This window comes from Cupressus sempervirens, chromosome 6, assembly GCF_028749045.1.
Source record: "Cupressus sempervirens isolate cs-2001-9-10 chromosome 6, ASM2874904v1, whole genome shotgun sequence".
Lineage (NCBI taxonomy): Eukaryota > Viridiplantae > Streptophyta > Pinopsida > Cupressales > Cupressaceae > Cupressus > Cupressus sempervirens.
In genome coordinates, this window is record NC_143123.1 from 14,020,152 (window position 1) to 14,092,240 (window position 72,089).

The 72,089-nt window shown below is 35.8% G+C and overlaps 1 long non-coding RNA gene across 7 annotated transcripts; it reads left to right on the forward strand.

The window, feature by feature from the left end:
- The first annotated feature begins 12,340 nt into the window (after positions 1 to 12,340).
- On the forward strand, positions 12,341 to 55,345 carry LOC149550806 (uncharacterized). Of its 7 annotated transcripts, XR_016352607.1 has the most exons (6): positions 12,341 to 14,020; positions 30,335 to 30,433; positions 43,300 to 43,392; positions 43,725 to 54,347; positions 54,629 to 54,656; positions 54,748 to 55,345. It is a non-coding gene; the product is annotated as an uncharacterized LOC149550806 (long non-coding RNA). The 7 variants fall into 7 exon arrangements; XR_016352602.1 differs by having other exon boundaries at positions 43,300 to 43,415; positions 54,629 to 55,345; XR_016352604.1 differs by having other exon boundaries at positions 43,300 to 43,415; positions 43,725 to 43,838; positions 54,629 to 55,345.
- The last annotated feature ends 16,744 nt before the right edge of the window (positions 55,346 to 72,089 follow it).

Genomic DNA, 72,089 nt, shown 5'->3' on the forward strand with positions numbered 1-72,089 from the left:
CGTGTAGATCCCGACTAGCAGGTGACTACGACTCCCTTCCTTAACCATATCAGAAACACCATACATAAATAAAACAGCACGCACACCATACACATGCAGTATGGGGTAAGTATCCATAAGAGGCACATGAAATAATAAGCCATCTAACTAATCATCATCGATAACTAAAACCATTGAATAATCATCTTACATGCACGAAATATAGAGTACCAAGTAATCTCATCATATAATAAACTGAGTGTAAACATCCTCTGATAATCTCTAAAATAATAATACTACTCATCAAACATAAATTGGCCTAAAAGAGTTTGGCAATCATATCATAAATGTAGCTCGAAAAAAAATATAAACTAGGGGCAGGCACTACATCCACCCCCCCTAGACTTAGGCTTACTCCTGGAAGCCTATAAACAAATAGGGATATAAATCCCGTAATCTAGATGCATCCTCCCATGTCGTTGAAGAGTCATCAGTAGGGTCCCATTGGACCCTTACCTGCTCTATGGTTCGACCCCTGAGGGTCAACTCCCGCTGCTCCAGAATACGAATTGGCTCCAAAGCCAGCTGCCCGTCCTCTACCTGTAATGCATTCCAATCAAGAATATGTACAACATCAGGAATATACTGTCTAAGTACTGAAACATGGAAAACATCGTGAATGCGAGCAAGGCTGGCCGGTAAAGCAAGACAATAGGCAACTGGACCAATCCTCTCAAGAATATCGAATGGTCCCACAAAGCGAGGTGCTAGCTTCGAGCCCTTTCCATAACGGATCGGACTCTTCCGCGGACGCACTCTCAAGAAAACCTTCTCTCCCACAGCAAACTGCTTATCTGACCTATGAGCATCAGCATACTTCTTCTGCCTATCCTGTGCCGTTGTCAAGTGCTCTCGGATACGCACCACCTGTTGCTCCATGTCACGAAGCATCTCTGGGCCCAACAGGATGCGATCCTCAAGGCTATCCCAACTCAAAGGTGTATGACAAGGGCGTCCATATAAGGCTTGGAAAGGTGCCATGCCAATAGAACTGTGATACCCGTTGTTGTAAGCAAACTCCACTAGGTAGAGATAGTCCTCCCAATGAGTCTGCCTATCCATCACGTACATCCTCAACATATCTTTGAGAACCTGATTCACTCTCTCTGTCTGCCCATCTGTCTCTGGGTGATATGCTAAACTGAAGTTCAATTGCGCTCCAAGATCATGCTGTAGTGATGTCCAAAATGCGGAAGTGAAAACATGATCCCTATCCGAAATGATCTTTCGGGGAATACCATGTAGTCTCACAATGTCACGCATGAAGACATTAGCTACTGAAGCTGCAGTGTAGGAAGACCTGATTGGTGCAAAATGTGCCACCTTGGTCAACCGATCAACGGTGACCATGATAGCATCATGACGACGAAGAGTCATAGGTAATCCTACTATGAAATCCATAGAGATGATGTCCCACTTCCATGAAGGAACGAGATTCGGTTGCAAGAGTCCTGCTGGATGCTGGTGTTCTGCCTTGACTCTCTGACACTCAAGACATCTAGCCACAAAATCAGCAATGTCGCGCTTCATCCCGGACCAATAGAATAAACGTCGCAAATCCGCATGTATCTTCTTGACACCTGGATGTGCCGAGTAAGGTGCACGATGGGCCTCTGATAGGATCAATATGCGAAGCTCATCCAGTAGCGGCACATAGATCCTTCCTGAAAGTCTCAAAAGGCCATCTGACTCTAAGACATAGCCTGAAAACTTACCCTCCAAGGGTCTCCCTGAATTGATCTCACTGCACACCTCCAGATACCATGAATCAGTGGGGAGTGCCTGAAGTATCTGACATCTCAAATCGACACTAAGAGTCATAGATGATATCACATGTTTCCTGCGACTCAAAGCATCAGCTACAACATTCTCCTTCCCCTGGATATACTTCACCTCAAAGTCATACTCGCACAAAAACTCCATCCAACGCCTTTGCCTAGCATTCAGATTAGGCTGCGTGAATATGTACTGAAGACTACGATGATCGCTATGTAGTTCAAATCTGTGTCCCAACAAGAAATGTCTCCATCTCACTAAGGCATGAACTACTGCTGCTAACTCAAGGTCATGTGTAGGATAATTCAACTCATGATCCTTGAGTTTGCGTGACTCATATGCAATCACTCGACCATTCTGCGTTAGAACTGCTCCAATACCCTCGAGGGAAGCATCTGTACACACCATGAACTCACCTTCTGGATCAGGTACTGCTAAGATCGGTGCACTGGTCAGAAGCTCTTTGAGTTTCTGAAATGCTTCTACACACTTTTCTGTCCAAAGAAACTTCTTTCCTTTCCTCTGAAGGGAGGTAATAGGGTGTGCTATTCTGGAGAAGTTTTGAACAAATCTGCGATAATACCCAGCTAGACCCATGAAACTACGAATCTTCGACACAGTAGTGGGTGGAGGCCAATCTACTATTGCCTGGATCTTCGCAGGGTCTACAGAGATACCTTCGCCTGAAATAACGTGTCTCAAATACTGTATCTCTGATTGAAAGAAATCACACTTTGCCGCATTGGCATAAAGTTGATTATCTCTCAAGCACTGCAAAACTAAACTCAAATGTTCCTCGTGTTCCTTTTGGGACTTAGAATATATCAGAATATCATCGAGGAACACAAGAACAAATCTATCAAGATAGGAACGGAACACCCCATTCATTAAGCACATGAAAACTGATGGAGCGTTCGTCAGCCCAAAGGGTACCACTGTGAACTCATAATGCCCGTAGCGAGTTCGGAAGGCGGTCTTATGAATATCAGCCTCCTTGATGCGAAGTTGATGGTATCCTGACTTAAGATCAATCTTAGAGAACACTGTAGCTCCCTTGATCTGATCAAATAAATCATCAATCCTTGGTAAAGGATACCTGTTCTTTATTGTCACCTTATTCAGCTGTCTGTAATCAATGCAAAGGCGCAAAGAATCATCCTTCTTCTTCACAAAGAGCACTGGAGCTCCCCATGGTGATACACTAGGTCGAATACTACCCTTGGCCAAAAGTTCCTCTAACTGCAAACGCAACTCACTTAGCTCTTGAGTGGTCATACGGTAAGGAGCTCTAGAGATAGGTTCCGCTCCTGGAGTGAGCTCAATGCTAAAATCAATGTCTCTCTTCGGAGGCATGCCTGGAATCTCACTCGGAAAGACATCAACATACTCCTGTAAAATAGGGTGATCTAGGGTCTTCCTCGTAGATTCTTCCTCATCAAGCTCATTTATCGAAACGGCAAATACCTGACACCCCTTACGAAAGCTTCGCTTAAGTTGCATAGCAGAGATCATTCGTAGGGATATAGGTCTCGGTATCCCCACAATCTCAACATCCTTCCCTTGGTCATCCTGACACATAATGGTCTTCTTTCTGCAGTCAATACTAGCCCTATGAGAGCCAAGCCAATCCATACCTAAGACCACATCGTAGGAGCCAAGAGGAATAACTCGAAAATCGACTGAAGTCTCAAACCCTCCTATGCTAAGTCCACACTTATGAACCACCGAATCTGTGGAAACTTTAGCACCTGAGGCTAGTTCCACTTGCCAACCATGGTCTTGCTTAACCGACTCCAGCTTACACTTATCAACTAGAGATGGAGAAATGAAAGAATCTGTAGCACCTGAATCAAATAATACAGAGAGAGGTGTACCTCGGATAGCTCCTGTAGTCTCAACTACTGTCCCCTGATGGTCTGCCTGACGGTGATCCACCGCTGCAAATACTCTATGAGATCCACCTGTATTTCCAACTGTAGGCTCAGATGCTGCTGGTCTGGGTCCTGAATACTGAGATGCTTGCTGTGGGAAGTATGCCGCAATATGACCAATCTGTCCACACGAATAACATCCCGTGCCTCTGCCCGATCCTTTCCCTATAGGTGGTGCATTCGACCGCTGGTGGCTACCCCTGCTAGCAAAAGACTGGTTGCTCTGTGCAGGTCGAGATTGTTGATTCTATCTATTACGTTGAGCATTGCGATTGATCCTAGAGTTGGATCCACCGCCACCACTCTGAGCCTGAGGGTAAAATCCCTTATGCTGCTGAGGCTGCTGCTGAGAATGCTGCTGAGAATACTGATTCCTCCTAGGGAAGGGAGGCTTCCTGATTCCACCGGAATTGTGGTTGCCCTTAGATCCTGCTATAGTAGGCGCTCCCACAAATCCTCCTTGCCCAAAGTTGACACTCTGCTCTACCAGGATAGCTCGATGTACCGCATCCTTGAGGGTCTTAGGCTCAAATACCTTAACACCCCCAATAAAACGGTTGTTCAAGCCTCGAATGAAATGTTGTGCCAACTGTGCTGGGTTGTCACTGAATCTCGAAAAAGGCATGAGCTCATAGAACTTGCGCTCATATTCTACAACGGTCATAGTGAACTGTCTCAGGTTATGGAACTCATCTGCTCTATGCTGCTTCCATTCCTCTGGTAGGAATCGCTCATGAAAACTCTCCAAGAAAATCTCCCAAGTGACACTACCCATGTCAATGCCCAACTTCTTCTCCTCAATAGTCCACCAGGTGGCTCCAAATAACTCTAGATTGGTAATGGCAAACCTCGCTTTGACATTACTGTCAAAGTCCTGCATAGCAAAAATCCTGTCAAGAGCAATAAGCCACTGCTCAGCTACATACCCAGAACCTTGCCCATTAAAGGGCTTGATCTTGGACCTCTGAAGATCCTTCATCTGAGAAGATACTATGAATCTATGTCGATCCCTCTGAGGACTCCTAGATCTGCGTCTATGCTCATGTCCAACCTGGTGTGCTCTATCTTGCTCAAGAACAGGAGGTAAGCGATCAATAAGGGTTCGCATCATTTGCCTCAGATCAACCTCCTCAGAGTCGACATGTCCCTCATCGTGGTTCTCTTCCTGATGCTCACTGACATGCTCTTCCCTATTCTCTTCCTGAATGGGGCTCTCATGGATAGACTCATGAACACTAACATCTCTGCCTCGTCCACAACCTCTGCCACGGCCAAGGCTACGGCCCCTAACGGAAGATCTCGTCCTAGATACCATCCTACAATAATATCCAAGACACAAGATGCTAAAATAACCATGAAACATACTACTGAAATACATAGATAAAAGACACATGTTTTGAAAACAAGATATTTTCAGTTTTCAGTTTACCTATAATTTTAGTTTAAGTATAATTTCAGTTTTGAAGTTTTGAGTGTTGAAGTATGAATAAAATAGGTAACTAATAATTTATATACTGTTTCAGTTCAACTAGCTTCAAGTTTTAGTTTAAGGTTTGCATTTTTATTCAACTAGTTAACACTAGTGGCGTTCCAATATACCCAGAGCTCCCAATGTAGAAACTTGGGCTCTGATACCAGATGTAACGCCCCACCAAGGGATCCAAAAGAATTAACCTAAAGTTTCACTAAGTTTGCTAAACATTTTTTTTTTAAAGTAAGAAAGTATGACATACACATCAAACAAATAGTAGCGGAAGCAATAACATGTAATCATCGACAAACATACATTGCAAGTTACATTTCTTAAAGATCCCAAGACGTTGAGTCATGTTTAAATTTAATTAATTCTAAGTCTAACAACTAACACATACATATAAAAGAATAATCAGAAACTCCAATGTCCATAATATACATTTGTTCCGAATGCTCTTTGGCAAATTAATTCGGAATGCTCATTCATCCACTGTACATGTCACAGGGTATGAAAGGCTTAAAAGAATATACATATGTAAAGATCAAGATACAACATCCTCAAATCCATGATACAAAGTACAGTAAAAATATATGAAACTATTCACCATACATGATACACCCATACATCCATAATGATAAAACATCTATCATAAAATCTAACCATCCATCATACTAATCCAAGAACATAGTGTAGGTAAATGTCAATCACGAAATCTCCAGCCACGGTGACCACGGAACGGATCTCAATGGTAAGAGTAAAAGCACTACCACCCGACCGCGTGGAACCTAAATGGTCCACTCCCACCGCGCTGAGGAGATAGTCTCAAGTCCCAAATAGGATAACAAAACCTATAATCATAAATACTCTCTAAGTTCAGGAAATCCTATAAGTATGCTAACTCAAGGGTTCCTAAAAAGATCGACATCAAAATCCCAGAGGTACCACAAGACACGTAGGAAACCTAATATGCAAGCGGGAAAGTGTCATCGCAAAAGTCATGTAGAAGTTACCCGAGCAATCCCTTAGGAATCCCGGGTCCCTACTGATCCTGCGGCCACTAGTATCCTCTCGTACTGACGAGGCATACTATGGAATGCAAGGTCGTAACCAAGCGTCCTCTCTACCCCATCCTAGTCTGTACTAGCACTCATGGCATGGGAGAGAACATACAATTATCTTGTTAGGTTCATTTTCTCTCATTTAGTGTAAATGTTTTCACTTATTAAAAAACGACTTACAATGGGTTTCTCAAGGCAGCCTCTTAGGGCTCCGACCCCCATTGCAAGCCACTTCCCGACTCTACACATAGATAACTTACCCTAGCTCATGAACTCGTAAATCAAAGAATCATAATAAAACCATCTCAGTCCTATACGAGCAACTGAAAATATCATAAAAAGATAATCCACAAAATATATCAGTTCTTCATGAGCAACAGATAACATCAAATAGTAATCATGTAATCACGACAGTTCTCTATCAGCAACTGAAGGCATCAACGATAAGTCACAAAATCCAATGGTTCTCTAATGAGCAACCAGAAAGTAATACAAGTATAACTGATCGAGACTCAGAAATGGTTATCAAATATAACTGATCGAGACTCAAAAATGGTTAAGTTAGGTATTCTCAAATACATACACCTCAGCTTCACACAAGGAAACTGGAAAGCAATAACAAACAGTAAACACAATCATGTCATAGAGCACTTCATCACATTACCATGGTCAGGTTAAGAAAGATCGAGACCAAATCATCAAGACATCACATTCACAACCCCGAGCCTCTGGTAACAACCTGAACTGGTCAACGCTAAACCAACCCCAAAACATTCAAAGTACAAAGACAACATCAAAGTCTCAGAGATTGGTTCTGAAAGTATATTATTTAAGTTAAGGTAAGGTCTGTGATTTAGTTTAATGTCGAATTCAAGTAACAAAGTTTTCACAACTACCCTTTTTCGAATAACCCATTCCTATAATAACTTTCATTAAATCAATATCCAAATTTATAATTTAGTCAAATAACATTCATTATTAATTAACTTAATTAAACAAATTTTAATTAAATTAATCAATATTCATTAGATCTAATTACTTATTTTAATCCCACTAATAATTGTTAATTTATTAATATTTAAGCAAAATTATTAATAAATTAAAATTTACAACTATATCTATGCAATTAATATTTATTTATTAAATATTTAAAAAGTTTAATCTTTATAAAAATTGAATATATTATAATTTTATTATTTAAAATTTTTAAATAAATAAAAATTTGTTTTTAATCATTTAAAAAAAATTATATATAAAAAAAAAAATTTAAAAAACGAAATTAAAGTTTACCCACGTTTATAGCCCTTCGGCTTTGGCCGCAGGCCTGCGGCGGCAGGTACTTTGTACCTGCCGTCGCAGTACCTGCGACGCAGGTACTGTCGCCTGCCGACAGTGGGGGGCGGGTACGGGGTGATTCCCTCCCCCCCCCACTAAATTTTATAATATATATATTATTTTTTTTTTTAATATTTTTTTTTTATATATGATTTTATTTTATTTTAATAACAATAAAATAAGTTTTATTTTAACAAAATTAATTTTGTTTAATCTCTTTTTTTTTTTATAAAAAATAATTTCTTCCAAAGGGTAAATATGTAAAATATAAATATATATATTTATATATATATATTATATATTTATTTATTTATTTATTTATTTATCTAGAACTTTTCAATTTCATTAAAACAAACTCCTTATCAAATTAGATCTTAATTTCTAAATCAAGAAAACAATGGTTCTAATTAATTCATCCAGTCTCCATGGATACAGAAATTATTGACGAATAATTAATAACTTCACAATATTGAAAGCTTAAAACTTTCATCACAGAGAATTCAGATCTACAAACCCCAGACACGAAGAAGGCAGGAAGGGATAATTTGCATATTTAATGGATAAAAAACACAAGACCCTACCTGATCCTGATGCTATTATGCAATCTCCAGGAATTGTATGCGAATTCGCTCCTCTCAATAACCTTCCCCTTCGAGACTTTCTTCGTATCAACCTTCTGAAATTTGCTTCCAAAAATTGTCTTCCTCCAAAAATTCTCGTCCAAATTCGTATATCCCAAAAATGAACCCCCTAAGTTGTGATAAGCAAATTCTCCTCAATTCGGGGCACTAATTGTGCGTTTACCTGAGAAGACTCTTTGCACAACTCAGTTAACTCAAATTAACTTTTATTATCTTTCTAATCCTTTTGCATTCAACTTTCATGCACATTAAGTTGAATGATTAAATAACTTTATTTAAAATTTCACTTGACTTCAATTCTTAATTAATTTATTATTTTAAATCTTATGTGCACTTTTAAGAAATTAAAATAACATTATTAATTTTTATAATTTAATCTTTTAATTTAATTCTTATATTTAACTCATGTTTAGATCATGCGATCTAGAATTCTTAATAAATTAATATCTTTCAACTTTTTAATTTATTTTAGAACTTAATTGATAACATATTTTATTAATTTAAATAACAATAATATTTAGCATTTATTTAAAAATGAACTCCAAATATATTATTATTAAATTAAATAAATATTATCCTGTTCTAAATATATCTTGAACTTTAATTTCCAACTTTAATTCTTGTATTTAATTAATCAATTAATTAATTAAATATAAAGATATCATAATAATTCCTTATTAAATTAGATCATTAATTAGTCTTTTTAATTAGACTTAATTAATAGAAAATACACCAAGGACTCATAAAGCAACATACGAAAACCCATCATAGAAAAATACATACCAAAACAAACAAAAGGGTTATAATCACAAAATTACATCATTTGATGCATTCGGAGGGTACTTAACTCAGATACTTGTCCTAATTATCAATTAGGACAATTGGCTAAAGGGTTTAGGATTTGGACTTAAGAGTTTATCTCCCCTCTCTTACCATTGAGACAGTGCGATAGGGTACGCTCATCCTGACAATTCAGGGAAGTCGATACCCGGTACCTGCAACCTGCATAAAATCCACAAATGTACAAACACAATATTCTAAGCTAAACAGGCAATGGCAGGAAGTGGTGCATCGTGTAGATCCCGACTAGCAGGTGACTACGACTCCCTTCCTTAACCATATCAGAAACACCATACATAAATAAAACAGCACACACACCATACACATGCAGTATGGGGTAAGTATCCATAAGAGGCACATGAAATAATAAGCCATCTAAGTAATCATCATCGATAACTAAAACCATTGAATAATCATCTTACATGCACGAAATATAGAGTACCAAGTAATCTCATCATATAATAAACTGAGTGTAAACATCCTCTGATAATCTCTAAAATAATAATACTACTCATCAAACATAAATTGGCCTAAAAGAGTTTGGCAATCATATCATAAATGTAGCTCGAAAAAAAATATAAACTAGGGGCAGGCACTACAGTGACACACACTTATTTAGATAGCTAATAGCTACCGAGCGTACAATTAATAGTGTTAACCAAGTAATTTAGGCTCTATTGAGTTCTACAGTTGCTACCGAGTACCAGGAACAATATTTAGTTTGCGCCAAGCAGTTTCTACCAAGTTGGTGATTGTTAGTGTAAACTAAGCTTCATAGTGTTTACCGAGTCTCTCAATGCAAATCGAGTTCGAAGTTTCAGTGATGTGAATCTAGTGTTGATCGAGTATGCAATGTCAACCAAGTGATTTAGTTTATATCGAGTTGGCAGTGATAGTGTTGACCGAGCTATGTAGTGTGAACCAAGTGAATCAGTTTATATGCTGAGTTTCGCAGTGTTCATCGAGACACCAGTGCAGACCAAGTTCAGACTACTTGGAAGTGATCAGTATGAGCCGAGCTTCTACGTCTACCTAGTGCATGATGATGCCGAGCGTTGACATTGGTTGCCGAGCATCAGAACCTCACCGAGTTTGTCTTCAGAATCCGAACACCTGTAGTTGAGCCGACTATGTGTATTTTGGTGAAACTTGTATTGTAGCCCACTTTGTTGAATTGTAAATTGGATTGGTATATATGTAATGTATTGTATCACATCCAATACATGTATCATCGAAGTATAAAGTGCAGAAGTGTGAAGTAAAAGGCTACAACAGTATAAGGAGCAATAAAGATTTATCTATCACAGCAAGGCAAGGTGATCATTACACTCAAAGGAATCTCATTCAGCAAATCATAGTTGCAGATTAGAGATAACTATTGGTTCATCCTAACAGGTGGAACAGTCAAATCCTTTCACAAAGTAGACTTAATAGTTTTTTGTAAATCTCTTTACCGAGTGCATACTTCATTGTATGTTTGTAAATCCTTTTACAAGGTGGACCTAGCAGTCCTTATTGCTCCTAACAGGGCAGATCATCAGAAGTGATCATTGTAAGCCTTAATAGGCTAACTTTATATTGCAATATTAAAGCTTGTGGGTATCATCATCCCCACCCTAGTTTTACTTTCTATTTTGGAAAGTTTTTGGGTCACCATATTGTGTGCTAAAGTGTTATGAATGTTTTAATGCTTTCAGTTTTTCATGCATGCAATTAGATCAGAATACTCATGAAGGATTAATTGGTATATAAAGATTAAGTTTTAATGGTTACTGATTCACCCCTCCCCTCTCAGTAACTTAGCCTGTCATATATATTTCCAACAATATCTATGTACACAAATATTTATGCGCGTCTCTATATGTACGTATATGCATAGTGCAAATATTGTTATCAACAACTTTTTGCCGAGGGCAAAAAACATATATTGGTAAATATCGAATATAGGTCAGAAACTTCTTGGGGGACTTCTTAGGAACTTAAAAAATGGCTTGAATTTAATTAGAAATGTTTCTTTTTTTGCAAAATTCAATAAGGAGATGCTGCTAATGAGTTAATATATGAGTAAACAAACCAAACAAGCACACACACACACACACACACACACACACACACACACACACACACACATATGCAAATATGTAACAAAATCACATCCTCATGTGGAATGTTAATGGCTGGTAGCCATAGCTGAACTTTGAAAACTAAAAATAGCAAGTTGTCTTTATAAACTATAAGAAAATACAAATGTCAAGTACAATATCAAACAATAAACTAGTCTACATCTTCCTCTTCTCCTTTCCAGCAGCTTTGGTAAAAACTATGAGAGTGGGAGGGGGTCTAGCAGTAGTTTGTTGTGGCTGTGCTACCTCCCTCTGCACAACTTTCTATGACTCAACCTCCATCTGGATGTAGATGGTGCTGACATTGGCAACGACTCTTCATTATCTGTATCCTCCTCACTTTAGTGCCTTCATGATCACTCCTGAATGTCCTCCAATCCTGCTGTGAATTCACCCTCCATATCCTGTATTTCCAAATGATAGATGTCATTGTATGTGAACAATGGAGGCTGATTCTATGATGTCCAATCACAATAAGGATCTATGTCATCCAAATCAAGTGGACCAGCTGGTGCTTATTCTACCTATAATTTATGCACAACTTAAGGTTATAATGCACATCTACCTTTCTTATGTGCAACTTAAGATTATAATGCACATAAATAAGGTGATTGAGGTATTTCTTTGCTAATTTGTTCTTCTTCTTCATGTGAATGGCCTCAAAATAAGCTCTAATTACACTCCCAATTGGATGAGCTACATGGTTGACATAAGATGCGGAGGGCAATTTATTGTAGGTTTGGGACAATTTGTTAATGTTATAATTCTGTTGGATAAATTATATTATATATATGAGATATATAATATGAAAAATATTATATAAGGAATAATTAACTTATATTAAGAGTGATATATATATATATATATATATATATATATATATATATATATATATAATCATTATAATATATTGAAGGTATATTAATTGTGTTATAACTATAACTAATGTAAGTTAATATATATTAGAGACATGTCTCTTCAAGAGTTATGCCTCTTTATATCACATATATATTCATTCGTAAAATAACTTGGAAAACACATAAAATATCCACAAGTGCTATTACAAGTTACCGAAAAGATTAAATATATCTTATTTCACTAACATGATATCAGAGCAAGTTCGAATGTTTGAGCGCATATTCACATTAATAAGGATTACAGAGTTCTTTAATAGTGATGTGGGCTGCTTCATATTAATACCAGTGATTTCAGTGTATGGAGTGCGTATCATTCCGCATGTTCATTCGTTAGATGATAATCTTCCCTTATCTTTAACATGGCAACATTCTGCATGGTATCTTATGTGGCGGCAAATGCATTGTGAAATCCACTATTAATGGAGGCTTAAATATTTTATTAAACTTTATTATTGCTGTGAGTAGATACGCATGAGGAAGAATCGCATCTTACCTCCAGTCGGATTGGAGATTGCAGGGCGGCAAAATGAAATAAGAGATAAAACATTATTTTTGTGCAGCCATTTAGGTATTGAATCCATATTTTTCTTTTAGCGTGAAGTTCCAGATTGCAAATGGCCATTTGTAGAAGGCTGTGGCTGGAGGACATAAATCTTCAGGTCTAAGCATTGGGACATATCCGCAATACACCAGAAATTTGTTGTGGAAGAGAATTGTTTGCAGATCCATTAAAGAGTTGTGGATTGGAGAGTTATTATTTATAGGTGTCTACAGACCTGATAGCCATACTACACTTTCAGAATTCATCTGTTGTCATTAGTGGAATGGTGATTGCTCAGACTGAAGGTGAACATAATTCTATTTAGTTTCAGCAGATCAGGTCCAATGTGAAGAGTTTGGTGTGGAAATTATTAGGTTACCAGGTGGCTGCTAGGAAATTCTTAGACACTTAGGTATCGAATCCATATTTTTCTTTTAGCATGAAGTTCCAGATTGCAAATGGGCATTTGTAGAAGGCTGTGGCTGGAGGACGTAAATTTTCAGGTCTAAGCATTGGGGCATATCCCCAGTACACCAGAAATTTGTTGTGGAAGAGAATTGTTTGCAGATCCGTTAAAGAGTTGTGGATTGGAGAGTTATTATCTATAGCCGTCTACAGACATCATAGCTGCACTACACTTCCAGAATTCATCTGTTGTCATTAGTGGAATGGTGATTGCTCAGACTGAAGGTGAACATAATTCTATTTAGTTTCAGCAGATCAGGTTCAATGTGAAGAGTTTGGCGTGGAAATTATTAAGTTACCAGGTGGCTGCTGGGAAATTCTGAGACACAGGATTCAGTTTGACCCTTTGGAGTTGCAGGTTGAACATACAATTGTCTTTTGGAAGTCGCCCTGCTAATTAGATGCACAGAATTACGTAGCTGGGAAAGTTGTAGGAAATTCATATTTTGATGAACTCACAGACAGCTATAATTAGATCGGGTGTTGGAAAGAATGGTCTTCTATTTGAGATAGAGTAAGATCAGAACTTCACCATGTTAATCGTACGATAGAGATGACGAGTATTACAGCAGCCCATATTGTTAAAAATGATGTCTCTCAAATATTTGGGAGCATGGGAAGATGCGGCACTTGGGATCAAACTCAGACTTCAGTCCATGTGCGGGGACTATTATGATAATTGTGTAGCTGTGATGGCTGCTAAAGTGCGGTGTTGTTCACTTGTCTTCATCATAACCATAGAGGAGACTTAGTTTTAGAAAATGAATCAATGTTGGATGACATAAGTCTCGATAACAGAGTCATCCATAGCATCAAAGAGCTTATTGGAGAAGGAAGTCTGTAAGTCAAATGAAGTGCATGACATATTTAAACATTAAGTGTATGAATTCTGCCACTTAAAGTTTACCTTATTTAGTTTCACTTTACTTTGTATTACTGCATGGTTTTGAGTTGTATAGTAGGTTTTATGTTTCCACGGTTCACAATGATGATGGGAAATTAAGATATGTGAAACAGTTTAATATACTGTCTCTGCCTAGGAAATCTAAGTCATTATGTGGTTTTCCTTCTGAAAGTCATGCATTAGTTATCCCTTACAAGGTCCAGTCTCAAAAGCACATGGAGACATCAATACACATGGGTTATAACTTATGCCTTTGTTGTGAGATTTCATTGCTCTCAAACTCTTTACTCATGGAGTGTTCCAGTGAAGAGGGAGGCATTCTGAATTTCCAGAGTATGTTCCTTAGTTAGTCTAGGGGCTTTTATGGTAACATAGGCTAATGGGATAAGGAACCCTTTGAAATGATTTAGAATGTTGAGACAAATCATATGATTTCTTTTGGCTAAAGAATATTTCCAATTCAGTTTGGCAAACTCGCTTACAGTAGCTGCTCTTGTTTAAGTTTTGATGTTCGGTCATCCAAACTACTTGAATTTTCTGAGGCCTTCTAGTGCATAGAGATTAGTGATAGGCCTCTATAGGAGCCTCACCCTTATCGGATTGGTTAAACTAGGAGAAACTGCCATTTTTCAGATTCTTTTTCAATGTACTGGGATAAATCCAGCACATCAGGTACTGACCCAATAAAGACTGAGGATAATTGATTTCATGACTGCTACTTAATAAACATATCACATGCTGAAATGGTACTGATAGAAAGAAGTAGCAGCTCCTGATCAATTGCAAGATTCTTATATAGAGGATAGTAGCAGAATAAATTATATAACCAGACCATTGGTGCAGATAAGTCTAAGGCACTTTAGCACAGGGCATATATAAAAGAGGCCAATTCAAGTCATTATCACACACAAGAAAAGCAATATTATCTCTGTCTGTAGCAGCGAACTACATCTCCATTAGCAACGATTTTATTTTATTTTTGTCCGAGGAAGGCAGGAAATTTATCTCCTTAATTGGACTACTAACTGTTTCAAGGTGTTTGAGTGATATACAGATTAGTGGATCAATAATTAGGAGTGGTATAGAATCATTTGAGAGGCTATAATTGTGGGGGAGGGAGGCAGATTTCCTTCTATGGATCAGATTTGGAAGGTGGGGGAAATGCTAGACATAGTGTGAAAGAGAATAATCAAAATTATAGTCAAATGAATTTCAGATCTTCTTTACTGACATGGGAAATGAACAAGGCTGAGACCAAAATAGGATTATAAACTCATGGTATGTTCTGGCCATCTACTACCAGCGATGTCAGAGATGAAGTCTATCATATATGATGCGATACAAAATTGTTCAAACAATAAAAGAGTGGGAATTTTACATTGTGGTGGGGATAATAACAAATGTCCCATTCCCACCTGGACCAAATTTATGATTTTATGTCTATGGACCTTCGTGTGCAGATAAGTATTTCTCATCTTTCAGTATTACACATATCTACTAATTGTAGTCTCTCTTTCTTATTTGTACTTATATATGTGCTATAAAGAGTTATTTACCTTGATCTTTTTCTTTGTCTCTGAGGATGTGCTTGTAGGAAAAGAAGATTGGTACATTAGGTATTCTACCAAATATTGTGCAGGACTCAATCTTATGACAGTAGCTCTAAAGAAGTTTCTGATCTAGAATTCATTAGTCACTTGATGATCATGCTAGATAAAGTAAGGCTTGTTGAAGTGAATACCTTTGATTATTGAGATTATGAGTAACCTTAAAGAGGGAGTTTTGGCAGTTCATTGGAGACAATCTTGGACAAAGAGAGGGAGCAGATAGGTCTGAAGACCTTATGCTATCAGGATACCCATTGAACTAGGGAAGCATGATATGGTTGGCTACCAAGAGGTTAGAAGGATGGTAACAAATTTAGAGGAACTCTGACACTTCATCGGAGAGAACCTTGTGCTAAGAGGTCAGAAAAGTTGATATCAAACGAAGAAGGAGAAACCTTATTCTCTGATATGTTTTATGGTGAATGTCGTGACAACACCACATGACAGTATTTGTGGAGACTTCATGCGAACTTTTGATGTCATACATGTATGAGCTTGTCCCCTGTGTACATCATGAAGAAGTGACGACTTCTAAATAATTATCACTTGTATTAGGAGAAGTTATTGAAAGGTGACGACCTTACAATAACTTGTATCATGAAAGGCTTTATCTTATAAATCAACAACTAGGTGTTAGATGTTATTAATTTAACTATCTACAAGTTGTTTGTATAGATATATTTTAGGTACTTGGTGAATATCTTGCCTTGATATTCTGATAGGCCATTACCACATTGAATGTGAATATCATTTAGTTGATATTCTAATAGCCATTACCACATTGAATGTGAATATCATTTAGTTGATGTTCTGATAGGCCATTACTCAGAGTATTTGGTGAATATCATTTGATTGATATTCTAATAGGTCAATGCTCATGCTATCTAATTGTTGGAATATCTTAATGGAAAGAATGCTTTTGAGAGGGCCGGGGGGGGAGGGGGGGGGAATCAAAAGTACTAGCTTCTAACCTATTTTTCACAAATCCTTAATAACATAATATTGAAATGTACATGCATGCATATCAACATTAAGCAATTATGAAAAACACGTGCATCACCACATAACACTTGAAATTTTGGTAACCCAAAAACCCTCCAGGAATAAGAAGGTAAAATTGGGGTGGGGATGATACCCACAAAATCACTGCAGTAATAATGTTTAACCACTTCTGATGGTTTGCCTTGTTAAAGGCTTTACACTGTATCAATAGTGACCTGTTTAAAGGATTTACAAACACGTTACATGAAGTGTTACTCTGTTAAAGGATTTAATCACCTATTTAAAGGATCTACAAAATAACTGTTAAGCTAACCTATCACCATAGGGTTTCCTTTTTAATACAATTGCTAGAGAGTATTAGGTGTAATAAACCTGATAGCTTACAATCCTTTGATTGCTGAATACAGGCACTTGATCTGCTTTCTCCGATCTTGATCCTCTGAGATCTGATATTCTTCACTCTGAAAATAGTTTTCCTTACACACCTTCGTCCATCAACATTTACAATGAGATTTAGTCTTCCTTATAAAGACATTCGAAGACTTAGGGTTAGATGTGGATCTACGATCCATATTGAATCTCTGTTTCCCGCTCATTCCTTGCACTTTTATTATTGGTTGCATGCTTTCTTCATTTTTCTTATTGGCTGCATGTAGATTTCATAGGAAATACAAAAGATTCGATCTAATTATTTTAATCCTTCGAGATTCGTCATATGTCGGCCATGAAAACGGTTTACATCTGAATTAGTGAAGTTACAAACTCTTATGTGTATTCTATGTTACTTGGCACTTAAAGATTCCAGATGCTCGACACTTATAACAAACTGGCTTACTCGGCTCTTGTTGCATTTCTGTATTGCTCGGCATCGTCTGTGACTCGGCACTCAAATATCACTCGGTAGTTTGTATCATGCTCGGCACCTAAAGTCATTCGGCACTTGATCTTCACTCGGCACCTGATCTTCACCCAGCACTTGAAGGTTGCTCGGCACTTGAAGATCACTCGACACCTATTGGATTTCCTGACTCGGCTCATGTTGTGGCTCGGCATACGTAGTGCGCTCGGCTCCAATGTAGAAAATGGTTAAGTGTGTTGGCACTCAAATGTCAAAACCATTCTGCGACTAACACCTAATATGATATCAAATAGTAATTGGTGAATATTATATGTTGATATTCTGATAGGCCAATACTTACATGATATCATATACTAGAAATCTTCTGATCAAAGATTTCCTATGTGTATTATTTTTGAAATATTACCTATGGTGTAATATCTATGTATTTTATCCTTCTTCATTAAGAGGGAGTATTAATGTTATAATTTTGTCGGATAAATTGTATTATATATATGAGATATATAATATATGACAAATATTATATATTGAATAATTAACTTTTGAGTGATATATATATATATATATATATATTATAATATATTGAGGGTATATTAATTGTGTTATAACTATAACTAATGTAAATTAATATATTAAAGAGACATGTCTCTTCAAGAGACATGCCTCTTTATATCACATATATATTCATTCGTATAGTAACTTGGAAAACACATAAAATATCGACAATTGCTATTACAAGTTACAGAAAAGATTAAATATATCCTATTTCACTAACACAATTCCACCCCAAATTTGCCACCAAGCATCTGCAAGATAAATATTGAAGAGTTAGAATGCAAGGTGAAAACATATTTTAGTCACTTAGTTTTTATCTACTTATCATGCATGTGAAAGAGACCAAAAATCCAAGTATTATACTTGGGGTTTGAGTGTTTCTTCCCTCTTCTTGCCAAGTCTGAGGATAATAGCTTACCCATTACATTTTGATACACCTTCATCTCGTTCACAATGAGGTCTCTCACCTCAAACTTAGGCACCATCCTTTGCATGCATTTAGTGAAGCCCTCCATGACATCTCCATTGGATGTAGGGAAGCGAAAACAAGGGTTGAGGAAGTACCCCGCCACATGAATGGGTTGGTAGAGCTAATTGTTACACCTCCTATCAATAATTGCCTATATGGGGTCAAATTTTAGGCTGTGCCCCTTGCAGTAATTTTTTACAGCCTCTTTGGTCCTATTCATGGCCTCATAAAGATATCCCTTTAGGGTTTTATCCCCATCTACCAAGTGGAGAACTTCAACCAATGACTTTGTCACCTACAATTGAAAAGCATAAAAAGATTATCATTAATCAGAGCTAATTGTTCCACCTCCTACCAATAATTGCCTTTATGGGGTCAAATTTTAGGCTATGCCGCTTGCAGTAATTTTTTATAGCCTCCCATCTACCAGGTGAAGAACTTTAACCAATGACTCTGTCATCTACAATTGAAAAGCATAAAAAGATTATCATTAATCAGAGACTAGATCTAGAAATTAATAATGAAAGGCTTGATTATGGAATACAAAAAAAATTAAATATTCAACTTTTGTAATTTCCATGTCCTTCACAATTTTATAGCAACTTCAAAAAAGTGGTTGTCAAAGACGATGCATGCAACACTTTGCCCATCAGTTTTTTTTAAATAATTTGAGTCTAGCCATGGTTGACTCAAACATTTGTTTGAAAGAAGTCAAAGAACTAATTACACTTTGCAACGTTAAGAAAATTATTGTAAACTTTGCAACAGTAGGTCTAACTTTGACCCTCCCAAGCATGTAATCTCTCACATAGCGGCAACGCCAAGGGTGATTGTAGATATCTTTTGTTGCCTTTCTTGCATCCTCTGCAACTGGTCTCACTCAATCCAATTTTCATATGACTTCCAAAAGAAGGTCAAGGACATGCGCTGCACAAGGATAATGGAAAGGTGTGGTATACTAATCTTGGAGGATCCTATCTGCTGCTGTATATATGCCGCTGCATTGTCAGTTATTACTTTGCACCACATTAGCAACCCCCATCTCCATCACAACTTGCTTTAACATTAGAGCCAAAGTTTCGGCCGACTTTACCTTGCCTGAGGCATCCAAGGATTTCAAAAAGACCACTTGATTCTCGCAAGAAATCAAAAAATTGATGATAGTATGGTTTCTTTCATTCGTCCATCCATCTGAAAGTGCATTGCAGCCAAATTATTTTCATGGTAACTTTTGGTCTTCTACCACATCATTTGCACTAGAAACAACATTTTTGAGCAAATTACAATCACAAAATAAAAATAACATCAAGTGCACAGCTTTGATTAAAAATCCTTACATTCAACAAAAAAAGTAAATTGTAAAATATTTAAAAATAAAACAAGCGAACTAACTTCCCACTCAAATATGCAGGAGTAGGTGCGTTGTAGCCGTTTCCCGTCAGAGTAGTTCCGGTTAGAAAATTCAGCCAATAGGTATTTGCTGCAACATTGAAGGGGTGGTTAAAAAATAAAAAATCAACACATTGAATGTCAACTTGTCAATGCACATTGTTGTTTCATCCAATACTCTCCAATGATGGTTGTGCTTTAGGTGTGTTTTTGTTGACAAAAAAAATTATCTATAGAAGATGTGTATGGTGGTGGTCCTACTCTAGAACCAGTGAAAGTGGAAGATGAGGGAATGGTAGATTTGTGTATACGTGAGCCACAATGAGAGCTCACTATGCCCTCAAGTGTTGCTTCTTGTTACTCAAGGGTGGCTGGGATACGTAGTCACAACCCACATTATTTCATTATGAACATTGTTTCAGAAGAATCTAAACTAATGATAGTGATTATAAAATAATAAATGATTCTTTAAAAGGAGACAATGTGAGATACCTTGTGATTCAGAAATAGCTGCCCTCATGGCCAATTTGCCCTTTCCCTTCACAACTTTTTCTCTTTTTTGGCGACAAGAAAGACATTGATCTCTCACTATTTCTTCCATGATGTCGTCACAAACCCTATGTCAAACTTTGTGATCCCTCCAAGCTGGTATTTCAATCGAGATATGTCTCCACTAGTTAGTTTTTCACATTTTATGCACATCACAGTATTATAATCGGGTCCTTCGAAAGCATATGCCAATGCCTTGTCTCTAGCCCCTTTAGAGCATATGCCTACATATTTAGATGGACATGCGTCTATTGGGGCATTGGCAGACCCTGCAACTGACCTAGTTGTAGAGATATCTCTATTTACCATTTAATGAAGAATCAATCTACACATGTCACATATAAAATGAGGGCATAACTTCATAATTTTAATAAAGAAATTTAGAAACAAACTAAAGTTTAAACATAGCTGAAACTTGAAAGAAAAAAACAAAAAAAGTATTAGGTTATGAAATTTTTAAGAAAATATAAATTTTTTGAGAAAACTATGAAAAATTAATGGCAAAAAAATGGCGTTAGATCTTATTCGTTACGTTCTAAAACGAGATAGAGTAAATTGGAAATGGTATTATAGAGTTTGTATAAACTTTGATGCAACTAATACAAGACAAAATGATTTTAAGACAAAAATGAGAATTTTGAAAATTTACTAGTAAATTCAAATTTGCTTGAAAAATCTCTTTGAATCTGCTTCAAATCTGTAAGAAATCGATTTAGAATGCTGCAAGTGATGAACTTTCTCCAATCAACCCTTTCTAACCTCTTCAAGCCTCAATTGGCAATAAAAAAGTGTTTTGGCCCTTTGCTGGGCCTTCTGCTCTTAATTGTCAAACTGTCACGTCCCCTTTCTAGAGTGGGCATCAGAGACGATAGAGTTGGCCTATCATTAGAGTCTCGTAGGCTGGCAGTGATGTTTAGGGACTTAGTCAGGGTACACAGTGTTCGGATCTGGAGTTTTAGACAGTAGGAGAGCAGTTGAGAATAGTTCCTTAATTGTAGGAGTTTCCTACATTTTAGGAGGTGGTGATGGGTTACATTCTTGAGTCTCTACGAGATCATTCTATGGTTTCAGTTTTGGAAGATTTAGAGACATTCCTATTTTTTAGGAGTATCCCTATTTTTGAGGGATGAGACTGTTAGTTATTTTAGATTATCCGGCATCAGTCACATGATGAGACAAGATCTGTTTCACCTTGCAGAGGTGTTTTGGCTATCAGTTCGCTATTTGGGAAATATTTTAATATATTTAAATATTCTCCTAAGTTAGCATTTTAATAATTTAAATAAGGCTAAGTTATAGCCATTTTGGAGTAATATGGGGTTTTTTGGCCTCATCTGTGTGAATATCCCTTGGTGTAATAGCTTGTTGGAAAGGCCTTGAACTTTTCTAAATATTTCTCTTTTGACTCAGAGAATTTCGGTGAACGGATTTCTTTCTATTGGGAAAAAAGTCATTTTCTGGATACTCGACAGCTATAAAAATGAGAAATATATTATTTTATAACCCAACGCCACATGGAGACACTTTTAGGGTTTGAGCTAAGTTTGGTGAGTTATAAGGAGGTAAAGACAAAGTTCGAAAGCATTATTGACATATTACATTTTGGATTTGGGTTTTGGGCTCTGATTGAGCTTTCAGCATTTGGGACGCCAAATCCACTTGCTTTGCTTGTTTGGGACGTAGCCCCCAAAATAGTGGTTTGGATCCTTAGAAGTCAGAAGCATCTTGGAGATTGTGTATTGTTTCTTCAGGGGAATGCAGTATTGAGTTGGAGTTTTAGCTGGGGTTTGGACATTTTATACACGTGTGGGCACTTTGCAGTTGTATGGCCGCGCCTGGCAGCCATATTCTTTCCCATGTGCAGCACTTGAAGAGCTGGAATCTGGCCGTAACTTGTCTTTGGGCTCATATTTCTCATTCATGCCTTCAAGTTGGCTTTGTCCTTGGTTGTATTCATCTGGATATGATTATAAATCTTCATCTGGTTACTTATTAGGCATATATTCAGAAAAATCTGCTTGAAGCGACTTTGTTTTAAATACATTTGGAATACATTTTCAGAACTGGTCCATGCTATTGTACTTCTGTTATTACTTATTGAAAATCATCAAAAATACAAAACAATCAAACTCTTCTGCAACTTCTGTCTAGCTTTGCAAGAAAATTTTAATAAACAGGGAAAACAAATTTAAAAATATAAATTTATAGCAGATCAGCAGAAGAGATCCATCAGGGATCTTTCAGTGGTATCAGAGCTTACATCCTGCCAGCCTATAGGGTTTGTGAGATATTGTCACAACAAATTTCAGCAAAAGTCTTGATAATTCATTTCAGCATCTGGGTACTGGCTAAAAAGTTTTGATAATTCATTTTGGCATCTAGGTATTGGAGAAAAAGTTTTGATAATTCATTTTAACATCTAGGTGCTGGCTAGAAAGTTTTGATAATTCATTTTGGCATCTGGGTACTGGATCAAAAGTTTTGATAATTCATATTAACATCTAGGTAGTCACTAGTTGGTGGACTGAATATAAATCTATGCATCCAAGAGGTGAGATACACCTTTTTTATACGTGCAGGAGAGCTCAACTTGAGCAAGGGTTTGGAATAGACCAGGAACCTACCATGGCTAGAAATAAAAATGGGTGCTCTAAGGTTTCATCTTCGTTAACAAGCACAAGTAAGATGCCTCTTGCCAAGACATTCAATGTTGCAGTTATGAGCAGCTACCATCAATATTGTTCTCTTCCTAAGGAGATACGCAACCTCCTTTCCTTTGCAGAATTTATGGGTGTACCTGAAGCAGATGATAACTGGGTATCTACAAGCTCCTTTCAGCAGCAAAAAGAGAAAGAAATATTAAATGATAATAAAGAGGCAATTGGTCACAAATTGGAAGAGATTACAATCAGGGGACAAACCATTAGAGATGTTGGAAATGTGACACCAAGGTGTGAGGCCTGTTCTGAAATTTGCAACAGCAGTAACACAACTTTGTTACCTCAAGATGTGGCATCTTTTGGTCAAGAAGAGAACAATGATTTGTATTCTATATTTGAGGGTACACATGGTGCAGGCATGGGACGTGATGATGGGAATGGTACAAGTCATCATAAGCCTGATTTTGTGTACTTTGGGGTAGATGATATAAAACATTGTCAAAGGTTGAATAAATATTGGTTAGATAGAGCTATGCAAGCAAAGATACTTGCTGCCCAAGCAAGACAACGTCTCCAAAGAGTCAAAGAATGCTATAATCAGATAGATGATGCAAGGAAACAAAGGGAATCATCCATTAGATCTTTATGAAGAAGAGGCCAGCGTTGATTTGGATGGAATAACAAGTAATACAGAGGGTCAGGATTATTTTGGTGAGTTTGCACAAGAGAGTAATCCGGACATAGGTATTTCAGAGGCATTGGGTGATGAGACTTCATGTCATGATGAGTCTGATTTCTTAGACCATCCCCTAGAAATCAGAGTAGTGTGTACTCATAGTGACACTAAATCCCAAGATTGTGATTCGGTTGTATGTGCAGACACATGGGGCGCTGATGAGAGTGAGCATAGTGTGGTGACAACAGTTTCATCATTGACAGAGGAGGTGGTCTCAGAGGTACAAAGTTGCAGTATTATAAATGAGGATACATGCATTAGTGAATGCATACTGGATACTCCCTAGAGCGATGTACATGACTCCGACACAGTATTCTACCATAGCGTAGATTCAGAGGTAGTACACATGCCTGAGAACTATCATTTTTAGACTCCTCATCGCTTGATTAGACAACTCAGGGTTGATGACAGGAGGGTAGACATAGTGGTTGAGCACTTTGATGTCACTCGACAGATGTTATCTACACTTAGTTGGAGTGCTGTTATGACTAATGAGCATGATAGTGGAGGATTTTCCATGGCAGATTTCCATGCTCTTCATAAGGCTATGGGGATATTGGAGTGGGACTTATACTATTTGTGTTGTGATAGTGCGCTCCCATCTTCAGAGGATAGAGTTATTGACTGTAGGCACCTAACTCAGCAGTTTGGGAGGATTGGTTGGTGGGACCAAAAAATGATTTAACATTATGTCAAGCAGATTCCGACATGGGCAATCACATCATATTACAGAGACTTCATCTGGGATCATGGTTACAAGATGATGTGGGTATTAGTAGACATGATGCTTTGGACGATTATTACTTTCATGGTGGTATCATAGTGGTTGCTGAGAGGTATGGCATGATAGAGAGGTTTTCAGTTGCCCTTGTTTATACCTGATGGATGGATGCTGGTTTAGATGGTGTTGGAATCCGGGTGTGGTTTTGTTTGACGCCTTGTCTCACAGGGACTCCAGTATGTTACCACCTTGGTTGTGGGAACACTCTCATCCAGTGTGGGATCTTGGTATTATCCTATACAATGCATTTGATTGGGCGATCCTTGATGTGCTGCTTCATTTCACATACCCAAGAGTGTATATCAGAGTGGCACAACAGGAGTTTGTTCATTGCTTGTGGACAAGCAATCTCTAGGAAGGGAGGATTGTCATGTCCCCTTTCTAGAGTGGACATGAGAGACGATAGAGTTGGTCTATCATTAGAGTCTTGTAGGCTGGAAGTGATGTTTAAGGACTCAGTCAGGGCACACAGTGTTCGGATCTGGAGTTTCAGATAGTAGGAGAGCAGTTGAGAGCAGTTCCTTAATTGTAGGAGTTTCCTACATTTTAGGAGTTGGAGATGGGTTACATTCTTGAGTCTCTACGAGATCATTCTATGGTCTTAGTTTCGGGAGATTCGAAGACATTCCTATTTTTTAGGAGTATTCCTATTTTTGAGGGATGAGATTGTCAGTTATTTTGGATTATTCGACATCAGTCACATGATGTGACGAGATCAGTTTCACCTTGTAGAGGTGTTTTGGCTATCAGTTCGCTATTTGGGAAATATTTTAATATATTTAAATATTATCCTAAGTTAGCATTTTAATAATTTAAATAAGGCCAAGATATAGCCATTTTGGAGTAATATGGGGTTTTTTGGCCTCATCTGTGTGAATATCCCTTGGTGTAATAACTCGTTGGAAAGGTCTTGAACTTTTCTAAATATTTCTCTTTTGACTCAGAGCATTTCGGTGAACATATTTCTTTCTATTGGGAAAAAGGTCATTTTCTGGATACTCGACCACTTTAAAAATGAGAAATATATTATTTTATAACCCAACGCCACATGGAGACACTTTTAGAGTTTGAGCTAAGTTTGGTGGGTTATAAAGAGGTAAAGACAAAGTTCAAAGGCATTATTGACATATTACATTTTGGATTTGGATTTTGGGCTCTGATTGAGCTTTCAGCATTTGGGATGCCAAACCCACTTGCTTTGTCTATTTGGGACCTAGCCCCCAAAACAGTGGTTTGGATTCTTAGAAGTCAGAAGCATCTTGGAGATTGTGTATTGTTTCTTCAAGGGAACGCAGTATTGAGTCAGAGTTTTAGCTAGGGTTTGGACATTTTATCCACATGTGGGCACTTTGCAGCTGTACGGCCGCGCTTGGCAGCCATATTCTTTCCCACATGCAGCATTTGAAGAGCGAGAATCTGGCCATAACTTCTTTCTGGGCTCATATTTCTCATTCACGCCTTTAGGTTGGCTTTGTCCTTGGTTGTATTCATCTGGATATGATTATAAATCTTCATCTAGTTACTTATTATGCGTATATTCAGGAAAATCTGCTTGAAGCTACTTTGTTTTAAATATATTTGGAATACATTTTCAGAACTGGTCCATGCTATTGTACTTCTGTTATTACTTATTGAAAATCATAAAAAATACAAAACAATCAAACCCTTCTGCAACTTCTGTCTAGCTTTGCAAGAAAATTTTAATAAACAAGGAAAACAAATTTAAAAATATAAATTTATAGCAGATCAGCAGAAGAGATCCATCAGGGATCTTTGACAAACGGGCACAATAAGAGCTTTAAATATCACAATATGTTGGCGATACATCAGCGACAAAACACAAGCTTCTTGGCGAGATTGAGCAACTTCTCAGTCGGCGACAACTTAACACAATTTCTTGGGGGGATTTACTACTCGCACCAAGTTATCTTATCACTGAGACTTCGGTGATACTTTGATATATGCATATATGTATGTGTGTATTAATTTGGGGATTAAAATCGAGGTTAATTAGAATAGAGTGCACTACTTAATGATATGTAATTACATTAAGATATTCCTTCAAATGTGCCTAAAACTAAAGGGGAGATGGAATGAGAATGCAATTTCCAACATTATCATCAAACGTGTGTGTATTGTGTGTACACATTTGTATGTATTTATACATTCTAAAATGGCTCAAATTTCTTGTCAAACATATTGTACGGGATGGTGTACATGCATCCAAAGCTCAATTTTCTTGGGTAAAAAGATAATATATTAATCAGAGACAATCATTTGCATGAGAATCATAGAGAATTTCAAATAGCAATGGCAATGGCAAGCATCGAAATAAGAGCCCACCAGGGTATGCATATATCTCCCACAAAAATCATGATGAACCCAAAAGTCCCACCAAAACCACGTCCCTTTTCCTCATACCAACAACGATCAACTTGATTTGTCTTCATGAATCAATTTTGAGTCATCTCATGTATTAACTTCAGATAGTTCCAACTCCAACAAACATCAAATTGCTTCACTTTTAGAAGTTTGACATTTTGTCAAACACTTTGCATGCATCATTTGTCTTGCTGTCCTTTAATTTCAGACTGTATTTGCTTGTTTGAAATGATTTTAAATGAAGTTTAAATGCTTACAAATGATTATTAAAAAATCCAGGTAAAGAATTTGAATACAAATGCAAATCCCTTTTAACCATTTGAATGCATAAGTATGAATTTTACATGTTAAATGTGCCTCTACAACCAGTTGACATTGTAACAAACAATTGGCATGCAATCTAACTTATTAAATAGAAACACGAATGCAATCCTTTTTAACCATTTGAATACATAAATATGAAGTTTACATGTTAAATGTGCACCTACAGCCAATAGACAATTTTAAAGATGCTAAGAGACTCCACATGTCACCCTCAAGCAATCGCACTGGCTGTAAACTTGAATGCTGCCCAGTAAGGATTAACGCAGCACTTAAATCTGCTCTCTAGTGGCAGTAATAGTGACCACAAATCAGTAGAATAGTAATGCCCAACAATTTAGGAAAATTATCTTCAAACAACTCTAGCTTCAACAATAAATCTCACACATGAAATCCTCTTTCTTGGATATCAAAATAAAAGTGAAGTCACGATCAATTCACTATCCCACAACAGTGAATTAAACACTCAATTCAGATTCAGAAAACTGATTCAATTGCTTCCCAATGACAGAAATTGATGCAAAGATCAAGAGGAATGAGTCCTCAAGAATTCTCAACCTTCAAACCCTCAAGAAATTTAACAAGTCATTAAAAAACAATAGACAAGAATGAATTCTTTCTCTCCATGAAGTCTCTTTTATAATGCAACTTGGCTTCTTCCTCACAATTTTCACTTAAATTCAAACTTTACTTTTGGTTGCATATTTGAATTTGTAATAATATAAAATGATAATCTTTTCCTCTCAAAACTTGATTTTAATTCCTTGGCATAGGCTTCCATGAATTAAATACATAAATGGACCCTTACAATGATGACTCAACCTTCAACTTAAGTGAAATTATAAAGTTAAATTATAATTTTATAATAAGTCATTTAATGATTTAATAACAATGACCACTAAAATAATAACAATTTCTAAATATGTATTCTTTAAATATGCCATCTGTAACAGGAGTCACGCTTATTATTTCCCCATGTGACCGAATACACTTTCCTAAAATAGAAAGGATCCATCTCAATCACTTAACTTGCCATAAACAGCAGGTGCATGAAACTAAACCCAAACAAAGTCCAGCCTCAGTCAAACGAAGACCAAAGTGGAACAAACCGAATTGTGAAGAAGACAAGACTCTCCCATAGCCAAGCCTCTATGTCAGAAGACTCTCCAACCACAATAATTAGTCTTTTAGGATCATAATAATAGGCTAATCCCTCAAACTCTGATGTTGGCAAAAATGGGACATTGCATCTTGAGGCCCATTTAGCGAAGCACTCAGCAACCTTATTTCATTCTTGTGGGATGTGAACAAAAGGAATAGAATCGAAGTAAGTGGCTTTGTTGAGAATTTGGTCATCCAAAAAAAACCAGTTTCTATGAGAACCTTATCTTATGAGTTTAATTTTTCCAACTACTGTATTGAATTGTACATTCTATCCAATTGAGCATAACATCCATATTATTTTATCATAATTTGCAGTTTATTTTATGTTAAAAAACAAATTGCCCTAGGTACCTTACCTTATAAAGAAAGTTAGTCCAGTTGGTGTATTAAATTTTGCTTAAATTGTGGGTTGAACCTTACACTATTGTTATATTTTGTAGGTTCCTTCAACTATTAAAGAAAATTGTTACAGATGCCTTAATTGATTATAGAAAATTGGTCCAGCCATTGCATTTTTTGATTGCTTACAACTTACTTTGTTCTTGAATTAATTGCTGTATTTTAGAATATGTGCCCCATGGGGACTCACCTCTCTTGCACCACTCACCAATGTTGGGGAGCTTCTATCTTCTGACACACGAATACAAGGAACTAGAAATTTGGCGTATTTGTAGGATGCTGTCATAAATTATAGACCATAAATGTTGTATGATTTTACTTAAGATTAGTTCATTTCAGTCAAAATGTCCAACTCTCTTTCAGCATGTCTGATTTCATCATATTTAGCAGCAACTACATTGGCATAATGTTGTACAGAAGGAAAATATTTATTTCAACATTTCTACAAGGCTAAATAATAAGCATTTCTAGTGTGTAACGATATTGAATTATCTTCTGTTAAGAGGTTTTTGACAGCATTACTAGTGGAGAAGCTTTGGCTTTCGAAGGAGTAGACATAATATGGTAGGATGTATTTTGATTTGTCATATGCTTTAGTTACACAAGTGCTTTTGAATAAAAGCAAAGGTTGGTTGCTAGCTTCTGGTTTTTAGATTGCGAATGGACAGTTTCAGTCACCATTAGATGCATCTACTAAAAGCAAAAGGAAAGCACAACCATTATTATCAGTATTGAACTTCATTACCCTATTTATAATCCTATTTTCTATTTCATGCATGCTATTTTAATCCAAACTTTCTTTTAAAGGAAATAACAGGCCTTCCTATAAAAGACAATAAGTGTTTCTTATAGCAAAGCTTTTCAAAGGGTTTCAGATTGATTGTGACGCAAAATTAAAAGTTTAAAGAAATTCTTGCTTTTTAGAAAAGCTTTTCAAAGGGTTTTGAATTCATTGCGAGGCAAAGTTAAACTTTAAAGAATCATTTACTCAATTCTTATTTTCTTTTTATTTGGTATTTGGGTTTGAGGATGGCAATGGCTGTTAACACTCGATTGCTTTTAGCAGCTGCGTTTGAGAAATTTTGCATTTTAATTACATATTGATTTCCTGTGTGTGTTTAAATAAAGACACCCTTTAGGATTTTATTTCATAAGTATATACTTGTGCTACAGACATCTTAATTTTTTGTCTCACCAGTGGCTATTTTTTAATTTCAGTTTTGCACAGTTTTTTCCTCAAAATTATAATTAAAATACTGTAGAAGTTTAATATTAATTTTGGTTTGTTTTGCCATCGATGCTAAAAATGAAATCTCACTAGTGTTTATTTTTATTTCAATTTGGTGCTGTTTTTGCCCAAAATTGTAATTAAATTAATGCATATTTATTTGTTTCAATTTGGTCTGCTTTACAACAGATCCCACAATGGAAGGGCTGCGAGTTGAACAGTGAATGCTATGGCAGAGAATGGTTCACTATGGTAGAGAATGGTTTGCAAAGTACACCTGAGTGTCAGGTAAGGATATTTACTAATCCTTGCTTAGGCTATGAAACTTGTCAGTGTCTAAACAAATTCATCCAACCATAGTTTATTGTCTTAATAGATTTTATTATTGTTATTTGGATTGCATATTATGTATGCATTTGATTTCAGAATAAGTTAAAAGCACATTAACGACTGAATAGATTATATTTATGGTCACTAGTGAATGTTAATATCGTAATATCTAAAATTAGTCAATCTAAAACTAACATTTAGATATGAATGTCTTGGCTTTTTTTGGCTGGTTTAGACTAAAAAATTACACATGTTTATTATGCTCAGGATGAAAAATATATGCCGACTGTAATGGTTGTTAAACTTGATGAAATAGTTGACATCCTAAGGTGCCTGTGAGAGATGTTAAACTGAAAGTTTAATATATCCAAATGTGTCTCTGCACAAATAGATCAGATTGGGGCAATTTAGTTATGGCAACATATTTCTGGCCTCGCCTTTAATGCAGCCTCCTGTATAATAACATCTTTGTTAGTAAAAAATAAACTATTGAACTGTCAATCATAGAAGTAGAAAATATTAGGTTACAGTTCAAATTGTAATACAATAGTCTCTCCATTACACAAATGTATGAGGAAAAATATTGGTCACATTTCAGATAATATAATAATAGTCTCTCGACTACTCACATATAATTTTACTCTTGACATTATTTTACATCTCTTGCTCTCTCATCCTGATGATGGATCACGTAGTGTGATTTGAAACGTTGATGGCAAAAATTGTTACAATCTAATCCAGAAACTAAGTATCATAACTATTATGGATTGTGGAAATCTGATCGCATTAATGCTCACATATAAGTATAGCAGATTGGGCTCAGTATTAACACAGCCTACTTGTACTATAACATCTTCTTTTATTAATAGCTGCAGAAATATCCTAGTGAAAAGTATGAGGTGACAGTTCAAAGAATACAAACAAAGTCCATGGGAAGACATTAGGTGACATTTCAATTAGTAGAATAACTCTCTCTTCAATACTGTGTGTAGACAGAATTTCATGCTAACCGTGCCTGGCAAATACAAATTTGTTGTCTCTGGCTTTCAATTGTCAGGCTTGCCAGTGTGACACATGATAGTTGAGAAAAATGTTAGTTGGCACTTCAAATTATAAAAGAGTTCCGGACAACTTGCATGCTGGCCCTTCCCAACAGACATATATGGTAATGGCTAAACAATAAACTAAAACGTAAGACTTATAAGATAGTTTTTTTATGCTGGCCCTACTTGCCAGCTACGGTAATGGCTAAACAATAAACTAAAATGTAAGACTAGATGCTGGTCCTACTTGTCAGATATGGTAATGGCTAAACAATAAACTAAAATGTAAGACTTACAAGATAGTTTTGAAAAAAAAAAACTAGATAGTTTTTTAATGCTGGCCCTACTTGCCAGATACGGTAATGGCTAAACAATAAACTCAAATGTAAGACTTATAAGATAGTTTTGAAAACAACCTAAAGTGGCCCCCTTCGTAAGGTATACATTTTAGTTTACTGTTTAGATGTTGCCGACCTATAGATGCAAAAGTATTAGGTGATAATAAAAAATAACTAAGTTACCGATTCGGATTCGGATTCCGAAGCGGATTCCAGAAGCGGATACGGGATGTGGGGATTTTTTTTTTTTGGATGCGGATGCGGGAGGAAACGTATATATATATATAATATTATAATATTAACATATGCAAAGAAATGCAAGAAATATACAAAAACAAATCATTTGATAAAGCATAATATGACTATGAATCTATGATACTTAACAGTTAACTGAAACCTTAAACAAAATTCAAGATATTTCAAAATTCATATGATATTCATATATCAATATCAATATTTGCTTGTCCAACATTAGCGTTTAGTCTTGACTCTTAAACAATAAGTTCAAATAGGTCATGTTCAAGATTCCAACAAAATAAAATTTAAAAACATGGTAAATGATTGAAGTCTGAAGATTCAATCAATCAGAGTCTGACTCTGAATCATAGGGATTTGCAAGAAAATCCAAATTCTCATTGTCATCTCCAACTGCTGAAAGATCATTTGAACCAAGTGTGGTTCCACTTATGCTAGATGCACCACGTGCCACACTAACATCATCACCATCTCCAACTATAACAAGATCGTGAAGTGTTGCATCCAAATCTGCACACTCAGGGGCTACATCCCTAAGCTTTGTTGCCCCTTCCTTGTAATGATCATTCTTACGTGACAAAAGACGCAAGTTGGTGTGGACAAAGACCAAGTCCTCAGCTTTCTTGGAGCCTAACCGGTTGCGCTTCACGGAATGGATAAAGGAGTATGTACTTCAATTCCTTTCAGTAGCAGAAGAACTAGCAACCTATATAGTTGTCACAAAACATACAAATGAAAAGCAAATTAATTTTATAGAATGTGTGAAACACTAAATTATACAATGCGAGTGTAAACATAAAATTTTAAAACAAAATAAAAAACTTACTTGTGATAGGACTTTGATTGCAAGAGGTTGAAGATGCTTGAAAGGTTGACCATACATGTACCACCATGTGATAGCTCCCATTCTATTTTGGTCCTTTAGTGCAAATGGAGAATGCTTTAACCCCGAAGCAAACAACCCAAATTCTTCCCTCACTTTTTCATGCATTTCTTCCAGTGGGAAGAGTCTTGAAAGGGCTTTGTGGCACCCCTTAGCAACCTCCTCATCCGCAAATGGTGCAACTCTACCCGGCATACCAGCTATCTCCTCACTATAGTACCTAGGAGATAAGGCATATGCAAGGAGGTGCAATGGGGTAGTCATCTTATTCCAGCGATGGTTGATAATTGCTTGCACTTGTTTGCATAAGGCTTCACATTGTGTGGGGTCACTCTCATGTGCTTGTATAGAATGTTTTACCTTCTCAACCATGGTGTCCATGCCATCATACACATCCCCTAAGCAAGGTGTATCTGTATCAGCAAAATGGAGCATAGTCATGATGGGCTCGGTGAAATCCAATACATATGCCACACGAGCCCACCAACTCTCATTCAAGATCAAATTCCTGATCCTTTGTGCTCTTTCTGAATTTGAGATCTTCCATACACCCCATTGATGACCGATGACCATTTGACTTAATGCATCTTTTACCTTGAGGAGTCGTCTCATAACGATTGTATGAGATGCAAAGCGGGTCTCAGCAACCTAAGCAAGTTAACAATATGTCAATTGACAATATAATTATAAATTTTAATTTTTAACTAAATTACAAAACCTTGAAACTTAGTAATTTAAAAAAATTAATTTACCTTCAGCAACTCCAATTTGGAGTATGTTCTAAAAATGGATTGTGACATGTGGTGGTTCGTCACAAACATCTGTATGTCCTCCCCCTCTTCATATATTTTCTTCACCCAATCTACTTCAGTGCCAATCCTCTGCATGATCAAGTTAAGGGAGTGAACAGTGCATGGAGTCCAAAAAATATGGTCATACCGACTCTCAACTAAAGCACCTGCACCCCTACAATTTTTGGCATTGTCAGTGACCACCTGTACCACATTCTCACTACCCACCATCTCGATGGCCTCAATGAGAATTCTAGAAATGAATTCCGAATCCTTCACTTGCCCTTCACAATCAATGGCCTTCAAAAACATTGCCCCTTTGGGGGAAATTGCAATCACATTAATTAGTGGCCGATTTCTTGTATCCTTCCAACCATCTGACACAATAGTTAGACCTAAAGTTTTCCAAGATTTTTTGATTGGTTGAAGGTCTCTCTCTATATGTGCCCTCTCTTGTTGCAATAAAGTTGTACGCACCTTTTCATAGCCCGGGCTTGTGTAGTCAACTGGTGATTCTTTGATTGCTGCCACCATTTCCTTCCAATATGGTGATCTCACCAAGTTGAAAGAAAGCCCATTCGCATAGAGGCAACGTGCAATAGCTTCATCAGCGCAGTCTCTTGCCCCCATTTTAAATGCAGTGTCCAATGGGCCTCTTTTACCGGTTGAAATTTCCACTTCTTCCTCATCCTCTTCTGGCACAGGTACCTGGAAGAATGGGTGTTGGGAGGATACCATTGGTTCAGTGGGTGTCTTTGGCTTGCTCTTTGAGGAAGGACCTTGATAGTAGCTTTTTTTTGATCTATTGATCAATGCATCAGTAGCTTCTTGTTCTCTTACAAATGAAAGTATTTCCACGCTAGTCATCCCAGTACCATTTTTGTCTTTGCACATTCCAAATCCTTTGCCAGCAGGATCCATAAAATGAAGCTTCACTCCAGAATATGAGCTATTGAAAGGTTTTCCTTTGTTACTTTGACAATAATTGCACTTCCAATAGTATGAGCCACCTCCTGAAACCTGTGATATCCGTGTTGTATGTCTCCACAAAGGAGAACCTACATCAATTTTGAAATTATCAGTCCCTTCCCCTCCTTGGCCCCCCACTGAACTTTGACTAGCACTACCACCGGTATCCATTCTTGCCTAGTTTTTTGCAACCTATTTTATAAGAAAATAAATAAATTTTAATTAGTTCCTAACAATGATGGACATCAATGATCATGTATACAAGTGGAAAGAAGTGAGAAAAGCTACTAAAATAGATACCCAAAGTTGCTTCTACATATCTTTCAAAAAAAAAATTTGAAAAAAATCTTCAAGAACTTTAAAAAATCATCAAAAACTCAAAAAAATTCATCTAAATACTCAAGAAAAGGATTGATCACTTACCTTGAATGGTTTAAACTTCTTTGAGAAAGCTATCTTTCCCTCTTCGATCAATGCTCTTCGAAAATGCTGAACTTAGCTTCACAATGAAGGAGTGGCTGTAGGTGCAAACAAAATTCTAAAATGACTCTTGTGAATGCTTCTATGTTGTCTTCTAGGGTCGTTTTAGGGTTTTATTGTGAAAAAATGCTTTAAAAAATGCTTTTAGTCACATGTTGTTTCATAGTTTTAAGTTAAAATATACATTATTTTATTAGTTTTCCGCCTAACTCCTGCAGATGCGTTCGGATGCTCCCGGATTCTCTGCGGATGCTGCCCGGAAGCCACCCGCAGGCATCCGGATGTGTGTGGAAGCTCCACGCGCATCTGGATGCTTGCGGGTGGCTTCCGGGCAGCACCCGCAGTGCATCCGGAGGCTTCCCGCATCCGTCCGTATCGGATGCGGAAGCCAGGCACTAGGGCCACAAATCGGTATCTGAGAAAAATAATAAAAATAATCTCTAGCAGCTATTTACATATAGAATTTTAAACTTACCATGCCTGTCAAATGTAGAATTGTTTGTTGTGGGATGAAGTTGTATTGAGATTAGATATTAACTAATTAAAAACTTTAAATACTAGAAATTTAAAATTTGTATATTTTTTGTAATACTTTGAAGTTGGATTCAATAATAAGCAACAATAATTAAATTAAAATATAAAAGAACAAAAGTAAAATTTAAACTATATATAAAAGAGTAAAATTAAAATATAATATAACTAAAAAATAGTTAAGTTTAATGAACCGTCAAGAGGCACGAAATGAAAGGATGAAAGGTTGCAACTTCCTCAAACATGAGATATAAAAGGGAGAGGAACTTAATTTGGAGGGTAATAGGGAAGAAACAAGAAAGAATGGAGCATAAGAATTAAGGAGGGATTAATGGAAGAAGAAAGGAATGGGAAAAAAATAACTCTTTCAAGGGGCTGCAATGATGAAGGGTTGTGACTTTCTAAAGAATGGTAATTTTTAAAGATTGTGACTCTCTCAAAGGGCAGAAACAATGAAGGGCTGTGACTCTTTGAAAGGGTGGTAATTATTAAAGGTTGTGACTCTCGCAAAGGGTAGAAATGATGAAGGGTTGTGACCGTTTGGAAAGGTGGTAATTGTAAAGGATTGTGAACATTGCAAAGGGCAGATGAGATGAAGAGGATTGACTCACCCTCACATTGGGAAGTATATGGGGGGGAAGGTTCCGCTTGAGAAGGACATCCAAAAGGTAGATGAATTTGGGGAATTACATATTATTCTCAAAGGCAACAATGGAAAGTGGTGGTTGATTCTTATGAAAGGTGGTGACCTTCCACGAAGAAAGTACAAAGAAGAATTCATTCCAAGCATTGAAGGAGGAATTATAGTTATTGATCATCACTCATGAATCCATCAAAACAGATCCTACATTCATCCATCAATCATTTATCCCTCAGGAAATCAAGCAAACAATCATTAAATCCACATCAATCATCACTTTATCTTGGGATTAAGAAAACAAACAATTCAGCCCTCAAACATCTCTCTGTCAAATCAGCATTCATTCAATTATCATTCACCGATATATCAAACAACATTCCTTAGATTATCATACAGACAGACACACATACAGACCTACCTACATATGCATGTGAAAGAAGCACACATACAACCTACACACATACACATACACATACAATCACTTAATCAACACTCACCAATACCTCAAGTCATACAATCAGGGAATTCGTTCAATAAATAAATCATTCGTACGAATATCAAGAAATTAAGATCTAATATGTATGTACTCAGATGCATGTATCTGTCTATGTATATGTATGTATGTAGGTTGTGCATGTGTGTATTTATGTAGTTTGTGTATGTGCATGTGTATGTGCACCTGTCATGTGCATATGTAGGTATATGTGTTTGTGTGTCCATGTGTCCGTATGTATGTCTAAGTGTGTATGTGTGCATATGTATGTATGTATGTCTGTTCATATGTGCATATCTATGTACACATGTTCGTATGCGCATACATATGCATGTATAGGTATATGTATATGTATATATTTATACATAGTTCAAAATATCTCAGATATATCTGTGATAAGTCTACTTATGACAATGTTTTTTGGCTCTTGAGAAATAACATCAACCTATCTTGGATATAAGTCATTGCAGAGAACTTAGTAAAATATCGGTGATATTTCTCTAATTTATCACGATAATGAGCAAACTTATCGCCCAATAGCACAGAAAAGAGAAAAACACATTTTTTGATTGGAAAAACAGATTGGAGAGGAGAGAAAGGGCAAAGAGGAGAAATAAGGTTCCAGCAGGATTGGAAAAACAGATTTTTTGACTGGAAAAACAGATTTTTTGACTGGAAAAACAGATTTTAAGTTTCTGATATTTTCATGAGAAGTTTCTGACTTATCTCCAATATTTCCTGATAACATATTTTTTGCCTTTGGCAATAAGTTGCCGATAACGATATTTTGAACTATGTATATATGTATGTATTTAGTTAAGTATGCATATGCATATGTATATGTATGTACGTACATTGTGCATTTGCATATGTATGTGCATCTCTGTGTGCACACACGCTTATGTATGTGTGTATGCATGTATGTTCATATGCACATATGTATGAATGTATTATGTAGGCAACTATTCTCTTAATGTTTTTAAGAGGGCAGTTACCAAATTGTTATCTAAGTCTGTGATCAAATATTAGTAAAGTCTATGATGTAACTGACATCAACATTTACAGACTTTATAAGAGGGCAGCCCCCAAATGATTGTCTGATTCTGCAATCAAATGCTAACTAAATCTACAATGTAACTGAGATCAAAATTTATCAGACAAGGGAGTTTAGTAAAAGTGGAAGCCATTTCAAAGTGGTCTAAGACTTGATTGCAATTGAGACAAGTTTTGTAGTGGTAGTTCAATTTTTGAGAAAGCTTATTAAATCATATTGCACAGCTGCACTTTAGTATTCCATAATGGTAGTTGATAAGCACTCCATATCTGAACTTGTATTCCCATGCTAATTTCCATTTAGTATTGGGCTGATTTTGATAGAATGTCTTAATACAATGGCCTTTACCATATATATATATATATATATAGAAGAAGAAGAAGAAGAAGAAGAAGAAGAAGAAGAAGAAATTGTTTTAACATCCACAAGGCTATGGTTAGGCAAGAGCTTACAACACAATGGTAAATTGTGAGCCTCTTATCTGGGAGGTCTTGGGTTTGAATCTACTCAAACTAAATAAATAACAATAATAATAATTACTGTTGGCTTCGGCCTCTTACCAAGCGAAAAATAAAATAAAAAAATTAGCCTATGGGACCGACCACCAAACTATGTATGTGTATGAGTGTATATGTATATGTATGTGTGTATATATATGTATATGTATGTGTATATATGTATATGTATGTGTATATATATATGCATATGCATATGTATGTATGTGTATATATGTATATATTTATATGCATATGCATATATATGAATGTATGCACATATACTTGTATGATGGAACTTTTGTACCCATGCTAATTCCCATTTAGTTTTGGGCCAATCTTGATGGAGCGTCTTGATACAATGGCCTTTAGTAAAAGATCTCAAATAACTTGACAATGACAGGTGCAGAATCATTACGGAGAGCTTGGAAGGCATCCTAAGAGCCTGGTGTCCACGTCTATATATGTGTATGAATCAAGTATGTGTGTTTGATTTTGTTGCAATTGCCATGGTTGGCATGCATGCAAAATGTGGAAACAAATAATCTATATATATGTATGTATGTACATATATAGTGACTAATACATATACACAAAAATATATATGTAGATATATATCAGATGTCGTAATCATGCCATTGTAATTTCCCTGGTGGACATTCATGTGGAAATTGGAAACACAATGCAAACTTATTGACAAATTCCTCAAAGAGGTGTCATCTCATGGAATGCAGTGATTGCTACATGTGCACAAAATGGTCTTGTTAGAAATTTTCAGGCAAATAAATTTGGCAGATGTAAAGCCAAATTCCAGTTTATTTGTGCATTAATATGAATGTATATACATTTGTATATTTAATTAAGGATGTGTGTAGAATATGCACACTCATGAATAAAGATATTAGATGTAGTAACAAATACCCTGGTAGACATTTATGCATAAAAGGAAGCATATAAAATGTACATGATCTGCTCAAAGAGATGTTATCTCATGGAATGCAATGATTGTAGGATATGTACATAATGGATTTGCTCAAAATGATTTTGGAAGCTTTCAAGCTAATGTGATTGGCAGGTGTAACACCAATTTCCACTGTATGTCATTAGAGATATTTTGTTGTATGCCAAAATTGCCTTGGTAGACATGTATGCCAAAATTGGCAACATAGAGAAGGCATTAAACTCTTTGACAAAATACCTCAAAGGGATAACTGATGGGACACAATGATTGCAGGATATGCGCAAAATGGATTTGTTGAAACTTTCAAGCAAATGCAATTGGCAGGTGTAAATACAAGTTCCACTTTATTTGTGTATTTTTTATGTGTGTGTGTGTGTATGGATGTGTATACATATGCACATAATATCAGATGTTGTAGTCTCAATTGCCCTGATAGACATATATGCGAAAATTGGAAGCATAGAGAAGGCACATCAACTACTTGACTGAATCATATGTACAAAATGCATTAGTTGCAAAGGCTTTAGAAATTTTAAAGAAAATTGCAATCTGCATGTGTGTGTGTGTGTGTAACTATGTGTGTGTGTAACTATATATATATGTGTGTGTGTGTGCGTACACACACATCAAATGCTGTAGTTGCAATTATCTTGGCAATCTTACAAAAAATTGGAAACATAGAGAAGGCACATCAACTAGTTGACTGAATGCCTGAAATAGATGTCAGCTCATGGAGGGAAACGATTGCAGGATATGCACAAAATGCATTTATTGAAAAGGCTTTAGAAACTTTCAAGTATGTTGCAATCTTCATACACATTCTGTATGTGTATATATATGTATCTATGTACACACGGATGTGTGTAGATATGTATGTATGTATTTATGTATGTGTACACACATGTCAGATGCTGTAATTATGTAATTACAATTGTCGTGGCAGTCCTACAAAAACACTGGAAGAATAGAGAAGGCGTGTGAAGTGTTTGACAGAATTCCTCAAACAGATGTCATTTCATGTGATGTCCCATTCTAGAATATTTGTAATTTCTGTCCTAAAACAGTAATCCTTAATGATAAGGGCTTTGTCTAAAATTATGAATTTATTATAATTTTCAGATCAATAATTCATAACATAATTAATAATTCTGAAAATAAATCATATCTTGATTTGTTTGCTATTATGTTTCTTCAAACTGTGATGATTTCCTCTTGTACGCCTGCTTCAAAAGTTCTTTCACATCTTCCCGTATCAGAGGTTGTCATCCCTAACTCAGCAATGGCAATCAAAAGTTTATGTTGTTAGCTTGCCAAGGGTTTAAGAGGTTTTGTTCTTAAAACTCTTTAAGGGTTTTTGTCAACTTTGGCCATAGGTTATTGATTGATGTCCTCTCCGCTCTTCCTTTTATATTTTATTATGAGTGGGGTCACAACTTCCTATTTATGTGCTGCCCTTTGTTAACTTTAATTCAATTCCCAAATTAATTCCCAAGCTAGGGCTCTTATTTATTTATAACATGGGCACTATTTTAATCACGAAGTCTATGTTTTAAGTGGTGATCTGCTATCATTGGCGAGGCATGACATCTTATGGAATGGACTTTGCTGAAAGATATGTACAAAATGGATTTTCCAAAAATGGTTTAGAAACTTTTGAGAAAAGGCAATTTGTGGGTGTGAAGCTTGATTCTGCATTATGTGCATGTATGTATGTGTGTGCATATAAATGTGATGGTGAAGATTGCATATTGACGATAATTCTCATTCAGTTTTGGGTCCAATTTTGATGGAATTTCTTAATACACTGGCATTAATGAAAGGAATGTGAGTTTGTGGTGACTGATCAGGGAAGTACTGTACACTCCATATTTTATCAGCAATAATTGGGCCGACATGTTGTAACTAACTATTACCCTAAAGCGGCAAAAATATTGTATAAAATGGCTTAGGGTTAGGAATTTCATAAGTGTGTTATGTGATAATAGCTTCTTGCTGCGGTATTGAGTTGTAAGGTTGTAATCCGGTTGTAATCACTGGATAATAAAAATATTGGACTCGCTGTTTGGTGGACATAGCCCAGGAATTGGGTGAACCACGTTAAATCTTTGTGTCTTGTGTTCTCTTCTGTGTGCATTATTATTTTCTGTTATTGAATATATTTGCATGTAATTGTTATTTCTGTCTCTTTAAATCCTAACAAGGAAGCTTTAATAATTGAGCAATTTAAGGTGCAGGTCCATTCCTGAGACATTGGTGGGAATTTTGAAGAGCTTGGAGTATATGTAGGAAGAGTTATTTTATTCACTTTAGGCGATTCATAATATAATTATATATTGACAATTTGCACATTGTACAACAAACATTTGGTTCATGACTTGATGCCTATGCCTATCCATTTCATCCTTATCTACCTATCTTCATACATCAAACTTTTCTCATTCCTATTTGCACAAAATCCATAGTTCCATGGAGTTTCTTTGATGATGGGATGGGGGTACCAAGGTCCTAGTTTTTGGGACAATGGGGGTGGCAGTGCAGGGTTGGCACAAATACATATAGTACTTGAAAAATTAGTAATAAAAACAAGTGTAAGAAGTATAAGAATTGCAAATGAGACTTTTGCATAATATTTACACCACAGACATTAAAACCATGACAATGTTTGCATTGAAATTTGAACATTAACAATGGTCAGTAGAGTTTTGGAACTTTTCGAGAAAATTAAGAATAAGGATAAGAATTACAGATGAAACTTTGGCATACTAAGTGAAGTTTGAACTACTATACTGTTACAACATGACAGTAATTACTTTAACAATAGCAATGGTGGTTGGAGGTTTTGGGTTTGGGGCAAAGCCTCCAATGGGGTCAAGGGCAGTACCCCTTGTGAGGGTTTGGGGGAAAAGTCCTGAGCATGATCAAGGGGCAGGAGTATCCAAGTGGAGGTAGCAGTGCATTGGGGGACATTTCCCCAAGTCCTTGTATCTTGAACTAATTATTAAATGTTAATGGTATAATTATTAAATATTAATGTTATAATTTCTAGTATGCATATTAATATAATTATTTAGTTTTTATTAATTCTACATATATATTAAATTACAAATTTTAATTTCAATTAATTGAAAATTAAAATATTAATATATATCAGTATCGATGCCAACCAACCATGACACATATCCTAATGCTATGACACTACAAAGTCAGGTACTCACCACAGACTGGTTTCCATTTCAACTCCACAGTCGCCTATTCAAACTCCATTTTTACTCTGCAGTCGCATCAATCTCCATGTCTGACCAACACCAAGGCTTGTCTGCATGCAATCAACTAAGCAGGTGGCGTTATTGAATCTGACAGTAAATTGCCTAATTGTCTCATTAACCAAAAAAGCTACTATTTTGACCTTTGCTGTAATATTCTGATATGGTCTTGTGTTCAGAGAAGAGAAGCACAGCTGTAGGTAATTAGATCCTGGTTAGGTCTGATGTGACCTGAGGTGCCTTGTGCTTGGCTATTACTTGCTGCAGTTATTTTTACATAATGAATAGTATTTTTCTCTTATATTTATATTTTTTAAAATTTAGAAAGTCCTTTATGTACTACTTGTTGTGTTTGCTTATGTTGTCTGCTGCACTACTTTTGGATGTAGGTGTGGCTTTACTTACTGAGATCTGTTGAGTTACATGTTCATGATGATTGATACAAGATCTGTTGAAATATCCTCAAAAAAATGAACGTGTATTGTTCCATGTGCTTTTTCTTTTCTAGAGTTAGTTTTTTGGCAAGAATTGATGCTTCATGCGAATTGTACAGTGACTGGTTTTCAGGAAAGAAGCTTTTGTTTTGACACTGTCAAAGTGAGCCTAACACCATAATTATATTTTTTCAGGTTATTTCACTTACGGAAAGGCTTTCTTAGATGCCTTTATGAAGAAAATCTGTCCAAGCTGCGGGATGGGCCTTATACCATTGTATTTTGCAGGTGCATTCGCCTGCTGAAGCAAAGTATTCCCGATAGCATCGTATTTTGAAGAAACTTTGTCCAGCTATTACAGTGGATTGCATGCATTTTGTTTGTTGACTAATTAACTGCTATTTTGTAGAATATAGAGTATGCATTTTTGTGTATTGAAAGAAATTAGTTCAGTATTGCATTGGATGGCATGTTTGTTGTCAAATTACTTTCCGTTATATATTGTATGCTTCTGTATGGAAAAATGTATTTCTGGCTAATTGGATTGCATACATCTTTGTTTGTTGTCAAATTAATTGCTATATTGGATATTTAACTCGTTTCCATGTTTGATGATGCAGGCATTGAATGGTTTCTGGAAGGAAGTTTTTGTCTGGATACTGTCTAAGTGAGCCTAACACTGGCATCACTTTATCATATTTCGCAGGTTACTTTTGAAGGAAAGCTACGGTGCGGTAACACCTTCCTAATGCCAATTAGAGGGATGCAACCAAGAGCAACTTTTAATTTCAATTTCAAACACGTTAAGATGTGTACTAATACTCAAGAAACAGAAACAGAGAACAAACCACAAGCATAACACAAAGGTTTTACGTGGGAAAAAAACCTTATCGTGTAAAAAACCTACACACAAAAGTCAAACCCACCCTTGTATTTCAGTAAACAAAGTTTACATACTGTGCGACAAGACCTCTCTAATGTTTGCATAAATGTTGTAACTCAGTCAAGATAAGCATACAGAACAAACTCTATATCCTTCTGAGTTAATTGCTACCGCCAACAATTACAATCCAACTGTTTTCTCAAACCTTCTAAGGAGTCCTACAGCAGATCTATACACTGCAATTCGTTATGGATTTTGGTATGCGAACCATCGGTTTGAAGACTTGACCAAGAATAACACCAGCCTTGGCAAAAACCCTTAAAACCTTAAGCTTGAACTTCAAATGTGAGTTTACCATGTTATCATGGTGAGCAACTTGCTTGTTTTTGTTTTAGCTTTGGTTCGTGTAGTCGCCATTGGTTCACAAAGATGCTTGACGGCTGAGTATTGCTTTCGATCCTGCTCAAAATGCCTGCACAACCACCATGTGACAACCCCCACTTTCGGCTAAGAACTCCTTTGCGGAATCAGTACATATGAGGGATAGACTTCTTAACATTCTCCGGCCTGCCTGCTATGGGAATTGCTAATTAGTATTTTCTTTGGCTAAGCCAAAGCTTTCTGCTAGATTTGTCCCCTCTGATTTCCATTCCCAGAATGTATTTCACAGCCCCCAAATTTTTCATTTCAAACTTCAAGGACGACTGAGTTTTTAAATCTGAGATCATTCTTTTAATACTGGCTAGAAACAACATATCATCTAGATATAGAGCAATAACAATAGTGCGATCACCATCAACTTTATAGTAAACACAATGATCAGACTTTGACCTCACAAATCCCAAAGATAGCACATGTATCATATTTCTGATACCACATTCTGGGAGACTATTTCAACCCATAAAGAGACTTGTTGAGTGTACGTACCAAATGTTCTTTACCTTTTCCCTCAAAATGCTCTGGCTGAGACATAAATTTCTTCTTCAAGGTCACCATGAATAAATGTTGTCTTCACATCCATCTGCTTGATTTCAAACTCAAGTGCCACTGTAAGTGACAGAAACCTAATGGATGTCAGTTCAGCTACAGGAGAGAAGATTTCTCATTATCAACCCCTTCTATTTTTGTAACCAGTCTTGCCTTGTACTTGTCAATACCGTCATCCAGAGACCATGCTTCTTGTTAAATACTCACCTATAGCCCACAGGCTTTCTACCTTTAGGTAAGGGCACCAGTTCCTAGGTTCCATTCTTTTCCAAAGACTTCATTTCATTATTTATGGCTTCCAACATGTAAGTCTAACATGTTAATGGTATTTTTTTGTAGTCCAAGGCTCATCAGCATCAGTAAGAAAAGCATAGGCACAATTCACATTCAACAGAGTATTGAAATCTATCTGATGAATAGCCATACCTATCTGGATGCGACCTCTCTCGTTTAGACCTCCTCACTTCTTGCAGTGGGGCTTCTTGAGGTTCTTGTTTAGGTTCTTCTGAACTCTTGGAGCTGCTTGATCTCACCTCATCTTCAAGCATGTTTAGGGTCTCATTTTTTGGCACACTTGGGGTTTGGAATTCCTCCCTTTTAGAAGCTAATGGGATTTTAACTGCTTTTCACTTTTTTTGTCTTTTCTGGCTGCAGATTTTCTGAGACAGGTTTCAGCTCGTGGAATATAACGCACCTGCTATACAGAACTTTCTTAGTTATTGGATTCCAAAGTTTGTTTCCCTTCACACCAATGCCACAGCCATTGAAAATACATTTGTCAACTTTGTTATCCAGCTTTGATCTCTTCATATCAGGCACATGAGCATATGCCTCACAACCGAAGACACAAAAATGTCTTAATGAGGGCTTTTTACTACCCTATGCTTCCATTGGTGTTTTGTCAATCAATGCTGCAGTAGGAGAACATTTCAGCCAGTAACAGGTTGTAGCCACAGCTTCAGCCTTGAGCTCCTGCTACAAACCAGCACTGCTTAACATGCTCCTAGCTTTCTCCATCAAAGACCTATTCAACCTTTCAGCAGCTCCATTTTGTTGCAGAGTATATGGTGTAGTCGTATGCCTCTTTGTTCCATGATTTGCATGAAACTTTGTCAAAATCTGCATTGCAAAACTCACCACCATTGTTTGTTCTTAAGCAATTAATCTTACTCAGTCTGATTCTCAACAAAACTTTTTAAATTCTTTAAACCATCTGACTTCTCGAGTAATCATCTATAAACAATACATAATATCTAGATTTGGACGAAGAAGGAACATCCACAGGACCAAAAACGTTAGTGAATATGGTCCAACAAACCAGAAGAGTTTTGAGAACTTGACTAAAATTGAACACGGTTTTGCTTTCCACATATACAGTGTTCACAGAAATCGAAATCAAGGTTACAATGAACCAGCTTATCAACCATGTTTTTATTCTTAAGGTTTCTAAACCTTTCTCACCAATACTCGAACCTATGATGTCAGAGCATTGTTTTCTCCTATAGAAGTTTAACTTCCATATAGTTTACATCATTTGTTACCATAGCAGCCTTATTAGACTTTACAGAGACACTATTGCAGCATACAAGTTTGGTGTCTAACTATACAGAGTCCCACCGTGTTCACCCTTAGCCAAGACAATAGAACCTCTAGTCAATTTACAGCCACCATGCACAAACATTATCTGAACTCTATGGTGCAGGGGCACCCAGACAATGATATGGGCACATGAGGACACCAAGCATCTTGCAAGATGATAAGGTATCAATGGAAGTCAATTGGAACCTTTTGAAGCCAATAATGGCCTTTGGTAATGTTAAAACCAATTTAATGATCCAATGTTCTAAGGGCCCTGATAAGGACCCTAGGACCCAATTCATGTAATATGGCAACATGGTGCCTAGATTGGTCAATTAGGAGTCTAAAGGGTTTAATGATGTAAAAAGGTCACAAGATGACCATTCCCAAAGTTATAGGCCTCTAGGAGTTTATTTAAATAGAGTTTGAAATTCAAAATTTAAATCCTAATGGCTAGTGCCATTTAGGAGGGAAAATTTGTTTAAGGGCCTAAATGCATTTGTAATCATCTCAAACAGTTTGGAATCGGTTGAAACAGTTTATTGACACCTTAGATAGCCTGGTTAAGGCATGAGGAGGCGACATGGTATGGATGTGACAACATTTGTACGGATTGTGATCATTAAAACCATATTTTCAGCAACTTCCTTATGTATTTGCATGGTTGAATGTGCCTAATGGTTGTGTTTGGCACTGGGATGGTTTTAACATAAGGATCAGACACTTTTTAACCTCTGTGAATGATCTAAGGTAACATTGTCCTTTTATTTCTCAAAGTTGCTGTTGATAGATTTAAAATTCCTTATCTTGTTTTGACAGTTTGAACATCCATTCCATGAAAATGTCTTCACTCTGTTCCTCATGGGATGGTCATAAAATAACATGTAATACATGAAACTAACCAGTATTTGTAGAGAAATGAATGGAAGTTTGGTGATCACCCTGAATAGTTGGTTAATGGAACACTAAATTAGTGGCTGAAGTATTGCAGTAAGAGATCCAGTTGAAGGAGGGCATGTTTTTATGCTTGGAACAGTCTTGTTATGTCATTTGAATGGTGAATCCAGTTTTGTTTGGTTGAGATTGGGTTCGGAAGGCTGACATTGACCAAGCCCTAGTTTTTGAAGGGTTTTAGAGAGCAATTTGGGGCTTTTGTATGTGGAGAGCCAGTAGAACCAAATTGATTGCATTTTCCTTTAATTGCAGTCATATTATAACTTCGTTAAAAGAGGCAAGATCAGGAGTCAAGTATTTGATATGGTTGCTTTGTAAAAGTGGGGTAATTTGAGTGCAAAAATAGTGACACGGTCAAGTTTGGCCCTATTACTCTAAAACACCTATACCTGAGTTTTATATATGTTATAGAGAATCCAAATGGGTATCTGAATCCACCTTTACACTGTCAAGTGTTTTGGGGAAGTTTTGAGAAAAGGGCGATAAACAGGCTCTGGAGGCCCAATCGGGGATAGTAGGCTTAAATAGGGCAGTTTGAAGAAAATAAAACAAAGGATGTCTTGGGTGTGTAGAATCTGATCAACCAAGTTGGGATAAGCCTAAGGAGACCTTAGAAAGGCTTGGAATAAGCCATAGAGTTTTCAGAGTGAGAAAACACATTTTGTGCAAAAGAACCCAATTGAAAGAATAACGAGGTCTATTGGGTTATTGGTGTATTGCGGAGTCTAACTGATCAAGTTGTCAAAGGATCATTAGGCTCTGCATCATAGTAGTATCAGAGCAAGTAGAACCCTTTGGGAGAAGGGTAGGTGTATATCTCTAAAGAGAAGTTTGATATATTTTAAGAAGAGGCTCAAGGAATGCCTCCAAGAATGACCAATGCTGAATTTGCCAAGCTTGTGGCAAAGCAAGCAGAGGAGAATATAAAGATGAAAGCAGAGTTGGAAAAGTTCAACAACTAGATGAATAAAAGGAAAGGAAACAATAGACAAGAGGATAATGAAGAGGAAGATCATGAAGAAGACGGAGAGAGAGCACCGTGGGAAGAGTCAGATCCTGAGTACGCTAGGATGGCCAAGTTTGTCAAAGCCATTAGGGTAGGTGATTACCAAGGTAAGTTTGATATTACAATGTATGATGGTAAAATTGACGAGGAAGAATTAATTGATTGGTTTAGTGTTGTTGAGAATTTCTTTGATTGTGAAGATGTAAAAGATGATCAAAAAGTGAATATTGCTAAGTTAAGCTTGAAAGGTCATGCACTACTATGGTGGGATTGTCTACAGGCAGGTAGGTGGAAGAAGAAACTACCTAGCTACTTCATGGCCAAGGATGATTGATAAAATGAGGGAGAAATTTCTTCCTAAAGACTGCAAAGTGTAGTTATACAAGTAATTGCAAAGTTTGAGGCAAAAGGACATGGATGTCCAAAGGTACATCGAGGAGCTTCATAAACTTGATATTAGGGTTACCCCTGCTGAAGATGAGGAGGAGAAAGTAGCAAGATACCTAGGTGGGCTAACGTTCAACATACAAGATGAGATTAACCTTGCTGCAGCTATTACTGTGGAAGAATGTTAAATTAGCCATCAGGGTTGAGGAAAAGTTGAAGAGAAGGCAAGGAAGTGGAAGAAGCCAAAGTAACATGAGCAGATGCAAAAAAAATAATAACAGTTGGGCAGAGCAGTAGTGATAAAGGCAAGGAGCCTATGTATGAACAAAGGACTGGACAAAGGGGTGGTGGAAGATTTGGTGCAGGTAAGGGAACCAGTACCTTCACAGGAAAGTGTTACAACAGTGGTGAAGAAGGGCATCCTTTCTACAAGCGTCCTAAAAAGGATACCAAGAAATTTGATAAAAGAGTGACTTTGACATAAGAGGCAAAAGAAGAAAGCAAAGAAAAGGGTAAGTTGTTGAATTGGATCCATACACTGAAGGTGACTTTCTCATACAGTGAGAAAGGGATCAGTTATGTAACAGCAAAAAAGACCAGAGGTATCTATCTTTATAATCCATTGAGGCAAAATAATGATAATAGATTCAGTTTCATTTGATAACTTAGCTTCATATGAGATGGTCAACAAATTTTGCATTTGAAGAAGTTTGCACATCCTAGACCCTATAGAGCCTCATGGGTGAGTGATGAACAAAACCTTGTGATTAGGGAGCATGCTTATGTAGAGTTTACTATTGGTGAGTATAAGGAACAAGTTTTATGTGACATAGTTACTAACAATGACATGCTGCCATATCCTATTAGGAAGACCTTGGCAGTCCATGGGAAGGACAATACATGATGGGTACAAGAACACTTATGTTGTGCATAAAGATGGTAGGGAGTTAATCCTTAAACCTTTGCAAGGTAGTTCCTCATATCAATCAAGAGCTATCTGTTTTGGCAATGAGTATATTTGTTTTTATTTTTATTTTTATATTTATTATTATTTGGTTCAGCTTCGGGGTTTGTGCTTTCCTTTTTTCTTGTTCTCCTTTATTTGGTGAGTCTTTGCTAAATCTGATACTTACTTTGTTTGACATCTGTTGCTCTCTCATCTTGATGATGGATCACATAGTGTGATTCGAAACGTCGATGGTAAAAATCTCCACACAATCTAATCCAGAAACTGATTTACATAATAATGAGTATATTGATCTGCAGGGTCACATGAGGTATAGAGTAAATTATGGATGTGAAAGGAATAGTTGTGGGCACACATTGGTGTCCTATTGATTCATCAGTACAAGACAGTAAAGGTATGTCCATTGAGGGTAGGAGCAAGGGTCATTTGGATCCTAGAATTCAGATGGCAGGGAGGTTCAAACAGATTGATTGTGACCACCCAAATTACAACCAAATGATGGCATTGATGATGCATTTTCTTTTCATGTTTCTAACAAGTTTGTTGCAGGTTCTAAGAAATTGGATAAGGAGTTGTTATTGCAACAGATGCTTGGAAGAGGACAAAGTTGTAGAGATCCTTCTATAAGTCTTGGAGGTGTGAAGACAAGACCCATATCTCTTGGGGTAAAGCTTTTTGGTTGGTGGGGAGTATGGTGCGGGGGCACCCAGACAATTGTATAGGCACATGAGGACACCAGGCATCTTGGAAGATGACAAGGTATCAAAGGAAGTCAATCAGAACATTTTGAAACCAATAATGGCCTTTGGCAATGTTAAAACCAATGTAATGATCCAAAGTCCTAAGGGCCCTGATAAGGATCTTGGGAGCAAATTCATGTAATATGGCAACATGGTGCCTAGATTGGTCAATTAGGAGTCTAAAGGGTTTCATGATGCAATAAGGTCATAAGATAACCATTCCCAAAGTTATAGGCCTCTGGGAGTTTATTTAAATGGAGTTTGAAACTCAAATTTTATATCTTAATGGTTAGTGCCATTTAGGAGTCTAAAGGGTTTCATTATGTAATAAGGTCATAAGATAATCATTCCCAAAGTTATAGGCCTCTGGGAGTTTATTTAAATGGAGTTTGAAACTCAAAATTTAAAATCTTAATGGCTAGTGTCATTTAGGAAGGAAAAGTTTTTTAAGGGCCTAAATGCACTTGTAATCATTTGAAACTGATTGGATTCGGTTGAAACAGTTTATTGACACCTTATATAGCTTGGTCAAGGCATGAGGAGGTGGCATGGTATGGATGTGACAACATTTGTACGGACTGTGATCAATAAAACCATATTTTCAGCAATTTCCTTGTGTATTTGTATGGTTGAATAAGCCTATTGATTGTGTCTGGCATTGGGATGGTTTGAACATAAGGATCAGACATGTTTTAACGTCTATGAATGATCTAAGGTAACATTGTCTTTGTATTTCTGAAAGTTGCTGCTGGCAGATTTAAAATTCCTTACCTTCTTTTGACAGTTTGAATACAATTACGGCTTCAATGGCCTTTCCATGAATGTATTCACTCTGTTGCTCATGGGATGGTGGTCATAAAATAACATGTAATATATGAAACTAACTAGTATTTGTAGAGAAATGAATGGAAGTTTGGTGATCACCCTGAATAGTTGGTTAATGGAAACACTAATTTAGTGGTCAAAGTATTGCAGTAAGAGATCTAGTCGAAGGAGAGCATCTTTTTTTTGCTTGGAACAGTCTTGTTATGCCATTCTAATGGTGAATGCTCTTTTGTTTAGTTGAGATTGGGTTTGGAAGGTTGACATTGACCAAACCCTAGTTTTTGGAGGGTTTTAGAGAGCAATTTGGGGCTTTTGTATGCGGAGAGCTTGTAGGACCAAATTGATTGCATTTTCCTTTAATTGGAGTCATAGCATAACTCTGTTGAAAGAGCCAAGTATTTGATAAGGTTGTTTTGTAAAAGTGGGGTAATTTGAGCCCAAAAACAGTGATACAATCAAGTTTGACCCTATTTCTCCAAAACACCTATACCCAAGTTTCATATATGTCGTAGAGAAGCCAGATAGGTATTTGAATCCTCCTTTACATTGTCAACTGTTTTGGGGAAGTTTTGAGGAAAGGGCAAATAAACAGGATGTGGAGGCCTAATCGGGGACAGTAGGCTAAAACAATGCAGTTTAAAGAAATTGAAAAAAAGGATGTCTTGGGTGTGTAGAATCTGATCAACCAAGTTGTGCAAGTCTAAGGAGATCTTAGGAAGGCTTGGAATAAGCCATAGAGTTTGAGGAGTGAGAAAACACATTTTGTGCAAAAGAAACCAATTGAAAGAATAAGGAGGTCTATTGGGGTATTGTCGAGTCTAATTGATCAAGTTGTCAATGGATCATTAGGCTCTGCACAACTCCAACATTAGACAACTTACTAACCAAGAGTAGATTCCTATCCAGACCTAGTATATGAACTCCATCAATTCCCTTCTGCCATCAAGGAATAGAATTCTGATTCTTCCTCTCCAAATGATTTCCAATGGGGAATTGCTTGTCAGGATCACCTTACTACCACCATATGGTTCATACTTGGAGAAACATTCTTTATGTGACATCATATGGATCAACACTCCTGAATCAATCAGCCATACATCATTAGATGTAGGAACTACTAAGGTTGCTACTAGGGCGTCTGTGTTGCTCTGAGAGGATTCAATGTTTCAAGTACTTGTCTTCCTGTTATTTTCCTCCTTTTTGCAATCCTTCTGGATATGAGCTTTTTGCCTGCAATTTCAACATTTTGCGTTTGATTGCTTTCCAAGAGTTGTGGATGTTTCCCGTGACTACGACTTGGACCTGTTGTCCTTTTCGCTTTTGTCCTTAGATCTGCCTCAAACAACAAGTATTCTTGATGGCCATCACCAAGTGATCCCGCAAATCAGGCAAATAACAACATCAACATACAATGCTCCTCTTCACTAATGGACACACTAGTAGATGTCAGTTGTGCAGTCACCATATTAAACGAATTTAGATGATCTACCACAGACGTTGCTCCACCCATTCTCAAAGAATAAAACTTTTCTCAAGACGAGCTTGTTTACCAAAGATTTGCCTTGATAAATATCCCCCAACTTCTTCCACAAAGAATGTGTGATTTTCTCTTCGTGAGCATTCAACAAAACAAAATCTGCAAGGCTTAACCTCATCAATTCTTTGGCCTTTCGATCAGCTAGATCCAATCTTCTTGCTTCATGCCTTAAGACATTGCCAGGCACAATAATCCACAGTTCTCGATCAACCAGCATATCTTCAAGTTTCCACAACTCAAAAGTTTGTGCCATTGAACTTTTCAATGTTTATTCACCCCTTAAGTGCTATCCCAATTTGTAGACACAACAAATGAGCAACAAATGAGTGCTTTCCAAAACTCCCATTGAAAACAAAATTGGCACAAAAAAACCGACCCTAACCACAAGGATAACAGCTGGGCAAAGCTCTGATACCACTTGTAAGGAAAGCTATAGTGTGGAAACACTTTCCTAATGCCAATTAGCAAGGGATGTATGCAAGAGCTACTTTTAATTTCAATTTCAAATACGTTAAGATGTGCACTAATATTTAAGAAACAGAATCATAGAACAAACCACAAGCATAACACAAGGCTTTTACATGGGAAAACCCTTTTGGGTAAAAGAACCCACACCAAAGTCGAGCCCTTCCTTATATTACAGTAAACAAAGTTTACATACAATGTGATAAGACTTCTCTGATGTTAGCAGAACTGTTATAACTCAGTCAAGAATAGCATACATAGCAAACTCTATATCCTTCTGAGTTAATTGCTTCCACCAACGATTACAATTCAACCGTTCTCTTCAACCCTTCTATCGAATCCTGCAGGAATTTGTGATGGATTATGGCAACTGTTGCTTTGTAAAAATGACCAAGAAAAATTCCAGCCTTGTGCAAAAACGTTTTGAGTGAAACCTTAAGCTTGAACTTCAAATGCGAGTTTACCATGTGTCAGCATGGCAGGCAACTTGCTCGTTTACTTTTTATACAGTGCACAATTTGTTATGGATTTTGGTATGTCAACCGTTGCTTTGAAAAGATGACCAAGAAAAACTCCAGCCTTGCACAGCTCACAAAGATACTCAGCAGGTGAGTTTCGCTTTTGCCCTTGCTGAAAATGCCGCACAGCCACCATGTGACAACCCTCACTTTTGGCTAAGATCTCCTTTGTGAATTCAGTATGTATTAAGGCACATACTTCTGAACAACTTTACCTTATGAACCAAATCGGCATGTGGACCTTATTAAGAAAATCAGCTCAGCTGCTGTGTATTGAATTGCTTGTGCTATAAAAAATAATACCCTTGTTATTTTATCACATTTTGCAGTTTTCTTTACATCACAAATCAAGTTGGCTTTGGTAGCTTACCTTTTTATCAACATCAATTCTTGCTGGTATGGATGCTTTATTCTATTAAAGTTGCATTTTCTTTACGCCAAAGAGAAATTTGATCAAAACATAGGAATTTATAGATTGTGAACAAAAATAAATACATCTCATTCTTTTTTCCGACTCCAATTTAAATCAATAATATTGAGCTTAAGAATATTTCTTTTTGCGAGTAGAAAGCTAGTCCAGCTGCTGTACTGGATTGCTTACATTGTGGGTTGAGCTTTACGCCATTGTATTTTACGGCTTCATTCAATTTCTGAAGAAAACTGTTACAAACTTTCAGGTACCTTAAATCGAGGAAAATCGGTCAGGTAGCTTACATTGTGAAAAAAGCTGGTCCAGCTGCCGTATTGAAATTTTTTAATAATGGATTGAGCCTTACAACATTGTTTTATTATGTAGGCTTCTTCAATTTCTGAAGTAAACTGTTACAGGCATCTCAATCAATTGTAGAATTTTGGTTTGGCTATAGCAGGTGATTGCATACATCTAGATTTGTTATTTTATTGCTGTATTATGGACACTTGTCCATAGCAGTGAATAATCTTGCCTTTCAGGATGCTTGCAGCTGCATTCCTCATATTTGGTTCCACCATCTTTTAAGATTAAAGCTCTGTAAGCCCAGTTTTTGTGGAAATCTGATAGCTCTGAAGTCTGTAACCTCGTTTTTGCTTAGGAGGACAGCATGGATTCATAAGCAATCCAAGTTAAGTGGAGAGGTGTGAAAGTTTCCAATAAAAATAAGCTTCAAAGATCCCTGCAATTTTAAAAGTATCCTATGACATGGCAATTTTCTCCTTCTTGCGTTCCCAACATCGAATGAGGATTTCCGATTAAATGAAAATCTGCACTGTGGAGGTAATTCTAAAATATGATATTTGTGAATGGCTTTATAAAACTTCTGGAGGACACCTAATGATGCAGATTAGGTTAATGTTGCTTGTTATTGTAAACTATTGAAATTCAAGTCGAATTTTATTTCTTCACTCAATTCCATTAATTCTTATGTCATCTTCTGAACTTACAAAGAAATTCTAGAAAGAGTGAATGAATGAAAGAATGAATGAATGAATGAATGAAGGATTTTAATAACGTCCATGAGGCCAACGCAGCCTATGGGACCCGACTGCTAACAACTAGCCTAATCCAGCTGTAGTCCTTTGACTAATTCTTCTTTTATTTGGTGTATTTTGATGATCAGGTTTGCGGTCTTATTTAGCTGCTTTTCCTCGAAGAGGTGGTGGCCCATACTATTGTTTTCTAGCATCTCTGAGTATTTGGATCTGATGTCCCTGTATGCTAGGCAGTCCATGACAAAGTGATGTTTTGTCTCAATTGCCCCCGTGTCACAGAATAGGCATGTCCTAGCTTCCCATTCTTCTTTTGGCACTTTCCATCTACCCGTCTCACATCTCAATTGATCGGAGCTGGTCCTAAGTCCTATAAGCATTTTGGCCTTCCACTTAATGGTCATGCCTAGATATCCCTTTTTCTCGTGACATGTGTTGGGGTTAAATTCCTTAATATTTTGAACTTTTTTCCTCCCCCTGCACCTTGTCTACATGATGTTACAAAATCTTTTGCGAACAGACTTCTTGATGTCTTCTGTACCATCTGGACAACTATGAATGTTGACATCCCACTTTTGCATCCATTTATTGTTTTGCTTCATCCATGTGTTTTATCTCCTTTCTAACCTTTCTTCAGTGACTAGCTTAGGCTAGCGATGATTTCCCATGCTCTGTGTTTTCTTTAAGTAACTTAACAGTAAGATCATTGCAACAACTTCCAAAGGGAAGGCACCCACTTCAGTGAATAATATCTCGTAAGACACCGAGGTTTTGATTTTAATGCTGATGATGATAAAGTGCTTTTGTATTCTTTCTACTTGTCTCCATTTCTGATCTGATAGTCTGCTGCCCCAAATTTTGCATCCATACAAGATCACCGGTGTGACAAGTAGTCCAAATAATATTTGTCTTCCAATTCTAGAGTTTTGCATTCTTGCACTTATTTTCTAAAGAATATAGTGCCTTCCAACCTCCTTGAATCCTTTTGGATCTGCACGTTTTCCAACTGAGTTTGTTTTGAAAGTCTATTCCCAAGTACTTGTATTCACTCACAATCTCTAAAATGTTACCCTTAAAGAATTAAGTGTCTGGGGGTCTTTTGTTTCTTTTCAGTGAGAAGATCATAACTTTGGTTTTGTTGGTGTTAACTTCCATACCCACCTCTTGGCAAAAGCTTAACTTCCATACCCACCTCTTGGCAAAAGCTTTATGACACCTTCAAGTGCCTCTCAAACCATTGGTTGTCTTGGTGATAATGATGAGGTCATCCACATATAACAGTAGTTTTATTACATAACTGGCCAGTTAAACCCCCTTATCGTGCTGGTTTTTCCTAATCATTCCTCCAGCTTGTCAATGTAAAGTCCAAACAAGGTTGGGGATAGTGGGCACCCTTGTTTGACCTCTATGTCATTGCCAAAGCATTTCGATAGTCCATCCATAGTTTTGATTTTGGCCTTAACCAGCTATATAATCTGTGTACTACTGTCCTTAGCACCATAGGTATGCCCAACTCTTCCAATCTTTTCCAAAGTTTGTGATGAGGTACTATGTCGAAAGGTTTTTTGAAGTCCACAAAACAGCAAAAAGCCTCATCCCCTGGGGTGTCCTATATTTTCTCAACTAAGTATCTAAGAGTCACCTCGTGATCAATAGTGGAGTGTTTCGGTTTAAAGCCCGCTTGTCCTTTGGCTCTTTTCCCCCTTATTTTAGCCCATTTGCTGATTTTGCGTTCTATCATGCTTCCAAATAGCTTGTGGAGAAGAGGATTAATCATGATGGTCTGATAGTTAGGTGGTTTGTTTGTGTCCCTGCTTTTCTAGGTCGGGACCACTAGACTGGTCATCTAGTTTTGGGGGAAGCCCTCATTGGCGTTGTTAAAGATGTGGTTGATATGAGGTGCAAGCAAATCAATGCCCATCGCTTTACTTGTTGCTAACCTCCTTATGCCTTGGATGATATCATCAATGCTGAATTCCTTGGTTACAGGGGAGGATATTCTTAATTCCTTTTTAGGATATGAGCTTTTTTTTATTCAAGCAAATTCTTCATACTCGGTGTTTATGCAATGTGGCTATCAAAAATAAAAAATATTAAATTAATAATTCAAAAAAAGAAGGAAAACAAAACAATGTGGAAATGTTAATATAGTGATATAGGGTTTTATGATTGAATTATCGTGTCAATGATTGTATGTAGTGGGATGCGATTCTCAAACAATTATGTCACCATCTAGGCCTTGTTATATCAATAGCTTGTTGAATACTGAACTCCAGGGCTATTGTTATACCAATAATTTGTGGAGTACATAACTCTAGAATTACAAATTAATGGGCTATCTATCTATGATTCACATTGCGTGTTGAGGAGGATGATGAGATTTAATTCTAGTGCCAACATCTCATCCATCTAAGATCAATAAGCCGTTCACAATGTACTCCTAGAACTTGCCATCTAATCTTATCTCTCCCTTAATTTTTATAGAGCTGGAAAGAGGAAGATGTAAAATGTTTTCATGATTGTTTTTTGAGTTTTATGAAAAGTAATATGCTACTTTTATTTTGTAGCTATGCATAATGATGCCATTTTGTACCCAGTTTGCACTTAGATCAACTAGATTAACTAGATCAACTAGACTGAGCAAATATAAATAATTGTTAATGGACTCATTGAATGCATCTCACTAAATTTTGTTAAAAGGAAAAGTATTTTAAATATAATTTAAGCAAAGTTTTAAATTGTCAATGGCCTTAGCTTTTTTCAAATATATTTGAACATATGTAACATTGTAAATCTCTATGAATTATGCTTATTTCTATTGAGTAGTAAATTTTGATTAAAGTATCTTTGGGTTTCTTTGCAGAAGATTTCTTAGTCATTTTGGGAATCTTGTGTATATGGTGTACCATTATTTTAGTTGTGTCTACATTTATACATCTTGTGTGCATGGGAATTGTTTACATTGGATGTTTGATATTTGATTCTTAAGGGATAAGTGTCTAATTATAAAGCTATTGATAGTTCTTTGTTCTTGTATTAATATACAAGTAATAAAAAAGTTTTCTAGCATCAGAAATTTGTTTCTTTGCTATGTAGTATACTTTTGTTCACGAACATTAAATGTTTGATATTTGATTCAAGGGATAAGTGTCTAATTATAAAGCTATTGCTAGTTCTTTATTATTGTATTAATATACAAATAATCAAAAAGTTTTCAAGCATTAGAAATTTGTTTCTTTGCTACATAGTATGCTTTTGTTCATGAACATAAAATAGTTGTTTCATGTGCAAAATCTAAAAGGTACTCGGAATTCTACTAGTAATTATGTGTTTTAGAGTTTTATCACATATCCACTTTTTATGTTTGATGCAGAGCCACACCTTGGAAAACTCAGGAGGAATCAAACACTCAACTGAGTTGCTTCAAGGGGCATCTACAACCTCCAGGATCACACACTAAAATCAGATTCAAAACAAAACTTTGAAAATAAAATCTTCCAAAATATCTTCTTGCTGCCTCCAGATAGACCTGCACTCAGACATGAATAACTTTCGAACCAGAAAAGATTTACTCAATCCAACCGTTGAAATTTGGCGTAACTAGGTTTCAAACAACATATAAATTTTTTAGAGAAATCCAACGGTTCAAACCTGAGATATTGACCACACATCAGAGTACATTTTTCTGCAAAACATTGCTTCTTGCTGTCTCTGGATAGACCCATGAACAGACATGTATAACTTTTGAACCAGACAATATTTTCTCAATCCAACTGTTGATATTTTGTGTAACTAGGTTTCAAACAACATATAAAAATTTGAGAGAAATCCAACGGTTCAAATTTGAGATATTGACCCCGCATCAGAGTACAATTTTCTGCGAACATACCAAATTCGACCCAAAACTAAAACTTTTTAATCTTCTGCAAACTATCAACTTGTTTCCAATGAGAAGATAAAAAAAAATCCGTTCAAAACTCAGACCATCGAAAACTTGCACAAAGACAAAATAAAAAAATATTCCATATCTCTCCAAATTCGATTTGTGTCTTACATAGCTGACTGACTCACCCTTAAAACTGACTTTCTTTTTCCTATTAAAGGATGTGAAACGTTTTCTTCTTATTTTAGAAAAGAAGAATGTCTTCTATCCAAAAAAAGAATAAGAATCTGAAACATTTTTCTACCAATATTAGACAGTCGTTTTCTAAGTTAGGAATATTCCAAAAACTGCCTACTACCTATTATTGGATTCTAAAAATCATTAAACACTCCACCTACGAACTAAAAAAAAACTATTCTAATTTAAGATCCACACACCTGGTCTTAGGTGGCTATATCTGGAGAGCTTATCGAACTGCTACTCTAGGTATGCCACCACATGTAGGACGTTATTACAAACTTCAAAAACTAAAAGCATTTAAAACATAACATTAAATTCCCTATTACATTTTCAACAATGTTGCCTCCTATAGCGTTTCTCTTCTCTGTCACTGCAGCATACTCCCCTGTAGAATGAATCTCAAGTCCTCTTGAGATGATGTGTTGTAGAAATGAATCTCATTCTTCTTTCGAACTTTCCAATTTCTTTGAACTAGGATGAGCATATCTACAAGAAAAACAAAGATAATATCCAACTTCTCCACATTGTAGCTTTGATTCTTTAATGCTGTAAATGTCACAAAAAATTCTCCAGCATGATTCACTATACATGAAATCTGCATCCCTGCATAAACATTATTAGAAGAAAACATATCATCAGCATTAAGATTATTTGAGTTCTCTTTTTGAATATGAGCTTCCTTATACACCATGTAATGTGCATCATATCTATCTTCATCAATAGTAACCATAAACTTATCTGTTTCTTGACTATCAACCAGTTTCACATTTTGAATCTTAAGAATCGTATTTATCTCTTCTTCCTTTATTAAACATTTATCATCATCTTGATCTTTTGTAGTAATCTCACTTTCAAATATCTCTTTCTTATTACAACTTTGCTTAAGAACAATAACAGTATTGCACTCTTTCCTTTCTTCTTCAAGCTGAGTTTTCATACTACCGCCATGCCTTTTCCATTCTCCCACAATGGCTGCAAATTTTTCCCATAAATCAGATTCTTCTTCAGAACTTGCTGTTACACATTCCTTAGCTTCATCTTCATGCCATTCCTCTTGACATTTTTCTTCATTATGCATATTTAAGGCTTCATCAGTTGCCTCCAAAATCTTTTTCATAGGAGTACCTTCCAACATTGTACTCTTCTCTATTTTCAAAGGACATGTTACTGTTCCAACCACAAATTGTTCGCACTCAAATCCCATAGAACTTTCCTCTTTATTCTTCTCATCAACGTTTACTTGCTGCAATTTATCTTCTTTCTGCTCTTCAGGTTCTTTCCCTTCCAAAGGACAACTTACATCTATCATTATTGAGATTTTTGTACCAACTTCACATACATCTACACTCTTTATGGCTGCCTTCTCTGTAGTTTCATTTGCCTCTACCAAAACTTCTTTCACTTCCTCTTTCTCTTCATCATGCATTGGAAATGTTATCCTATCAATAAGACCTATACTTCTTGATTCCTTCCATGTTGTATCATCCTTCAATGGAAGCAAAACCATCTTCTTCCCATTCTTGTTGACGATATATGTGTTCTCTCTACAATCATATATGGTTGACCTGTCATATTGCCATGCTCTTCCCAAAATCAAGTGACAATCTTTTAAAGGCATAATACCACATTCAATGGTATCAAAATATGGTCCAATCTTAAAAGAAACATATGACTTTTCGAAGACATCAATCCACTGTTCATCTCCTAACCCATAAGCTCTGTAAGGTAAATCATGAGGTACTCTTGGAAGATTCAGTTTCTCAACCATTTCTACTGAGATTATATTTTCAAAGGAACCACTGTCAACTATAACTTTGCATACCTTATTCTTGCACTTGCACTTTGTTCGGAATATAGAATGTCTTTGGCTATAGCTTTGTCTTTTTGCTTCTTCTTCTTCCATTATGATGCAGAGCTACACTTTGGAAACCTGTCGTGGATATACTCAACTTGAAGGGTTGCTTCAAAGGCTCGAACTCATCAATCTGAAAATCTTCACAAAGGCTCTGATACCAAAAAATGATGCAGAGCCACACCTTGGAAAACTCAGGAGGAATCAGACACCCAACTGAGTTGCTTCAAGGGGCATCTACAACCTCCAGGATCACACACTAAAATCAGATTCAAAACAAAACTTTGAAAATAAAATCTCCCAAAATATCTTCTTGCTGCCTCCAGATAGACCTGCACTTAGACATGAATAACTTTCGAACCAGAAAAGATTTACTCAATCCAACCGTTGAAATTTGGCGTAATTAGGTTTCAAACAACATATAATTTTTTTAGAGAAATCCAACGGTTCAAACCCGAGATATTGACCACACATCAAAGTACATTTTTCTGCAAAACATTGCTTCTTGCTGTCTCTAGATAGACCCGTGAACAGACATGTATAACTTTTGAACCAGACAATATTTTCTCAATCCAACCGTTGATATTTTGCGTAACTAGGTTTTAAACAACATATAAAAATTTGAGAGAAATCCAACGGTTCAAACTTGAGATATTGACCCCGCATCAGAGTACATTTTTCTGCAAACATACCAAATTCGACCCAAAACTAAAACTTTTTAATCTTCTGCAAACTATCAACTTGTTTCCAATGAGAAGATAAAAAAAATCCGTTCAAAACTCAGACCATCGAAAACTTGCACAAAGACAAAATAAAAAAAATTCCATATCTCTCCAAATTCGATTCGTGTCTTATATAGCCGATTGGCTCACCCTTAAAACTGACTTTTTTTTTCCTATTAAAGGATGTGAAACGTTTTCTTCTTATTTTAGAAAAGAAGAATGTCTTCTATCCAAAAAAAGGATAAGAATCTGAAACATTTTTCTACCAATATTAGACAGTCGTTTTCTAAGTCAGGAATATTCCAAAAATTGCCTACTACCTATTATTGGATTCTAAAAATCATTAAACACTACACCTACGAACTAAAAAAAAACTATTCTAATTTAAGATCCACACACTTGGTCCTAGGTGGCTATATCTGGAGAGCTTATCGAACTGCTACTCTAGGTATGCCACCACATGTAGGACGTTATTACAAACTTCAAAAACTAAAAGCATTTAAAACATAACATTAAATTCCCTATTACATTTTCAACAATGTTGCCTCCTATAGCGTTTCTCTTCTCTGCCACTGCAGCAATGTCCTCTTAGGGCCAAAAACGATGATAACATAAAAAAGAACTTTTTGCTCTAGTAAAACGTTTTGGGTGAACAAAAATGTCAACAACTTCAAAGTCTTTAACTTTTTCCTTGCTTAGATGGTTATCATGGGGACTCCTTTCTTGCGCCATGGTTGTGGAGCTTGTATCTCCTTACACCAAGATCTTCTAGGATGAGGCATATTTGCAAGTTGTTGACAAAGATTGGAAATGGGTTTGTTTAACTTGTTTGAGTTGAAAAATTGCAATCTCTTTCAACATGTTTGGTCTCATCAAATCTAGGAGCACTTAATATACTTTTGATGACACTAAAGCGAGGCATAATGTTCTACAAATGGAAAATATTTACTTTAATATTGATAGAAGGCTAAGTATTTGCTAGTTTAATCAATCAAACAATCCCTTGCAACCTAAGAAATAATAACCAACAATATTTATTGAAATTTTTGACTAAAGTCACAATATCTCCACACAATTCATTAATAGGGAGTTGTAACTAAAAGATCTGATTCACTCTTATGTATAAAATCTACTATACATATTCCATGAGTGATTTAAGGAAAATACTAAAAACTTAGGCATGCCAAGCAAATACCCAAATTGTAGGAGGTGGTCAAAATGATGAATGAATTAAAAGAGTGGTGGTGTGTTCTGTTATTCTTATCATAGCATTAGAGCTACATTAAATATTGTTTTTATTTCTAAAGTTATAAGATACATGAAACATTGAACTAGCTATTTAAATTGCCTACCTATGATGAGGAATTCTACTGGCCCATAAAAAATAGAATACTATTAGTCTATTTTAAACTTTGGTAGCTTTTTTAGTTTCAATATAAGTACCAAATAGTAATTCTCTTCTTTTAGCTTGTAGCTCAATTGGCTTAACTTTTTGTTGACTTGTCATTGTAGCTCCTTTGTACTTTGATGTGTAATATTGTTGGTTCTACAATTTTAAGAAGCTACTTTGTTTGAAAGAGCAAGGTTGTTAACCATGAATACATCCATGGTATCACCTTCATTATTTAAAATAAAGTGTGAACTTGCAAACATTTTAATTAACCATATTGTGGGAGGTGGTTGGAATGATAAATGAACTAAAAGAGTGGTAGTGTCATGTTATGCTTATCATAGCATTAGAGCTACATTAAATAGTGTTTTTATTTTTAAAGTTAGTTTTAAGGTACATGGAAATATTGGATAAGCTATCTAAATTGCCTATCTATGATGAATAATTCTATTGGTGCATAACAATTAGATTACTATTTGTTTATTTTAAACTCTAGTAGATTTTTTAGTTTCAATATAAGTACTACCTAGTAATTTTCTGCTTTTAGCTTGTAGTCCAATTGGCTCAACCTTTTATTGATTTCTCATTGTAGTTCCTTTGTCCTTTGATGAGTAATATTGTTGGTTTTGTAATTTTAAGAAGCCACTTCATTTGAAAGAGCAAGGTTGTTAACCATGAATACATCCATGGTATCACCTTCATTGTTTAAAGCAAAGTGTGGACTTGCAAATATTTTAATTAATGACATCTCCTTCACACTAATTAAACAAGCCATTTCCATTGTACATCTATTTATACCAGCTACCAATTGTAGAACCATTTATACTAGCAATTTTGGCTATCACACATTCCAATCTTACAACCTCTAAAAGATTCAGATGAGCTTGTAATGCAATTGCACCACATCTTGGGATTAATTATTCAACAATAAGATAGACCAACCATATTTAATGATACATATATGATCATGATGTTCAACTATACATAATACATATCAAACTTCTAACAAGCAAATACATAATACATATCGGAACATATACATATACAATTTATGAGGATGGTAGTATTTACTATTTACAATTTATCTTTTATTTAAAATTGTATCAACTATTTATAACTTATACTTTAAATAGATCTATTATTAAATGTATACATTGATAAGAATTGTGGAATTCAAAAATAAGAAAGAAATGCTACAATATTGAATATAGAAATATAAAACACATGTTTATTTTGTTAAAGCAACATTATAAACTTTTAAAGTGATTGAATTGATATATGTGTTGAATGTATTTGTTAGTGGATAATGACAATTTTGATGGTGAAATTTTAGCGCTCTTAGCACACCATTTATACAAACAAAAGCTCCTAGTCATGTAATAGGGTATAGATAATGCCATTTCATACCCGTCTTTACAAAAAATGACATTTGTCCTTTTTCTTCTAAATTTTGGTTTTGCAAATTAGTTTTCTCCTTTATATTTTCTTCAAGAACTAATGAGTGTCTAAATATATATATTTTTTAATTTGATAAAAATATGCAAACATAGTAATTCAATAAATTCTTAAAACTGGTTGGCTAAATAGTTTTTAATATTAAATTTTTATTTATTCTAATGTATGCAATAGTATTTCTTCCCATGGCAGAAACTAACAAATTCATATCTTACAAATGTTAATTTCACCTCCTAAATCAAAATAATGTTGAGTATTTGATGTGTGTCATCAAGAAGAGTACATTTTACTACTTGTACTCCCCAAATAATAAATTATTTATACATATGTTAATAAATGTTATAAAATATATTTCACTCTATATATATATAAATTTTCTCTTCTTTATAATTATCAAAAATAATCTGTGCAAATATTAAATATATCCATTACATATCAAATTTAAAAATAAGATACAATTTAATCTACAAATCAACAAATATTAAAATTTGTGCAAGTTAACCAATATTTGTTTTCTAAATATCCTCACATTTTACTAATAATGTTTTAAAAAGTACTTCTAGAGTACTTGACGAATTTATACAAATGTAGGTGTCAAATGTAGTGCCAATGCTCTCATCCAACTTTTCTAACTTTTCACTTCATTTTGCTCCCAATTGGTGCATTTATTGGCTTATTGAACTTCTCATCCATTACCCTCTTAAAATAGATAACTTATAAGACAATCAAAGCAAATTATTTGAAAGAAGATTCAAATCTTCTTTCTTTTTATTGGTAAGAGGCCGAAGTCAAGATTAAATATTATTATTGTTATTATTATTAAGTTCGATAAGAATCAAACCCAAGACCTCTCATAGAAGAGACTCACAATTTATTGTTACATTGTAGGCTCTTGCCTAAAATACTTGAACTTTTAATCAATAAATAAGTACAAAAAATAAAGAACACCTATAAAAAAACACTCAATCCAAGGCACAAAATTCCATCCAAGAAAATCCTATCTGCATATTCACATACGTAAGTTTCTATTTTTTTTTTCATTGACATTTTCTTCCTTTGAATCTTACTATTAATTTTTGCATTAAAGAATCAGATAAACCTAAACATCTATTGTTTATCTGAACTTTAATAAAAATTTACGCAAAAATTGTATTCACTTATACAATAAGAACCAAACACACTAACAATAAAGGAGTTGGATGCTACAAGGATAGGACATAAACAACACACTAGAAGAAAAAAAAGCTAGTGACTCGCCTCTAAATAGCTCACCTAGAATGTGGTGAGGTGAGGAGAACGAGAGGCTATAGAATGAATTTTCCTATGTCATCAAACTATCATCCAAATGATACTAGCACTAGCACCCCCACCACAAGGATGCAAATGGTAAACCATTTTTTGAAGATTATCAACTCAAGGGTCTGTATTAAGAAAGTTATGCATCAACCAAAGATTAAAGTAAGAGCAAGAGAAAAAAACAAAAAGGGGTCCACACAAAAAAAATTGGGTTAAATCGATAGTAGGGATGCCAAAATCAATATAATAACAAATTTGTCAATTTAAAATTTGTATCCAAGCAATTGAGTAATAACTTTAAATGCTGAAATGAAGACTTAAGCATATGAACACAGTGACACCAAGATTTACGTGGAAACTCAATGTAGGAGAAAATCATGGCAAATGAATGCTTTTATATATAACTTGTCTTTTTACAAATTAGTTTGTATGATCCAACCTAATAGAGGCTTCGATCTCTATGTTTATGAACACTAACTAGAAGCTCTAACTTCTAGACTTCACAGGCTCCAACCCATTGGAAGCATCAACCCCCACTGCTACATTTGTGAACACTAACCCAATGCACACAAACTTCTTTTCCACCTTAATACTATTGTTTGTTTCAACTAATGATGGATGCTTTTACACATAAATCTTCTTCTCTTTTCTCCTCTTGAAGTTAGCCAAACATTCTTCCTTATGACTTTATAAATTTATATATCAGATAATAATCTGCATACATAAAATCTATTAATTATACTTTTAGACTATAATATATATATTTATTAGATTTAAATATCTGAATATATATTTTCCTATCATTCTCGTTCACACATCCTTCTCTCTTATTTACATTGCAGTTCACTTATCTTCTTTACTTACCTCCTTCAAAAAGGTTCTCTTCTTATTTATATCTTGTATATGCAAAAGGCATGACTTTTGAATTCTAAATGAATGTATCCTTTCATAAACAATACTTATTTCCCATTAAAGAAACCTTAACATATCACAATTTCATCATTATTTTAATTCACTGATTTTATCGCCGATATCATATCCAGTTAAAACTCACCTTCTATAATTTCCATCGGATGAACTCTTAATCACAACTTCATTTCATTCTGCGGAACAAACATCGTCACACACATAGGTTCAATCGTTCTTCTAACCTTCTAATCTTTCGAATGCCATATTTCTCCATCTTTGTCTAAACTCATCATCAATTTTATTGTTCCAATACTTCAAATGATGACTAGGTGTTCATTATTTGATTGCTCTAATATCGGAACTGTATAGATTGTTAATTGCCCACTAATAGCATTACTAATTGTTCAATCATGATACATTATTGCTCTGATATTGGAAGTGTATAGATTGTTAATTGCCCACTAATAGCATTACTAATTGTTCAATCATGATAAATTATTTGATGCATATCAACTTATTGTGATTCTCGACACATCATATCACTGCCAATCATAGTTGCTTCATAATTATCTTTTGTCCAAGTATTTCAACGTTTTCACATCTTATATATATTTTTTGAAATGCTCATTGCCTTATGTGGCTCCCTCAACCTATCTAATTGATCATCATTCTTGTTGGTAATGAATTTATGTGGAGTTTGAAGCCAAGCTTAACCAACACACTGGAACTATTGACTAATAGTGGCTAACAGTGGGCCTAGCCACTCTTAGCCAATAGCTTGGGGCCACTGTTATGCATTGGTCTCATGGTATTGGTTAAGAGTGGTTGGGCCCACTCCTAACCACTATTAGTCAATGGTTCGAGTGTGCTAGTTAAGCCGCTTGGAGTTTGAATTAATAGCTTACCATATTATTCACTTCCTTTGGTTCATCATATGTATCAAACTCATCACAACTCCGTATTTATTTGAGATTGCTTATGTGTCTTTGTTGTTGCTGCATATGCTTTCATTCGATGCATTACTATTGCTTCTATAAAATTATTTAATTTATGACATAATACTTTCAACTGAATCGACTCCTTTCTTATGCTTGAAAATCTCTATTTAAGTGATTTCTTTAATATGTGTTTGTTTATTCTTTCTTCAAGTATAATAGTCAACTCTTGCTCTTTTTCATGGACCAATCCTTTTTTATTACATCTTTGAGAAAAGTTAATTTTCTTTGTATACAATCATTCTCTGTTTATATAAGCATAATCATTTCCATGTAATCATTATTATTGTTGTCAATAATAAAGTCTAGATGTAGTCAAGTTGCTGTCCATAATATATAATTGACTTATTTACCAAACTTCTTCTTATATAAATTCAAACTTAGTTGTCTCTTACAAACTTAATCATTGTTTATCTCAGGATGACTTGAAATATACACATTCCTCTTCATGACGTGTTTGTCCCTTTGACATTGATGATGCTTATAGTTGTTAGAAATTTTTTCTACACTCCCCTTGAGATTCGTGATAAGGGCTTAATTGCCTCCTGTGTAATATAAGTTGAGTGGTTGTTTTGAGCATTGATAGATTGGTCTTTTGGTGCAACGACAACCCCTCTTTAACAAGTGGTATGAAAGCTTGGTCACAGGTTCAAATCTTCAGACCCTCGGGTAACACAGAGGGGGAGATTATTAGAAATTTGTTCAACACTCCCCTCGAAATTTGTGACAAGGATTTAACCGCCTTTTGTGTACTATAAGTTGAGTGGTTGTATTGAGCATTGATAGATCAGTCTTTTGGTGCAATGACAACACCACTCTAATAATAATTTTGTTCATCTTTTGACATCAATGAAAATATTCCATCTATCTCCCCCTTTGTCATTGATTGCAATACCGAGTCTTCTAAATCTCATCCTTTAAGCTTCTCTCCCACTTTGACAACAATGGCAAAGGGCTAGCCATCAAGACTAGTCATCAAAAGATCCCCCAGTGTAAATTCTCTCATACTTCCCCAAAAAAGATTTCTCAATGCTTTGACAAGCTCTAGTGCTACCATCACTGTATTTTCTCTTTTGAAGGTTTCTCTTTCAAACTTTGACATCAATGTAATCGACTACATCTTCATAATGTGATCAACTTATCTTTGTTTTTCTCAAGGGTTTAATAAATGTCTCATATGTATCTCCCCATGAATTCATGCTTCTCCTCATAACTAGGAGGTATGTGAAGTGCAAGTTATACTTGCACTAGTTTCTCCTTCTCCTAGAGTTATTTCCCTCCTCCAAACTTGTATAACTTTTCTTTTGTGATTATCTTTTGCATCTCGTCTTTTATCATCTATATGAGTCCCTCCATCATCAAGTTTGCAATATTTTGCTATATGCCCATAGTTATTGCACTTATAACATACAATGTTATAGTTTAAGTATGGATTATAATTTCCACCTCTTTGTTCATGTGGACATCTCATTCGTGTTTTTCATTCTCTTGCCTTGTGACCAAAATAGTTGCATGAGTAACACCATCCTTAGAAGCTAGGTTTATATCCTTGCTTTCTATAATCATTTTTAAGTTCAGTTCCTTTGAATTTCGTGGATTAATCAGTCATACTAATTCCTTGCTTGACAAAGCCCTCCAATGTATAATCATGATTGTTTACTTCTCCTTCATAACATACTCCAGTCTTGCTTGTGGATGATATTTGACTATCAAAACATTATGTTAGAATATCAAAACTCTTTTCAAACTCGAGATTGTTGTTGAGTTTGGTGTTACTATCTTCTATATCCTTTCTCAATTTTTCAATTTCTTGTCTTAGTTTGGTACATTCCTCTTCATCATTCTCAACTTGTTTGGGCTCTTCTAGTTGAGTCTTTGATTATTTAATCTACATCTTGTACTTAGTGACTTTCTCTTTCAATTTCGTATTCTGCTTGTATGCATAATTTAACTCTTTCATGACATCAACATCTTCTTCATCGCTAGACGACTCATCAACTTCTTCATCTTCACAACTTATCTCATCAACACCTTCGTCCTCATTGCATGCCTTATTAATATTTCCTTCTTGCTCATTGGTCATGGCCAAAAATAGTATCTCATCTTCTATATCATCACTTTGGTATTTGTCAATGCTCTATTCAAATGAGCTACTTTCTTTCTTTGAGTATAGACTCTTTTTGTGCTTGTGAAACTTCTTTTTCTTGTGATAGTTCTTAGCATGCTTCTTATCCTTTTTCTTTGTATATTTTTCTTCTTCATTGTTACTAAAGTCACTGTTGTTGAGAGGGCATTCTGATGCACAACGTCACAGTCTTCGACAATTGAAACATTTGAATTTCCCTATTTTCTTCCCATTACTCCTTTTCAGCTTTCTTTTAAAGTAAGCATCTAATTCATCTGATTCACTATTTGAGCTTTCACTTGAAGTTTTCTTTTTCTTTTTACCCCTTTTAGATGCCTTGAATGTTATTTCCTTCTTTGATCTATTTCCTCCTACTCACATTTCATAAGTAGTAAGGATCCCATGCAATTCATCTTTTGTCAATGTATTTAAATCTGTTTTTTCTTCAATTGTGGATACTTTAGAGTTAACATCATAGGCAACAATCTTAAAATCTTTTCTATGACACGATTTTCTTTTACTTCTTCACCAAGAGCTTGCATAGAGTTGACAACCTCATGTACACGATCAAGAAAAGAGGCTATATTTTCAACTTTCTTTATGTTGAGACTTCCAAATACTTTTGGATGAGTTTGTAGTTTGGATTTCTTTACATTGTCGGGTCCTTCATAAACATTTTTTAATTTGTCCCGAATATTCTTGGCCGATCTAGTGCATAAATTTTGAGAATATTGATTGAGTAAAATTGCATAAAATTGCATGTTTTGCCTTGGCATTATTTTCACATTTTCTCTTTCTAGTTGTATCTGTTGGTGGGTTTTGTGGCGGTGTATAACCATCTACAACTGATTACTAGATGTCGAAACCAATAGCTGTTAGATAAGTTTCCATTTTTATACTCCAATAGGCATAGTTCGTGCCATCAAACATTGGTGTTCTGTTTTGAAAAATTTCACCCATTGTGCTCTTTTGGATCTACCTTTAAGCAGTTATGCTTTTAGTGAAGGAACTTGCTTTGACACCAATTGAAGAGCACAAAATTATACTTGGGGGGGGGGCGGGGGGGGGGGTGAATCAATATAATAACAAATTTGCCAATTTAAAACTTTCATCCAAGCAATTAAGTTAATAAATTTAAATGCTAAAATCAAGACTTATGCATGTAAACACAATGACACAAAGATTTACGTGGAAACCCAATGCGGGAGAAAACCACAACAAATGAATGCTTTTATATGTAACTTGTCTTTTACAAATCAGTTTTTAGGCTCCAACCTAATAGAGGCTTCAACCTCGATGTTTATGAGCACTGAATCACTAGAAGCTCCAACTCCTACACTTCGCAAGCTCCGAGCCACTGGTTGAGTGTTTGTTGTGAGCAACTTGAGAATGTTTATTCATATAATGTTTGGCATTGTAGAGATCTATTTTGATCATTGTATATTCGATCTGTTTATAGACCGTGAGGTGTTTTGAGAATCATTATTTGTAATTATGTTTATTCTTAGAGATTGAGATTTATCTGAAGAAAATTCAAATAATCCTTATTGATTGACTGAGGTAGTATTCAATCATAGTCAAGGGATTTTGTATTTGGTGTTTGAAGAGCTCAATAAAGAATCAAAGTTTTGGTGGGTTGGGTTTTTCACCTTCAAGATGAGGGTTTCTCAAGATAAAGATTTTATGCTCCTATGTTTTGTGTATTTAGTTTCAATTCTTTGTTCTTGTATATATATTCTGGTTCAATTTAAGAATTAGAACCCATTGTCATTATCTCTCCCTGTGGTGTACTTGCAAATCATTTAAA